We start from the raw sequence: 60948 nt of genomic DNA on the forward strand, positions 1-60948 counted from the left end.
GCTGATGGTGTCAAATTTGCAGATGAACTGGAGCTCAGCAGTTTCTCTTTGAAGTCTGGTCCTGAAGTTTTTTTGCTGCAGGATGGCCACCTTAAGATCTGCTATTGTGTGGCCAGGGAGGTTGAAGTGTTCTCCTACAGGTTTTTGTATATTGCCATTCCTAATATCTGATTTGTGTCCATTTATCCTTTTCCTTAGAGACTGTCCAGTTTGGCCGATGTACATAGCAGAGGGGCATTGCTGGCATATGATGGCGTATATTACATTGGTGGACGTGCAGGTGAATGAACCGGTGATGGTGTGGCTGATCTGGTTAGGTCCTGTGATGGTGTCGCTGGTGTAGATATGTGGGCAGAGTTGGCATCAAGGTTTGTTGCATGGATTGGTTCCTGAGCTAGAGTTACTATGGTGCGGTGTCCAGTTACTGGTGAGAATATGCTTCAGGTTGGCAGGTTGTCTGTGGGCGAGGACTGGCCTGCCACCCAAGGCCTGTGAAAGTGTGGGGTCATTGTCCAGGATGGGTTGTAGATCCCTGATGATGCGCTGGAGGGGTTTTATCTGGGGACTGTATGTGATGGCCAGTGGAGTCCTGTTGGTTTCTTTCTTGGGTTTGTCTTGCAGTAGGAGGTTTCTGGGTACACGTCTGGCTCTGTTGATCTGTTTCCTTATTTCCTCGTGCGGGTACTGTAGTTTTGAGAATGCTTGGTGGAGATTTTGTAGGTGTTGGTCTCTGTCTGTGGGGTTAGATCAGATGTGGTTGTACTTCAGTGCTTGGCTGTAGACAATGGATCTTGTGGTGTGCCCGGGATGGAAGCTGGAGGCATGAAGGTAGGCATAGCGGTCAGTAGGTTTTCGGTATAGGGTGGTGTTAATGTGACCATCAATTATTTGCACCGTAGTGTCTAGGAAGTGGACCTCTCGTGTAGATTGGTCCAGGCTGAGGTTGATGGTGGGGTGGAAGCTGTTGAAATCGAGGTGGAATTTTTCCAGAGTCTCTTTCCCCTGGGTCCAGATGATGAAGATGTCATCAATGTAGCGTAGGTAGAGAAGGGGCGTGAGTGGATGGGAGCTGAGGAAGCGTTGTTCCAGGTCAGCCATAAAAATATTGGCATATTGTGGGGCCATGCGGGTGCCCATAGCGGTGCCACTGATCTGGAGATATATATTGTCATCAAATTTGAAATAGTTGTGTGTGAGGATAAAGGCACAGAGCTCAGCAACCAGTTGTGCTGTGGCATCATCAGGGATACTGTTCCTGACAGCTTGTATTCCATCAGCGTGTGGGATGTTTGTGTAGAGAGCCTCTACATCCATGGTGGCCAGGATGGTGTTAACCAGATCAGCCACACCATCACCGGTTCATTCTTCTGCACGTCCACCAATGTAATATACGCCATCATATGCCAGCAATGCCCCTCTGCTATGTACATCGGCCAAACTGGACAGTCTCTAAGGAAAAGGATAAATGGACACAAATCAGATATTAGGAATGGCAATATACAAAAACCTGTAGGAGAACACTTCAACCTCCCTGGCCACACAATAGCAGATCTTAAGGACTATAACAATGTTTAAAAGGGGACTGGATAAATTCATGGTGGCTAAGTCCATAAATGGCTATTAGCCAGAATGGGTAAGAATGGTGTCCCTAGCCTCTGTTCGTCAGAGGATGGAGATGGATGGCAGGAGAGAGATCACTTGATCATTGCCTGTTAGGTTCACTCCCTCAGGGGCACCTGGCATTGGCCACTGTCGGTAGACAGATACTGGGCTAGATGGACCTTTGGTCTGACCCGGTACGGCCTTTCTTATGTTCTTATTATGTTCATAAAAAAAAATTCAGCCTCCAACAGTTAAAATTTAGCAAAGTTATAAGTGACTGAGAACAGGGCTTATAATGGGAAGTTCTGGGCAACTTTAACTGTAGGTGTCACTGCCAGCTCCTCCTATAGCAGTGGCTCTCAAACATTTTTACTGGTGACTCCTTTCACATAACAAGTCGCTGAGTGTGACCCCCCCCCATTTTAAATGAAAAACACTTTAACACCATTATAAATGCTGGAGGCAAAGCAGGGTTTGGGGTGGAGGGTGACAGCTCGTGACTCCCTTATATGGTAACCTCACGACCCCCTGAGAGGTCCCGACCCCCAGTTTGAGAACCCCTGTCGTATAGTGTAGGCCAGATTCTAATATGCTTACTCAGTCTGAATAGTTCCTTATTCCATGAGTAAACCCACTGAAGTGCAGAGATTTCTGCATGGCTGTGTCTGTCAGGACTGTGCCTATAGCATATTCCACTACTTGTTCTCTCCCCCGCACCCCTGATCTGAGAACATGCCAGAGGATGTCACTCATTGCCTTTTGACAGCCATAGGAAGTCAGCAAGGAAGGGTAAGGGATGTCTCTAACTATCCCCATCAGTCACTTTTGGGGAAATATTCTCTCCATTTGTTATTTTAACTAGCGTTAGTTTAGCATTAGGCAAGTTTTATCACGTGTTTGACTCTGTGGGACGTTTATCTTCCATTAGGCTCCATTGAGCTTCTCCAGTTTCATTGTCGGTGTCCTTTCCATATCAGGATGATGGTGATAAATCTGGTTTTATAAAATATTCTAAGAATTTTGGGGAGAAGACCTGGACCCATTGAAGTCAATGGGATTTTGCCACTGGTTTCAATATGGTCCGGATTTCACCCTCGGTCTTCAAAACTTCAGCATATTTCAAAGAAGAATTATATAATCCACAGCATGGTCTTCTCCTGGGACATAACAATTTGGGACTGCCTGTCATATAGCTTCTCTTCTGAAAGCAATTTTTTCCCTGTTCTTTTCACAGAGGTGGGAGTTTGGGTCTTTTTAACTTTAAGTAATTCATAATTTGACATATTTGTTTATGCCATCGCCTAGCCAATTCCTGAATTTCTCTTGGATAAGGATTTCAGGACTTTGACCTTTGTGATACAACCAACAGAATCCTTTGATCACAAATAGGTACTAGCATAAGTGAGGTCTGCAGTTTTTCCAAGCTTGTGCTGCTAGTGACACTCTGATTCTAAAAACTCTTTGTGATTTCATGTTTCCCATTCCAGAGAAACATCCTGGGCTAAGGGATTGCAAGTGGGTCTTGAAGTCTAGAACTCCAGGGGGTTCTATTATACTCTGAGTTTTTTGCACACATCTCCCTTTGACTTCAGTGCAATTTACATGCATGCAGTTGATGGAATTGGGTCCCTGAGTTCTAGTGCCCACTCTGCTGCTGACTCACTGTGCAACTTTGGGCAAGTCAGTTAAGGCCAGGTTGTGAAACTTCTACTCTTTTTGAATAGTATCTTACACAACAAATAGTCCCATTGATATCAACAGAACTACTTTTGAAATAAGCTACTACTCATTGAGAGTAAAGGTATCACAATCTGGCCTTACCTTCAATTTCCCCTTTTGTATTAAATTGCATGTAAATTACATGACCATTTCAAAGGAGTGTTGTGGAGCTTAATTAGGTAGTGTTTGCAAAACGTATTGTACTGTAAGTGTAACGGAGTGAGTAGTGTGTTATTACTATGTGTACATTATAAGTTACCTCCATGTAATTTTTTTAAGCTTTGCTCCATTTGTCCTAGATTTTTAAAAGTCTTTCCTTTGTAATAATTTGAAAACTCATTTCTAAGCACGCTGTACCCATTCTCCTGTTAAAAGTGCTAGTGAAAAAGTGCTATGTAAGTTCCTTGCAGCCTGACCCCACATTTGGCATCCACAGCAGACTGATGGATCCTTACTTTGTAGCAATGCTCTGATACGAATACGTTACTGAATGACTTGTTGGGGTCTACATTCCCAAACATAAATGTCGTTCTTTTTTTTTCAATCTGAAGGCATCAGCGTGTTCCTTTTTAACCCTAAAATACATTATACCTTTAAAAATTGGCATTAACTAATGGTTTATTTTTTCATCAGCTGTAATCAGTTTTTGAATTCTGTTTTTTTTTAATCCAAGTATGGTTCTCATGGTGTAGTAAATGACATTAGGCTTTTGTAAATTCTTGCAGAATATAACAGATCATTGGTTTTATAACACAGTCACTGCTTTTGCATTCTGATGAGATTATTAGTAGCAGCCTAGAATCCAACATCCCTGCATACTGTTAGTTAAAAAAAAATAAAAGTTTACTAAATGGTCTCTTGTCAACTGTATCTGAAAATCATTATAGTTTCTCTGTTTTCCCCTACATGGAGGGGTTCTTCAGTAAGTCGGTAGGTTATGTCAATATGAGGTTACAAAATTATCATAGTAACACTGTTGGTATCTCAATCGCATTATCTCTGTAAACCCTGTTCTTTAGGTGTTTATAAACCACTTATAAAAATGTGCACAGGGCCAAACATGCTATGTGGGATCTGAGCCTAGAAAGAATATTTTTCCTTCACATTTTGGCTAAAATTATATTGGATCTTTTTATATGATGTCCAAACAACCATAGATTAACCAGTTTTCTGGTCTTTTTGCACTTCCCAGCCCATAACTCTAAAACAATTTCATTTGGGTTATAATGATTTATTCAGGTCTTTAATATGCAGTGTAGACTTGAACCATTGGTGTTTTCAAGCCAAATGTCTTCTTCCCAGTCTGCATTGCATATTTCTGTTGCATATGCCATATGTGGAACACCCATTAAAATCAATGGGGGGTCCCATGCATGTGCCATGAGTGCAGAATGTGCACGAGGGTGCCCCACTGTATTTAACAGCCTCAGGGCAGATCAGAGAGGAGAATTTTTGTCCTAATTGCTGTTACGGGGGCTAAGATGTTGAAATTAAAAACTGGTTACTACACATGTGGCAGTTACTCTGCTTTCCATACTGTTATTAACATACATCTGTTTTAAGTCATGACAGTCCATACTACAGATTGATACAGTACCAAATAAAGAGTTACACTGTGAAGCATAATGACTCTAGAGAAGCCATTACATCTGATATAGTCAATATTATACATTTTTTAAAATGTATAAATGCATATTTAACTGAGATATCTGATTTGCTCCAGCAGTTCTGGTCTATCAGAAACATAATATGCATGCATCCATTTTACATTTTTACCTGAGAGACAGAAGACTAGATAAATGGTAAACATTTTCTTCTTTACACCCTTCCATGAGTGTGTTTGGTTTTAAATAATAAAATGAGAGCAAAATCTAACTAAATACCTTATCTGTTTTCCCCTGATCATAGCATTAATTTTTGTCCCCACTAAAACAATGCTGGCTTTGTCTTTGAACCTGGATTTTGTTGATTTTACTTCCCAAACGTATGTAAATGTAGCTTTTTTTAGTTTGATTGTTTAAAATTATAGGGCAAATACTCCACTGGTCTAAACTCACTTCATTTAAGTGAGATTGCTGTACATTGAGTGGCTAGTAATATGCACTAACATGTGCTGCAGAGCGACCAGAGAGTGACCTGTTATGTAAGCACAAATTTTACATGGAATTATGTGAGGGGAGAAATTAATAAATGAATTCAACTTTATTAAAATAGATACTTTCCATTCTACTTCACTTCAGTAAATAGACTATAAGAGTGTGGTAATCATTTCTGAAAACAAATGTCACCCAATAAGAAAAAGTGATGGTTGATATGTTCCTTTGACTGCATATTTAAAAATATTTTAGTGAAATCTGCTTTCCTTCCTCAATTTTTTTAAATGACATTTAATAAAGAGGTCCAGTAGTATTTAATATGAATGAAACCAATAGGGTTCTATAAAAGTTACCCTAAAAATCAATACAAACTGAATACATTATTATATTCTTTCTGTAGAAGTTGTAAACCTTCTCACTGAATTCTATAGAAAGGACTTGGTTAAAAAATGTATTGATAGATGACCATTTTCAGGTCTATACTATAGAGTTTTATGTGTGGTTGTCATTTTCCATTGCTTGATATCCTCTTAGGAGTCTGGAAGATTAAGTGCACAGTCACATTTAAAAAACCTTCCAATTTTACCTCAGATAACTTCTCCTTAATACTTGCAGCATTTGCTGTTGAAGGAGGGGTTATTGGCCTTACAGATTAGTTCAGGAGGAACATTGTAAATATAAGGGACAGTTTGTCAACCTGAGGTGAAATCCCGGCCTCACTGAAGTCAATTAGAGTTTTGCCATTTGATTTTAATAGAGGTAGGATTTCACCCCTGCAGATAATTGCATGAGAAGCCAATGAATCGGTGGGTGAGGATGACATCATTGGCAGAGTAAATGAATGGGGGGAAGGGCATGAGAAGAGCAGACAAGTAGAAAAGAGCAGTGTTTTGAAGGGTCTGAAGGTAAGGATGAGGACAAAAAGCTTGAACTCAGTGCAGTGGAAGAGGGAGAACGAATGGATGGATTCAGCAAGATTTGGGCACAGCCTGGATATTTGAGGCAAGAGAGAGAGGTGGAAGTCAGACATAACTTATAGGTTGGTCTTTGGTAACAGGGAAGGACAACTTGTGTTTTCAAGAGTAATAAAGACTGTGAGTAAAGGAGGGCGTTTCAGAAAATTGATCAAGTTGAAATCTAGATCACATTGAAGTCAGTGGGAGTTTTGTCAAAGATTTTAGTGGGGCCGTGGGAGTTTTGTCAATGATTTCAGTGGGGCCTGGGTTTCATCCCAGGCGTTTAGGTTTGTCCATGTTAAATTTAACCTCTTGTCAAGAAATCCAGGAGGAGAAGTTTGGGGAGTTCTAGAAACGGGGTTTATTTACAGGGCCAGCATGCGTTCCCTATGTCTGCTGGGTAATGTAGATCTCCATAACATGTATTTATGTGAACAGTGATTGGGGGTTTTGTCATTTACTATTATGGATTGCAGTTTCTGAAAAATGTATCCAAAACATTTAAAAGGTATTCCTTAACAGATTAGAGATTCTGATTTCGGTTACTACTTTTAGGTATTTGTTCATTTTTGGCTAGTTTGCTGCCTTTCTACTTCTTAGAAAATTCAGTTTTTAAAAATTTTCTGTTAGCTGTGCCTTTATCATTTGGGGCTGAAACTGGTGGTTTCATTAGGTCTTGATGGTGACAAAATTCACCTCAGAGCAATGACAAAGGCATAAATTATCTCGTTTCTGGCCAATCAGTAGTTTCTTTGGAGAGCATACATACAGAAACACATGCATATGCACACAGAATTCTTCCAGTGCTTCTGCTATGCATGACTCAGAGAAAGAGGATGACATCAAACAGAGTGAACATAAACTGAATGGCAGCATAAGAAAGAAGTAAACTACACTTAAAAACAGTCAAAGAAACATTATGATTTTCCGTCTGGGTTTTTTTTAAACTGTTTATAAAATAAGATTAGGATTTATCAGCTGCTTTTAGGTTAGACTGAAAAACTGAAATACAACAGTTTTGGTGTGGGTCAAGTTCTGAGACTTAAATTACTTGAGAGTTTGCCTTTAATTAAACCTTTGGAAGTAGTTGTTCCATTGGATTACTGGTTTATCACCTTTGCAAAAGAGATCAAAATAGCCACTAAAATGGAACATGAAGGCTTTCTTCTGGGTATTTTTAAATCTGGTAATTATGTACTTAGCTTCTTGATTAATGTGTACAAATCAGGCTTTCATATGTGCATATTATATGTGGGCACAAAACAGGGAACAGTTGGCCTATTATGTCTCTATCAGTATTAGTAATTAGCATTTTATATGTCAACCCAACACCCAAAACAGAGGTTAAACTGGTAGATTATGTTGATCCATATGGTAAAGTCTTTTTCTCAGACCCATACACTTGTCGCTGAAATGGCAAAACATCTGGGGTTCAAAGCAAACGTTGCCCCTTAGATGATCCCATGCTACAAATTAGGGTTTGCATACAATGGGCTTCACATCTTTGGGGAGGAAACAATGGGAAAAGGAATCATTAGTTTGGGGGAAAATGAGTCATTAGTTTGACAGGGAAAGGGGGCATTTTTGTCACAACTCATCCCTAGTACAAATCTTCCTGTTCCAAATCTAATTGAAATGAAGAGTGTAAAAGGTACGCTATCTATAACCTCTGTTCAGAGATATAGGATATTATCCTGCAGAGAAGCCTATCCTGGCAGACCCTTGACTTCAGTGGGGCTCTGTGTGGGAACAGGGCTCTGCCCATGTGGTTCTCCTTGCAGGATCAGGGACAGAGACAATGGAAGGATGGATAGACACATCCAAATGTATAGCCAGACTGACAATTGCTAATGAAGAGGCCACCCAGCCAGAAACTAAGCAGCACTCTTGTTCTACGTATAAAAATGGGAAGTGGGAATGTGCACACCCAGTATCATATACTGGCATATAGAGGTGCTATGGAAACTTTCTGCAATAAGGAGAGAGAGAGAGAGAGAGATTCACTTTAGTTATTGTTTATGCATTTGTTAAGTGCAGACAATGTGCTCTGCACTGTTTAAGACCAAAACGATGACTGTCCCTGTCCTAAAGAGTTTCCATTGCAAGATCCAAAATGTTACTTTAAATCAATGCACAATGTTGTGTGGCATGGGAGAATAATGTTTGAAAAACAAGTGCCTTATCTCCTGTTCTCACATGAGAAGAGTGATACAAAGAGTGCAAAAATTATCAAAGAAGAAATGTATGAAATAATGAGAAATTATTTCTGTCAAATGGATATAAGATGCTAATTGGTGATGTACTTAATCCCAGAGATGCTTGACATTCAAAGAGTGAGTGAAGTATGGCAAAGCATTTGTATAGGCCATCTGGAGATGTACACCATATTCTGCACTTGATGAGAAAGTGGCATTAAACTGAAACTTCTGATTCCAAAATCTAAATATGCATCACTCTAGGCATTGATGTTTATAGATTGACAGAATGTTTGCAGATAAACAGAAATTTGACAAAACTCTAGCCAGAGAGAGAAGTTTACCATTGAGAAAAATGCTTCATGAGTCTATCCCAATATTATTAATAGTTTTAAGAATTTTCAGATATTAAACTAAAAAAACAAATGCTTCAATATATATTTGTTTACAGTTTTTGCTTCTGTGGTAGCTTCATAAGAGATCCGTCTCATTTTTGTGACAGCTCCAGGGAGACAGCTTTACATCAACAAACTACAGGGTTAGTATAGAGAGCATACTGTGCAAGACACAATCTGAAAGTTCAGCAGTTATCATTTGAATTCTTTTTACACTGACAAGACTTTAACAAGAGATCAAAAGTTCTGTAACCAGACAATTGGTGCCTCTTCAACTTCTGACATGATTCTCAAGGTTTTCAATGTTCTTTTTCACATGTAATTAGACAATGGGTGAATTCATAGATTTTAAAGCCAGATGTGACCCTAGTGATCATCTAGTCTGACTTCCTGTATAACACAGGCTACGGGACTACCCTGAATTAGTTCCTGTTTGAACTAAAGCATATTTTTTAGAAAACTATACAGTCATGATTTTAAAATTTCCTTATATGGTTTTATTTCTACAACTTACTTTTGCTGAGGTCTCTGTCCCTGAACTTTTGCATTTATACTCTCTCATTTAGAATGTTCAGCTGTATAATGAATGGGAGAGACAAAAGAGAAAGTATTATTGCATATTATAAGTCGATGGTACACCCTCCCCTGGAACACTGTGTCACTGTTCAGGTCACTGTGGGTCAGTGGTGCCAATTAGGGGGGCATTTGGGACATAGTCCTACCATGTTTAAGCAGTGGCACTGTACTAAATCAGTATGGCTGCTGCTGGAGCAGACTGGAGCATCGCTCCAGCTGCAAGGTTACAATGATGCTTAAATTTGACCTGGCCACCCCTAGAGATGGATGTGGGGGAAGGGGCTGCTGGGCCACATTTCAGTGAGTGGTTTTGCACCCTGGCTCACCAGCAGTCTGTTCCTATACAGCAGAGCACAGGGGAGACCTCCAAGAACTCGACTCCTGGTGGCACCAGCTCATACACTGTGTAGGTAAGAGAGAAGGAAGACTCCCTGGCTGGGGGAGACCCAGGTTCCCTACAGGATGAGGGGGAATGAACAAGAACTGGAATGGAGTCCCTGCCAGGGGTTACACTGGAATGTCCCTCCCCTCCAAGAAATATTTGAATTGGCGCCTCTACTCTGGGTCAGATGCTTCAGCAAGTTAAGGCTGTTTTGCAAGGCCCCAGTAGCACAAAACTGCCTTAAAAATAATCTAGTCACTTGGGGATTCTCCCTATCAGTCACCTCCTCCCTTTACCCTGCCACAATGGGTCACCATGAAAGAAATGACAGCATAGGAGATCACAGCATATATGATGGGGAAATGAAATTGAATCTGACTAAATGAGTCTCAAACTACCGGTTCCCTCGGCTCCTGTGACTGTAAATAAAGAAGTTCTTCTCTGCTGTAGCTGTCGCCAGTGAAACAATTTTGCATAATGTGCCAATTTATTAACCCAAACGTAAACAACATAAAATAATGGAACTAACATGACATTTGCCAAGTATGTCCTTGATCACTCTGAGATGTTTCACCCCATCTACCACTCTTTGTCTGTCTTGCCTAATTATATTACAAGCTTTCTAGGTAGGGATCATCTCTTACAATATGTATTCGTACAATGCCTCACATAATGGGTTTGAATGGGGCCTCTAGACAATTCTGTGATACAAATATAAATAATGAACTCATATTGTCTCCACTCAGTCCCAGAGGCACGTATTGACTATTTCAATGAGTTCTCAACTAACTTAATAAAAAAAATGGTGCAAACCCTTAGTAAACTTTCCAGTCCTGCAGAAGAAATCAAGGTAGAAGAGGTAAAGCCTTTCCTAAATGGGTATGGTCCAATCCCATAGGACAAAGTGCTCAAGGCACAATGGCATCAGGCACGGGGAACAGGCACCATATGCTAAATGGACTGATGCTCGTGAAAAACCTCTGGAGAATATCTAGGATCACGACTGTCTGATTTTCCATGCCTTCTTGAAAGAGGCCAATCTAACAGCAGATCTAAAACATGCAACATTCAATCCCATGCTAAAGCAAAACAAATTTTACAAAAATCCTGCTTAACACTCATGTAAAGTACCCTCCTGGTTGGAACCTCTCTTTTTTGGTAAAAGTCGCTGAGAAAGCAAGGACAGGAAAAGTTCAGCATCATCTGTCTACCTCCAATGATTGTGATCCTGTTCAGTCCAAGGGCATATCAGGACACTGCATGAAGATGACGAGTAAAATGGAACTCATCCCCACTTGTTCTGCTGCTCTTTCTTTAGCCTTTGACACCTTTCCTCATGAGGCCTGGCTCACCTCCCTGAGATGCAGACAAAGTCACTTAATCTTGCTCCACTCATTCCCTATGGACAAATCCCAGTGAATTGTAATAAATAGCTACTTCTCTTCCCCAGGAGTCCTCACTTGAAAGGTCCTGCAGGTATTGATCCTATCTCCTGTTATTCAGCAATATGTGAGGCCATTAGGGGAGTTTATAGCTTTATGGCTATACAGTTGACATCGAACTCCACGCTTCCTTGGAATCAATGTCTAGTGGTGGACTCCCTGACTGAACGGAGGAACCTGGCTGAAGAGCCCCTGATACAGATGAATTCAGATAAGATCAAAATTATTTTGTTCGGTAGGGCACAACATTGTGAGGAACTGGCTAAAAAGGTGAAGTTATCCTATATTGAGCAACAAGCATCACTAATGGACAAAGTCTATACTACTACTCATTGCTCTTAAATATCCAGGTATTAGCAGGTGTGAGAAATGCCTTCTATCACCTTCGATTGTCTTGTCCCATGCAAACACAGTGACAATGATTCATGCATTCCCAAAATGGCTTATGGCAACTCACTGAACCTGAGGCTGAACCTAACAGCCACTTAAAGCAGAAACTTGTGGAACATCCAGTCTCACATTCTAACCAGTGCCTACCCTCACATCAGTGCTATGCTAGCTGCCAATCAAATGATGGGGCTTCATCTTTGCAAAGCTTTTGTATGGTTAGGACTCAACTATCTCAAGTGACCTGCTCCCCACATTGCTAAGCTGATGGTCACTTCAGCTGATGAGACTCAGGTTTGAATTTGCAGAACGTGGAGGTCAAGCATTCTTAGTGTAAGTTCTAGTATTATGGGACTCACTTTCACAGGAACTCAGGCTGAATTGAAATCTCATCACCCTTTGTGTGCACTGCGAGATACACCTGTTCAAGATGACATTTCCCCTAAAACATTTGTCTCAGGTAGAGCCAACCATTGGCACCTAATCACTGTAAGAAATTAGTTTAAAGGGAGTGTGGAAGAGAGTGCACCTTTCTAGAGGTATATGATGTATATTTACTCTAGTAGGATGCTCACATGCTATGGTAGCAGACACCTATTAATAATAATAACTAATAATCTTTTGGATTAGATATAAAAGCTAAAATTTGACTATTTATACTCAGTAAAAATCCCAATGGATTTACAGAATTATGATATTTGATGTGTTAACTATGATGCCATAGCCAAAGTCCTGTTTGGGTAATTACATTTTTCCTACCTAGCCCCCTCCTCCTGATGTTTCATTTGCATAAAGTACTCTTCATCATTTTATGACGAAGGACTAGAAGTCCTCCGATTTCAGCCTTGGACTTCAGTTAGCTCTGCATACATCTGTTACCTCAGACCAGAAGCATCCACAATGTGAACTAATTATAAATTTATATTCTGAAGCTCAAAAAGTGATGTTTGTAACTATGCAGCCAAACCACAACTGTATTGGGAATATGTTGACATACCATATTGTTATAAGTAACGCAGTACTTTGAACTTAATTCATTAAAATTTGAATTCTTAAAGCATTTTGTATAAAGGTAGAAATATCTCAGAATACTGCAAAATACTGAAAGATAAATAAAGATGACCTTCAAACTTTTTTAAATGAAATAAATTATTATTATTGACCAATTAGATTTAAGACACCACCTCTATCAGACAGTGAGATCCTATTAGAGCTTTTAATGTCCAGTTTGGGGGAAAGAGTTTGGGATATATGTGTGATAGTGTCTCCTGGGGTGGGGGAGGATTATCTTAATTTGACAGAATTTAATTATATAATAAAAATTTGCACTTAGTGAATTATTGGGTTTTTTTAAGTCTGCTAATTAATGATGAATTTTGTACGAATCTTGGGTGCTTAACTATGGTGGAATTTAATCAATTAAGAATCTTGAAGCAGATACAGAAATTCTCAGTAAAATGCCTATGAAGCTAGATGAGATGTATGTACACTGCTCCAAATGAAGGTCTGAAAGACACAAACTCAATGGAGAGAGAGTTAAATCCCTGAGAAATGGAGGCATGTCTTTATATTGCCAACTCCGAGGCAGCTGAATCCTGGGAGTCCCACTGAGCATTCAGTTGACTCATTAAAAAAAAAATACATTCCTGGGTGGGAAAGATTTGAATAAGGCCAACCTACAGTCATCCTAAAATGAAGCTTGTGATAGACAGGTCTGCCAACATCTTCACTGGACTCTGAACCTCTTGGCTGAAATATGAACTGAACTGATCATCAAATGGAGAGCAGCACTGCTGTTACAGTAACAGGAAGGCCCTGCCAAGCCAATCCTAGAAGTCCAATGCTATGTTTGAAAGGAAAGAATATTATGATGAACCTACTAAGCAGGGGTCGATGAGTCCCATCAGCCCCTCTCCACTGGTCGGACAGGAGGAAGGACCCTGGCCCAGGAAATGACATGGCACTTTTGGGAAGCAGCAGCAGCATGGCTATCCAGGAGCTGGAGAGAAACCAGATGCAGAGAGTGATCCCCAGGAACTGTACACAGAGCTGTGTGTGGAATAAAAATAAAGCTGGGTGCAGGTCTGCATGGGACTTATGTGGAAACAGAAGTGGCTTGTCAGGGAACCTTTGCAGAGGTGCCCCAATGACAGAGACTAACTGAGCCTGACCACAAAAACTGAAAGCTCCTATTTGCTTGAATAGAGACTGGACTGGAGAAAGCAACTGAGGCACTAGCTCTGAAGACCCTGACTCTTGCTTGGACTGCCTCAGGGACACAAATAGGTACCACTATTGCTCACTTTAAGGTGTAACTGTTTAAACCTCTGTACCTAGGGTATCTGCAACTTTTCCCTTTCCTCTCAGCCCTAGTAAAATATCCTTTGTCTTAGCCATGCGTTTGAGTGATTATTGGGACCCACGAGGTCTAGCTGCTGAAGCATCTGCAGTGCTTGCCTCCAAGTCATGGTGCACCTGGCACACCACTGACAACTTAGTGTTAGGACTGCTCTGGCCCAGAGCAACTAGAATAATTACAATATAGTGACAAAGTTGTTTCATCCACATCTCAAGGGCAATGTTAAAGATCATCAGCTGGAGATGCTGCCTCTTCTGCCACTGCCTCATGCTTCCTTGTGCACAGATCCCAGAAAGCCAAGTACATCATCTGATGCAAAGTGCACATTTTGTTTATAAATTCCTGGATCCTGCTATCACCACAAGCAGAGTAAGAGAAGTGTGTTTGTACCAATGCTGAGAGTGAGAGAACATGTGACCAGCTTGGGCCTTTTGTCACTTAGCAGCTCGGAATGGGGCAGCATTCTGAAGAACAGTCACTCGGCATCTTTTCTCCTACCAAGCAAACTGTCATCAAGGAAGCTAGGAAACTGTCTATGTCAAGATCTGGCAGAAATTGCTGTTACCCTCCTAATGTGATGCTCCTGGTGGCAGTATGACAGAAAGAAGATCTTTGCTTAGCGGACCCTGTGCTGATCGCCTGGCTTTCCTGGCAATTAATCTGGAACTTTTCCTATGTTATACATCTGCACATCTAATTAACACGTTGCAAGATAAAGCTAAGAGGAGATTGAATGAATACTGGATCACTCTTTCTCTCCCGCTCTTGCCTTCTCTTGCTCCTAAAAAAGCTATGGGAGTTTCCTCTCCTATGCCCCAAAAATGTTTTGCTGCTGGCAGGCAAATACGTCTGTACCAAATATACATATCTGTCCTCATTGTTCATTCACCTGTAGAATGTGCTACCTAATCTTTGCTTTTGCTGTCATAGCATGCACAGCAGCAAGTACTCTAGTTAAAGTGCCATACGGATTTCACTCACAGCCTTCTCCAGTGTTCCCTTGGGTTGCAATTCCTCCTCTTTCGCCTCAGTCCAAATGGAATTATCTTGGAATGTTTCAACAAAAGCCATTTACTCTTTTTTAAGACATAAAGGGGAAAATACCCTCTGGTATTCCATAGGGGCTGGCAGAATTCACATTCTCCCTGCCTGGCTTGCCCTGCCCTGCCCAAGGGGCCCAGCAGAGGAGATTGCCACAAGCTGGGACAGTTTCCAGGAGTAAGATTTTGAATGCTTCATTGAGACGTACAGCAAAATCCTTTAGCCCCGTGAGAGAGACTTTGAACTCTGAATGAAAATTCATTCCAGTTGATGGAGTTTTCCCCTGGCCAGTCAGTGTGACCAGGCACCTCATAAAGGGTGATGGTACCACTCAAGAGCCTTCCCTCTGTCTTTGCCTCCTGAGTGAGGCTATAGTAGCACTATAGCCCCATAGCAATTGGCTGCCCATCTTCATTCAACTCCCTGCTAAAGACCCACTCCTTCTGTGAGGCCCACTGACGCTGACCCTAGGCAGTCAAATGCTTTCTCCGCCTTAGCTTCCTGTAAAAAAGTGCGAGGGGCAGGCAGACAGCACTAGATAAAACACAACTATTTCTAGGCCAGCACGTCCTTTGTGTGGCCAGTGCCTTGCTTTATCCCTGTCTAGCTTTTCCATGGCAAGCTCCGCCCAGGCAGGGGCTGCTGACTGCACTGTGAACATGGAACCAAAGTGAACTGTGATGATAATGCCCAGTGTAGCAGTTCCTCCTGGAACTGCCCACTAATGAGATGTTCAGCAGGGAGCAGACATGGCCACGACTCCCAGCTAATAAGTGATCAGGAATGGCCAAGGCTCCTGCAGACTCACCTTGGAAGGGGGAGAAGGCTGAGGAGAGTGTGTCGGGGCAATGATGGCCCTGACATGTTAAGAGTTGGTGCAAAAGGAGGACAGGAGGTCTGGGTGAAGGACAGAGGAGGGGCAGATGTAACAGGTGGCCAGATCAGCAAATGCCAGCGGGGCGCCAGCTAATGTAAATGGGGTTGGGTGTGGCAGTCGCACTCAAAGAGCACTACAACCCTTTCATTAAATCAAGGCCTAGCTGAACAACTCTCCAGTTACTTTGAGTGAGGCCTCTCCTCCTTTCCACCTTGCTGGCCTACTCGGTTATTTTATTGGCCAGCCCCACACTCTCCACCCTCCCACTTCTCAGACAGCATTCTGCCCCCACCTCATGCTCTCCAGTCTGCTTCCACCCCACTGCTTTTGGTTTACAGATATAGGCGTCTTCTACTTCCCACATTCCAGGGTAGCCTCCCTAAGCAACATGCCATATATGCCCTACTATTGTCCACCCTCACAAGTCACTCTAATTTTTAAAACTTCCTGTGAGGCGCAGGCAGGGAGTCAAACGAGAGAAGAGGGGATGAAATGAGAGTAGAGTGTTGGGGTTTCCTTTAAAAAAAATCCAAGGGATTTAAATACAAAAACTGTTTTAATGCAACATTAATGTTATGAATATAAACACAAGAGCCAGATAATACAGAAGTTAAGATCTCATGGAAACATTACATCAAGTTAATTGCATCTATATAATATATTTGGTTACTACTTAGGCTATTAGATCTGCTGGCTCTCCTATGTGACTTGTATTTCTGGACTTTTTAAATTAAAATGTGTAACTTTAATGTTAGCAGAATTACTGAGTCAGGAAAAATATCTATTAGAACTTTCACCACGTGGCTAAGGAACTTTTCTTCTTCTTCCCCTGGTTACCTGCTTTTTTATTCAATGATAGTGGCCCTGAATGGTGGTGATACAATACAAGGTTCAACTACAGGCAGTCTATCATATTTGGGTACTTGAATTGGTTAATGAACATCCAAGGTTTTCAGATAATTGGCAGAATATTATGTGCCTGCCCCTAGGCATATACAGTAAGAGGGTATTTTGACATCAGTCCAGCTTTGGTTAAAATGGTATTTAATTAAAAGAACAAAGTGTTAGTAATACAGTAGATACCATATTAATTTCAAACAGTGTAATTACTAAACATGTTCTAATTAAAATAATTATAAATTATACTCATAATTACGGCTTAAGAAATTGCTTTGGCCTTAAAATAGTAATTACATAGCAGCTATATATTTTGTTTTATTACAAACATAGTATATGTATGCTACAGTGGTGTCATCATTCACCAACAGTGATCCCATTATGGTGTGTGAGACACAGTATTTCCCTTAACAGTGGTTGCCATTTAACTCTTTACAAGAATTAATGTTGCCAAGATACTCAGTGTTCCTTATACTGTGTGTCAGTCTGTAGGTCCGAAACGCTGTATGTCCGAAACACCCCAGCTTTTCCCAGAAATACTAAGTGTAGGGAGTACTGTGAACAGAAACATTGTCTACTGGCAAAGGCAAAATTGTGAAGGTGTTAATGGAACCCACTGAACTCTGAAGAATAAGAAACAACAATGGTATCAAAGATAATGTGGGGTAATAATGATGCCCTTATGGAAAAATCCTATAAGGTTTAAAGGAGAATTACATCTTTTCCGTAGAATTTTTACACCATCCTATGGAATTTTATAGGTGTGCATTATAAATCTGTATTCAGTTCAATGGATTGGTTTTAAAATTATATAATTTCTTATTGAATTCCATAAATTGCATAAAATAATTTCTATAGAACCCTGTTGGTTTCGCCCTTATTATGTTTTGTAAGTTCCACGGTTTATAATGAGTCAACATGATCTAGAAGACTGAGTGCTGAGAGCCAGAAACTTTAAATACATTTCCAGTAGACCTATTCAGAACCAGGGTGTCCTGTCCAAATGCTGAGTTAGATAATTACATTGTGCTTACTTAAATTTCCCCTGCAGTTCCAGTTAGATACAGTATTCTTCTTTATTTGTTGCCATGAACTGTTCTGTATTCTTGCTATGCACTGTTAAATAGTTCCCCCCCACACACATACACACACACGTGGCTGCATTTCAGTGGCGAGTGAAGTGATCTCTGCTTATGTTTGCAAAGTGCTTCGGAATCCTTCTACATAAAAGGTGCTGTATAAATGTAATTTATATTTTATTATGAGCATCATCACTAGCAGGGGAAGCTAAATATATTTCACTCTCATTATGGTCTATCAAATGAATGTAATGATAAATATTTAAGATTTTTATAAACAGGTACAGAGATGCTAATATTTTTTTCAAAATCACATTCAATGGAATTAAGCCCCTGCGCAGAGAGACCACACAAGACCCCCGCCTATGTACCACTCAAGTCCTGCATCAGGTCTCTGCAGAGAGATCTATCTGGCTGAGCAACATGCAAAGTGCCCCTATATGCTCTTCAACCCAGTGCAGTCTAGAGTGGAGGCTGGCATGAGTGGTGGTGAGAGAAGATGAGATCTGGTGACCCTAACATCCAGTGTAAGTGTCACAGAGGACCTGCAGTTGCTATTCTAGCCCAAGGGTTGGAGTAGCAGATGAGAGGGTCTGTGATGCAGCCCCACCCACAGCCTGACTTCAGGTTGAAGAGGCCTATCTACTCTATTCATCTTCTTAGCACTTCTGTCAATGGAAGGGAGGGAGTCTGGTCCAGCAGACAGAGAGTTGAGAGATCTAAGACCTGTCCCCAGATCTGCCACTAGCTTCCTGTGTGACCTCGGACAAGTCACTGAACCTCTCTGTGTGTCAGTAGCCCTTTCTGTAACAGGTCAGTAATGTTTACCCTCTCCTTTGTCAGGCACTTTGAGATCTGCTGATATGAGGGCAATTCAAAACAGGACACACAATGCTAATCCACATCACAGAGGTATTGTGCTTATTGCTCAGTGTGCATGAATTCAGGGTTGAGTTTGGAGTTGGAATTGTTAATGGAGCTGTAGCTTGTGATTTCCTTTGTTTGGTGCTGTGCTGTGTAATGTAGGACTTCCTTTGAATTGCACTTAATTCAATTTACAATTAATTTACAATTATCCAAGTTTTTCTGTGGGGGATTTCCTAGTTTTTAATGAAAGTATAAAGAGACAGGCCCTGATTCTAGGTTCCTCTCTACTTACATACAGCAGCCATATAGCTGGCTGAACCAGGCACCGAGAAATTCCCCTGACACAAAGAGACTCCTCAAGTGGTGAAGAGACAACAGAACAATTCCCCCCCCGCACTCCACACACACAACCTCCAGCATCGGGGGATGTTAGATGTGTGGCCAGAGTGTTTCTGTGCTCCAACTTTTCCTGCATTCCACAACAGCCCCTTGGGAGCCACTGAAGACATAAACAATTTGGAGCAGCTCTCAGACTGTTCTAGCTTAAGCCAGAGCACAGATCAATCTGTGACTGGCCTCAGAATCAGGGGATATGCAAAGCTGGTATACTGCCACTTGTTCCCTTCCCCGTGCCCTGTAGCAAGGTCAGCTTGGTAAGGTTCAGAAGGGGGGCCCACAATCTTTAAATGTTTACAAATGGACTTGGTGCAAGAGAAGGGATGGATGGATGGAAAGCATTGAGCTGTTGGGCAGGAGACCAGAAGGCTCACAGAATGAGTGTGGCCAAGGGGACACGGAGAGGGACAAGGGAAGAGCATGAGGAGTTAACATGGTCTCAATTTATATGCACAATATATTATGCAGTGGGGTAGAGGGAGGGTTTTGGAGATAGGAGGAGACACCAAGAGACTCAGAATAATGGTTAGCCTCATCGGGGTATTGGGGCTCAAAGAGGACAAGGGGTGTTGTTGGCAAGACAGATTAGAGAAAAGATAAACTTCTGGCAAGGTCTGAGGAAGAGGTGGTTGGTTGCCTTACAGTATGCTGCCACCTCTGGCTCAGCCCAGCAGCCGCAGTGCAGTCTGGTGCCAGCTGTAGGTCACTTAGATGTTACTTATATTTAAAATGTTTTGTATGCACATGACAGCAATGTACTTTCCTCCACCCTTCCTTACATCCCCCACTAAAGGACACTTCTCCTTGACAAGGGCAATAAAATAAATCTGGAATACATAGGCCAGGCCTCTGCGGCAATAGAAGGTGCCACATTAGAAAATGTTTTTTAAAAGCAAAGGACGGAGCCATTTAGGAAACATTACATCCTTAAAACTCCTTTTCCAAAGTTCCTAGAAAAATTCTACCCTGGGATGGGATGGGTCATGTTAGATTTCTGGGGGATTCGTTTATCTGAGAGGCAGGAGGCCATTTAGAACATCAGGGTCATAGCAAGAATCTAACTGGAGCCTTAGGTATGAAGAGACTAGCACTCTCTACAGTATCCAGGCAATGGGATAACATGGCACACTAACAACTTCAAAGATGGCTGTGACCCAACACCTCCCTTTTAATCCAATCACTTTCCAATCCACAGCTGGAATTTACACGTTTTATTGACTATGGAATCAGAAGGCATCAATTTGCTTCAGCCTCATAAAAATAAAATAAAAGAGTGCTGCATAAGAGAAACTGCTGTGTCAGACACACTTCAGCTATTCCCAGCTATCCTCTACCCCTACCTCTACCCTCTCATCATAAACATCACCATTCAGTCTGTCTTTCGCCTCCCTCAACATTTAGAATGGGAAACAAAAACACAGCCAAGAAGCTGTTAATACAATAGCTTGGAACATGTAAAATAGTCTGTGCCTGTTCTGAAATGAAAGATTCACTGGAAATAACTAGCAGAAAAAAAAATTCCAGCATTCAAAACAGGTGTGTGAGTTTAAGACAGGGCTGTATGTTTAAAATGTAGCAGGAGTATAGTGTCAGACTGTGATTGCTGTGGTAATTACCCATTTTAACGCATATTAGTGTAAACAGCTGTGCAAAATCCATATAAATGGTAGAACATAAGTGATATGCTTTAATTAAAAAATATTACAAGGTTGTGTCTTGAAGGTGGCTAAATTTATTTTGCTTGTTTTAAGTGAATCTGTCCCTTATGAATTGTGCATCTTCTCCTGAGGAGTAGAAGGGGTGCAGAGCTAACCCTTGGCATATCAATTACATTATGTACGTATTACAACTATTTTGTTTTGTTGCACTCAGTGGTTTGCTGTTGGACAGTACATTGTGTGTGTTCCTTTGAGCCCTGAGAATCACAGACCTTCTGCAATACATATGCTGTTTACTGTATTTTATGCGTGGCCACCTGTCAAAGACAAAACACCTATCAAAATGAGACGCAATTGGGTTTGTGATCATTATATTGCTTCTTTTATTACCTTAAGAAACACCTGTTGTAAAATATATTAGTAATGGGAGCTACAATATTCAGGTCAAAATTCTGGCCTTGGAAGAGTATGTGAAGCTCCCATTGACTTTTATTTTTAAAGGGACAAAAACTGGAAAAGCATTTAGTCAGAAACAAAAAATTGAATCCTGCAGCTCTTGCGCATAACTCTCATTGTAATCAATAGGATCTTGTGCATGCTACTACTAATGACAGTACTTGCCCAAAGTTTGGAACTACGATTAACATCCTCACCCAAATTTGGGGGGTTGCAAGCTTTCACAGGACCTGCCAGGTCATCTAGTCCAGACATCCGCGAGGGGAGAATAGTCCCCTTAAGTATATGTCCCGATACATCAAGCTACATGCCAACTTTATGATGTGATAAAGTTTGTCTCTGAGATATCTTACTCATTGTCCTTTAGATTGAAGAAAATAAATAAAGTTACTAATTAAATAGTCACTGTCATATGCGTATCTTATCTAACCTGGAAATTCAGAAATGTCCCCATTTCCCCACCCCCACCTGTTCACAGGCTGCATTTCAAGAACTCTGTCCAAGAATATCACTGTATGGAAAAAAAGAACATCATTTCAAAATTATTAAAATCTCAGTGGGAATTCATGATTAATTTTAAGGCCTGGCAGATTAAAATACATTATTATGTACACTCTAGTGCATCCTTTCAGATATTTTCAGAATCTGATTTTGCTCTCTTGATACACACCAATGATTCTACATGTATCTAGTAGATTGCAAGGAATAGATTAGCATTAAAGAGGCAGTATTGTGTTGTTAGGCTGTTATGTGTAACTTGTGCTCATACATCAAGAAAAATGTACCTGGCATTCCTTTAGACATGACCAGCCCCCTTAAAAAAGAGAGAATTATTAATAGTTGGTTGTAATGCATTTGTAGCAGCAGTTTTGAAATTCTGACCTTTAGTACATTAACTGGCTGTTGTTATCCAGTTCCCAGGCAGAGTAAAATCCACGATAGCCTGTTTAAGGAAATGGAAATAATGGGTTTATTAATAGGACTGGTTAAACTTTCAATTCTGAAAATTTGCTTTTACCATCTGACCTGGTATTGCAATGTAAACTGTAAAACTCCAGATAAAAACTGCAAAATCCACTCTTTTCAGTACCAGGAAGAAAAATGAACCCGTTTTATTTGGGACAGATTGACCAAATCCATCCTCAGTTTTAAGCAGTTAAGAATCCTGGGTTCTGTTCCCAGTTGTGCTATTGACTCACTGGGCCATACACTCCACTGCCTTACAGCTTACAGGTTTATGATATTACCAATTCAGAGTGGTAGTCCTCTTACACACACACCCCTTCTGCCATTTTGCACAACAGGTGTAAGTGACAACACAAGGTGCATGGCATTAGAACATAAGAACAGCCATACTGGGTCAGACCAAAGGTCCATCTGGCCCGGTATCCTGTCTTCCAACAGTGGCCAGTGCCAGGTGCCCCAGAGGGAATGAACAGAATAAGTAATCATCAAGTGATCCATCCCGTTGCCCATTCCCAGCTTCTGGCAAACAGAGGCTAGGGACACCATCCCTGCCCCTAATAGCCATTGATGGACCTATTCTTCATGAACATATCTAGTTCTTTTTTTAATCCAATTATAGTCTTGGCCTTCACAAAATCCTCTGGCAAAGAGTTCCATAGGTTGACTATGCGTTCTGTGAAAAAATACTTCCTTTTGTTTGTTTTAAACCTGCTGCCTATTAAGGCAATGGAGAAGCAGGGCCACTGAGTGATCTTGGGTAAATCAAATGCAGTTAAACTTTCAAAAGTGGCTTCATTTTTCAGAGGTGTTAAACCCTCACAACTGCAACTAAGGATAACAGGAGCAGCAGGTGCTTAGCATCTCTGAAATTCATGCTCTAGATGTCAGTTTAGGAACTCAAAATTAGTGTCTGTTTTTGAAAACTTGGCTGCTAGCCTCCCTGTGCATCAGTTTATCTACCTATAAGGTTGGGATAACAATAAAAGAGACTAATATTTGGTGGTGGGAGATTTACATAACTTTAAGCACTTTGAGATCCTCAGGAGATGAGTGCTATGTGAATGCTTTCACTGGGCCTGCTTCCACAAGCTGCCTAGGGCCTTCTGCAAAGTGTGCAGCATCTTCAGTTCTCATTGAGGTCATTCACAGCATTCACTGTGCAGAAACCAGCCCATTACTACTAGTGAAACTCTTTTTGCTTTCAGATACTTTAGGGCTACATTATGCCCTGGTCTGACCTGGCCATGCAGGAGAAGAATGCTTCCTCTGCCATCCTTCTATTTGGCCTACCTGGATTTTGGATTCACATGTGGTGCACAGGACAGCCTCTGTTTTTCTAGATAGTCCCCATGGCAAGCAAGTACATGGGGATGGGACAGAGTGCAGACAGTACCTTGTATCTTCCCATCCTACCGGGTGACCAGAGTGGCTGGCCAGGGACAAGGGGGAATAAACTGCACCCTTGCAGGAGCTTTTGTAACTAAAAAGCTAGCAGCAATCTTATAAATCACTAAAGGAAATTATTTCTTTAGCAAACACCACCCCAAAAAGGATTAGTCTCTTGTTCTGACAGAAGGGTAAAAGGAACAAGTGGACATTGCGGTGATCCCTTTTATGGCAACTTGTAATCCTGTCTATGGCACAGGACAGCATTCCCCATCTTCTAAGGTCTGAACTACATTTACCTCATTATCATCAGTTATAGACTCACGAGCAAGAGAGAACAAGCAATCACGTGGTCTTGTCATGCAGCTCAAGATTTTAAAGCACATTAACTGTAATTTTTAGATAGTCAGAATTTAGTGAACTATTAAAAGTGACCCAGGTTACTGATCCAAATTGAACTGAACACCCTCACTATGCTTGAGTGACTCTCTGAACAATACAAAGTCTTCTTTCAAAATCCCCTCCACTGAGCTTCTTATCTCATCCATCCAGCATCTGGTGGGTGCTCTGGTTATTCTTCTGTTCATCTTTGCTATATTGTGTGACAAGATAGAGGGCAATCTCCCCTACCAGGATTTTCTTTCTTTCTTTCTTTTTTTCTTTCAGTATTGTTGCTTTGTTTCTGATTTTGACTCTTAGTATGTTTATTTTTTAATAGAAGTTGGGCCCCCATATTCCATCTCCTTCAATCCTATGACTGTTTTCCATCATTATTATGACTTCCTTACCCTAGATCCTCACAAGAAAATCTTCACTCCAGGAAATATTTTCTGAGCCTCCCATCTTCATGCCCCCTCTCTCAGTAAGGACACATACATGGCACCACTAACTTTGGGTGAGACAGCTTCAGAGTATTTACCTCTCTTTCTCTAAACACAACAATCAATATGGTGACTAATCTTTCCAATAATTGATACTGCAACCTCTCTAAGTATCCCTACCATTAGAGTATAGAGAACTAAGACAAAGGTTTTAAAAAAATACACCTGGTCCATTATTATTTCCTTCCTTTTTTCTGCAGAAGTGCCTGAGATAACATCTAAATAATCATCAGAAGCAAATTGGATCCCAACATAATGTACCAGCATTTAGATGGTAAACAGAAGGACTAATTCAGAAAATGTTCTCTATTGCCCACTATGCATCCTGTGTAATTATTTATACTTGTGCAAAGAGGGTATAAATAGCTATCAAATCAAATGCAAGGCAGTGGAGAATTATGCCTTAGAAGCTTACAGAAGAAGCTATAGAAAAGGTTAAAAGAGTGATATGATAAGAGTAAAACCTGAGGAAACTGACAAATACCTAATGGGGCCTTCAACTAGAAAAAAATTGAAGCTCTTGTCCTTCTGCATTAATTTGCCTCATGCAGCACTAGAAAAATAGTGATAGCCTTAAGGCTAACTTCTAGGACCTTATCCAAATGCAATGGCAGTTTCTAGCCATGAAATAAAAACCAAACATCCTCATCAGCTTTCTCTGGACTTGAGTGCTACAGCCTCAAATAAATACAAACTCTGCTGCCAAAGTCATCTTTCTCAATTGTTGACTTAACTGTGTCATCCGGAGGCCATCTAGGGGAACTTGCTCAGCACTGACTTGCTCCTGTGTTCGACTAGGCCTTTTGACTCATCACGCCCACCATGCTATCTTGAGGTATAGGACTGCTCCTAAAGCTTTCTCTGCTAGCAGACTGTTATGGTGCTGATGTGAGAGAAGAGGTAAGATGGTGATGGGGAAAGCAGTGATAAACATGATGTGGAGCTCTTTGTCAGGAAGAAGATGTCATCACTTCCCATGGGACGAGAGTGCTGCAAAATGATGGATGGAAGGCTTTCGGTAGGCTATCGATTGCTAAATGCATTGCTGAAAATGATAGACGGAGGCATCCTCTTAGAGCATGTGCAGCTGTGTTATTGCAGCCTCTGCTAATAACAGCCCATATAGTGCTCTGGTGCTCATGGACTGAAGATCAGAAGTGACTACAGGTCAGGTTGGCTATAGGCTAGTTGCTGGGAGGCAAGTGATCAGTGGAAGACTGTGGGGCTCCAATTCTTCCCACAAGCATCCTATAATATGAAGCTTACAAAATTCACAAGCTTTAAATATCATGATCCACTTCAAGTTCACTGTGAGATACCATACAACAGCATATGACTGACCTAGGTGAAATGGGTTGGTGGTCTTCATCCATTTCTGTTCATAAGATATCCACAGCACAAAGCTAAACACTAGAATTAGCACTAACTGATATTTTTCCTAGCAGAGAGACCAAGGAGTAAATGGGTATGGAGGGGGAAATACATTTTCTCCTCCAGATAAGACACACCAAAAGGGCCATATGGGGAAGATTAGATTGTTGCTGCCTTTGCTCTAACTCTTCTCTAGATAGAAGGTTGTCACCCAAACACTGTTCACCAGCACCAAATTCCCTATCACTAATTTTTGAAAGAAGTGCACCTGCTGGCTGACTCATAGAATAAACACGGTATAAGAGCTTGATTTATGGATAAATCTGCCCTTATTTTGGATTGGCCAACACTTCTGCTGTTGTATTTCTTGGCTGAACTAGAAGATGATATTAAATGCCATGAGCTTACTGACCAACAACACAGTGACTCATTGGAGAGGAATTTTCCACTGGTACTTATCAAATCTGACTATGAAATGCTGAAGGGTATCTCTAAAGGCAGGTAAGGAAACATTATTTATTTACGCTATTAGTAGACCTCTGCTCTTATACAGTACCTCCTGTCTGAAGATCTCAAGGATTAACAAGCAATAAGTAAGCTTCAAAACACCATTGTGGCAGATAAATATTATATCTATTAACCACCACAACCAGAACTGATTCGGTACCATACCTAGGCTTGAAACTAGACTGCCTGGTAATAAATTCTGCGGACACCAGATGCTGATGAAGTTGTCTTAACATAAACTTCTTGACCACATTTTTGTCCCATTTGAAATGGGATAGTAGAAACTGGTTAGTAATTGGCTAAACTAGATGCTTTGAGCAATGATTTTTTTTGAAGAGACCTAAGAAGTGTATCCTTGAAGGAAGCTGGCACCTTGTGCTCTCAAAGAGAGGCATCATCAACTCTCCAAGAGTAGACCCAACCCAGCATATTACTCACTGGCCTTCACCAACAATTCCAACTCACTGGTTGTAGCCTGGCATTTCCCTAGAAACTCCATGTCCTCCCCTGGCTGAAACTCAAACAGAGAAGGGATTGTATGTGGCCCCTCCGGAGGTTGCTTTGCTAATAGGGAGGCAGATAGCTCAGAGCCAGATGGAGCTATATTATCACCAAAGCAACGTGGCGGTCCTTCCAAGTGAGGGAAACCCAACTTTGTCTCTGAGTAGAGTCATCCTGGTTTAATCAAATGATCCACTACTCAGAACACTTCCACTGCTGGAGACTCTGCAGATGCTGTTCTAGAGGCAAATAATCCTTACTTTGCTTCCAGCCACATCAGGATACATTTAACTGATAAAGAGACAGAAAAAGCAAGCAGCTCATGTGATCCAGAGAAAAGCTGGACAGGGAAAAACTATCCCCAGTACATTAATGCCTGTCATAAGCTTAGTAGATGTTCTAAATGGATGGCATTAGTTAGTACTGGAAAAGACTGTCACATCTTATATGAAGCCTTCTTGTAAAAGGTATGAGCAAAATGCTCTTTTTTAAAAATGCAATGTATATTCTTCTTTTACTAGTAGGGATTTTTAATCAGATGAATGAACTTGTATGTACTAGTTAACTTTGCTGGAGTTTAGTAGTTGTATTTAAAGCAGATTTTATCCTAGAACGATATTAATTTGATAGGATCCCTGATCTGTAAACCATTGGTTATCTTGGTCTCTCCTGATAAGAAAAAAAAAGTGCTGAGAGTTTCCAGTTGATGAGCACATTTGGGCAGAATCTTTCACACGTCACAAATTGCAGATGGGAGGCAGTGATCTCGAACATGCAGTCACATTGCGTGACCATCTGACACCTTCCATTTAGAAAAATAATACTTTCCTCACAGCATACGCTCCCTGCTGCAACCAGCACCAAAAATTATGCCTGGGAGAGCTGTTCCTCCTAGACTAGGGTCTTAAATATTTCTTAGGCTGCTTTTAAAAGATTCATACTGCAGCAGCACCTAGATCACATCCTGCTAACCCAGGGAAAATACTGAAATCTACCCAAAACAGTGTTAATCACAGAATAGCTGAAAAGAACAAAAAGGGTGGGAAAAGACAGCAGGAAAATTGTACCTTCATACTTGTGAGGTGAATAATGTAAGATTCTTGTTCTATGTGTAATTCAAACATATTCATGTTAAATTCAGTGGAGTCATTTCATTTTGCTACCAGTTTCACAATTTCATCTTGCAATTCCAGAAACGTTCAGTTACAAGCCCCTGGTTTGTATATCATCCCCTATGACAATATTATGTACTAATACACATTCACTTAAGATAATTATGACCATTTCAGTATGTCTTTTGCTGTATATTTAACTGTTGCTATTAATAAAAAATTCTCTAATGCTTACGGACAAAACCATGTGAATTGATGACCAGTGTCTTATACCAGCCTATCATATCCCATTTGTTACTATCTCCCAGTGAATGCCAAGCCAAATTTCTACTACCAAATGCATTGTAGATTCATAGATTCTAAAGGCAGAAGGGATCATTGTGATCATCTAGTCTGACTTCCTGTATAACAGGCCATAGAAATTGCCCATAATAATTCTTAGAGCATATTTTTTAGAAAAATGTCCAGTCTTGATTTAACGATTGTCAGCGATGGAGAATCCACTATGACCTTTGGTAAATTGTGCCAGTGTTTAATTACTCTCACCATTAAAAATTTAGGCCTTATTTCCAGTCTGAATTTGTCTAGCTTCAACTTCCAGCCACTGGATCATGTCATACCTTTCTCTGCTAGACTGAAGAACCCATTATTAAATATTTGTTCCCATGGAGATACTTATAAACTGGAGTCAAGTCACCCCTTAACCTTCTCTTTGCTGAGCTAAATAGATTGAGCTGTTTGAGTCTATCATTGTAAGGCACGTTTTCTAATCCCTTTAATCATTCTTGTGGCTCTTCTCTGAACCCTCTCCGATTTATCAGCATCCTTCTTGAATTGTGGGTGCCAGAACTGGATACAGCATTCCAGCAGCAGTCACATCAGTGTCCAATACAGAGGTAAAATAACTTCTCTACGCCTACATGAGATTCCCCTGTTTACGCATCCCAGGATTGCATTAGTTCTTTTGGCCACTGGGAGCTCTTGTTCAGCTGATTATCCACCATGACCCCAAATCTTTTTCAGAGTTCTGTAAGTACAGCCTATGTTCTTTGTTCCTAGATGCATACATTTACATTTAGCTATAATCATACACATATTATTTACTTGTGCCCACTTTATCAAGCGATCCAAATTGCTCTGAATCAGTGACCTGTCCTCTTCATTATTTATCACTCCCCCAGTTTTTGCGTCATCTGCAAACTTTATCAGTATGATTTTATGCTTTATGTTTCCTTCCAGGTCACAGATAAAAATGTTAACTAGCATACAGACAAGAACCAATCCCTGTGGGACCCCACTGGAAACAGACTTGCTCAATGACTTATGTCATGTTTATGAGACAGTGGCTTTGAACCCATCTTAAAAACAAGGTACATTGTTATTAATAGGGCACTTTGGACAGAAACAGGAGAGAGCTTCTGCTGCCCTGTGTGACCTTACCAAGGGTGGCTACCAAGGGAGGCTGGGATATGTTTTTACAGTCATCTGATGTGACCCAGCAGCCAGTTCAGCCAACCACTTCATTTCAATAGAGGGCTTTTCGTGCAGTGTCATGAAGACACTATTTCATGGGTGCCATTGTCTGGGGGCTTTACCAAAAATGGCAGGTGCAATATACCAGGGCTGAAAACACAGCTTCCATTTGAAGCTGAATATGTTCTGCTGTTTAAATTCAGAGGAAAGTGGTACAGGTTTGATAGAGCTTTTAGTTAGTGCTTTTAGTTTGTTAAGCATCTACGGGCTATTGCTTGGCGCCAGTTCCTCCAGGCCTTAGGATTAGCTGACTTTTTATTTTTGGTGAATGTCATGATGGTGAAATGTGCCAAGCTGACATTCCTGTGGGGAAAGCCTTTTATCCACAGAACAGGTACATGCCACAGCCTGTGCTATGCGGTACTGCATGAGTAATGGCAATACAAGCTTCTCCACATTGCCTTGCAAGTGTCTCAGACCCTGAAAAGAGTGAGACCAGGTTAGGTCCCATGACCATCCTCCTAGTCTCACGGAGGAGATGTTCCATCAGCTTGCTAGTTTTATTGCATTCTGGACATTCGTCTACCTGGATCTGTACCAGGACCACCACCAGTTCATGTTATATGTGCTCGACAAGCAGTAGTCACTTTTAGTTACTGTCCTGCCCCAATCTTGGTCTGGATTTGAATCTGGGGTGAAAGGTCTTTATTTTCTTTCTCTGTATTAGCCTCTCAGTCTGCAAAGACTGGCTGTCTTGATTTATTTGTGAGTGGAACTTAGCTCTGCAGTCAGGGAGTTCTCCATCTCACATTTTCCAACCCTTGACTTCCTTGCAAGCCTCATTTACACCTCATCCAGAAGGTGTCATAGTGAGGTCTTACATGCTTTATGTATGTCATGCTGGGGAATGAGTGATACCAAACCTAGAAGTCTTCATGCTCTTTCACAACCTGTAGACAGTACTACAGAGCCCACGAGTGAACTTGCCTTGCTCAGGACTTACATGCATTACTTACTTGTTCTGTAGCTTATAGCCTTTACACTTTTCTAAACAGGGGTTCAGCCTCAATGCTAGTATGGCATGGAGCACAGACACATCTTTGGCATTAATTTGGTTTAGTCCATTCTGTTTCATAGCATAGTGTAATTTGTTGAAAATATCCCTGGACTGAATGTCATTTTACAGTAATCACACGGAAAGAGTTACCAGCAACAGCAGCTGTGAATCACAGATTATATTGTATTGTTTTAGCTACTAGTGTTTGCTTTAAATTTATGTTGACTATAATCTGCTTTAAATTCTGGTCATTAAAGTTATTGATCCAGATTTTGCCCTCATTTACAGCCCTTCTCTCCATCAGGTCAGCCTCTGAAGGAGCTACACTACAATTGTCTGAGTTTCTCTGCATTTGCTCCATAGAAGGCACAGAGAGGACCCGGGGGGAGATAAAACAGCTTGGAGCTGTATGACCTCGGGCCAATATTTCCACCTTGAAATCGAGGTGTAGACCTGGGTTAGTGCTGTAGAGAGCTGCAACTCTCCTGGTCCACCCAGCCCCTCGGTCAGACCTCCATCAAGCCTCTTCCATACAGAAAAAATAAGGTGGGGTGTCCGTATGGGTCTGGGTGGAGTGATGGAAGGAGGAATGGTGATGAAGAATCAGAACACTCCTCCTTTGCCTTGGCAATAGGGTGGTCTGTGCTTGTATCTCCAGGAGATGTTCCAGGTCAAAGTTAGGAAATCCATTGTCCCAGGTTATAATAATGAATTCATTTTCTTTTTTTAAGAATGTCTGGAGACCTTTATGTGTAAGCTCTTAATCTTTGAAAACAGGATTTGTAACAGAAAAAGCTGGTACAATCTAATGCATAGAGGGACCAAAGACACTTCTTCAGTGCTGCTTAAACATACAGTTATTTGTCCACCATTCTCTTTATAACAGCACTTAACGTATTTGAAAACCCTGTTATCAGGTCTCCCCTCAGTCTTCTTTTCTCAAGACTAAACATTTCCAGAGTTTTTTTTAACCTTTCCTCATATGTCAGGTTTTCTAAACCATTTATCATTTTTGTTGTTCTCCTCTGGACACTTTCCAATTTGTCCAAATCTTTTTTCAGGTGTGGTTCCCAAAACTGGACACAGTATTCTTACTGAGGCCTCACCAATGCCGAGTAGAGTGGGACAATTACCTCTTTACATATGACACTCCGGTTAATACAATCCAGAATGATATTAGCCTTTTTTCAGCTGAATCACCTTGCTGACTGTTATTCAATTTGTGATCCACTATAATCCCAGAGCCCTTTCTGCAATACTACTTCCTAGCGAGTTAGTCCCCATTTTGTAGTGATGGATTTCATTTTTTCTTCTTAAGTACATTTGTCAAGTACTTTGTACATGTGTTGTTGTAGCCCTATCAGTCCCCGGATATTTGAGAGACACAAGGTGGGTGAGGTAATATCTTTTATTGGACCAACTTCTGTTGGTGAAAGAGACAAGCTTTTAAGCTCACACAGAGCTCTTCTTCAAGTCTGGGAAATGTTCTTTCTGGGAAACATTTTAGTTTTAGTGAAGACACTACTATGTCGATGGAGGAGCTTCTCCCCCCAGCGCAGTTAATCCACCTTCCCTAGAGGTGGTAGCTATATTGACAGAAGAAGCTCTTCCACTGACATAGTGCTGGTTACATGGAGGGTGAGGTCAGTATACCTATGTCATTCATGGGTGTTGATTTTTCACACCCCTGAGTGACATAGTAATACTGATATAGGTCTGTGGTGAAGACCTGACGAGAGTGTTTCCTTTGAGGATGAGGTGGCTCAGTCAGATATAGAGTGATCGCTTTGTGAAAAGTGTTCACTCACAGGTGATAGGGTGTTTTGTCTTTTATCATTTTCTTGTGAAAGTTTTCCAGAAATCATCAGTGGAAGTTGCATCAAGAGTCACAGTTTTGTCACTCAGTCAAATTATTAACACTATCTGTGTGACTGCAAAAGCTCACAGTAACCATAGAAAGATTAGGATGGGAGGTCTCATTGACATCAGAGGAAAATGCTAAATACACCTGTAGCGGGGCGGTCACTGGCTCTGGCTCGAAAAAGGTTAAAAGCCAGCCCTTGGAGAGGGCTGGGGCTGAAAGCAGCCAAGGGAGGCTGATTGGGTAGGCAGCCGCAGGTGTGGCCACACCCAATCAGGGTCCAGCTGGCCCTGATAAAAGGGCTAGGAACTAAGCAGGGAGAGTCTCACTCCAGTGGTGGAGTGGGAAGGACCTGACTGCTGGCTAGAGAAGGGTATCTCAAACAGAGCAGTGCTGGGGAAGGACAGGCAGAGCTGGGGAGCTCTGGCCAGGCGAGTCCCCAGGCTGAGGCAGGGCTAAAAGAGCCTGTGGTGGTACTGAAGCTGCAGCGGTGCAGCCAGGCCAGGAAAAGGCAGCAGGTCCAACCCCCTTGCCCATGATGAGTGGCCACTTCAAACTGCAGTTTGCCCCTGAGGGACGGGGCTAGATGAAGACTGGCAGTCGGTCACTGACAGCTGGGCTTTGGGGAACTGGAGCAATGTATTTATAATACAGATGTAGCACACAGTAGAGCTGAGTGGGAAATGGTTTTCCCATCCTGTAAAAACTTTTGATATATTGAAATATGTTCCCATCCCCAACTGAGATTAAAAAATCAATCTCAAACATTTTCATGAATTAAAAATCTGAAAAATAAGTCAATTTGGATAAATCAAAATGTTTTGGTTTGATCATTTCATTTCAATTTTGACCTTTTTTTTTTTTAAAAAACCACCTTTCTTTTGTGAACATTTTCTAAAATTTCAAAACAAAAAAATCATTTCAACTCAAATCCCACTCCCAAATATTTTGGTTTTAAAAATGATAAGAGCTATCATGGGAGTGACTCCTCGAGCTGGAACTCACGCCCCCAGCTCAAAGAGTAAACAAACGCTAAAAGGAAAAAGAACAAGATATGAGCACAGATGTGATATCAGCAGCATCATTTTGCTTTCTGCTATGCACCTTTGTCACTCGTTGGAAAATCCATCTTTGTTAGCCTAGTCTGAGTAGACTGCACTAACTCCTGCTGTGAACAGTGTTACAAAGACAATGGAGGTGATCGAAAGGAGCAGTAGTCTGGTCAAAGTGAATTGGACTGCGGCCAAAATGGAAGCCTGGGGCCTAGCCACAAATTTCAGCTCCAGACTTCAAATGCTTGATGTACTAGGCTTGCTTTCCAGAAACAAACTACTTTATACTCAGGAAACTAGATCACGACATTATGTCATGGCCTATCAAAAATATTCAACAAACCCAACCAGCTAGTGGTTCACTATGTTGCATGAATGTCAAGGGCAAAAATAGAAACAGATGTTTTGTTTCCATGAGGAAAGTCCCTTTTACAAGTAATTTGCTTGTATGTCTCCCACTGCACAATTCATTCTTTAATTAGATTTGTCTTTTTCTATGATTCTATCTGTAAGAGCCTACTTAAAAACACGAAATGCTAATCAGAGCTGCTGTTAATTCCCATAACAACAAAAGTAAGGGTCAAATGAAGAGGAAAATATTGCAGTCCTGTTTTTAGTTGCTGTGACTTACTTCAAGGCAGGCCTAAAAGGTTCAGTGTTCTTGTGGGTTGAGTACACGAATAACAGTCAGTCACTATGAACTACATACACTTATCCTGATGAAATCACATTCTGAGGACTATGAGGGCCAGTATTTGCTTAAAGAGAATCTGTTCAGAATCTGCCATACAATCCCAGGAATCCTGAACCTCAGTCTTGAATGCTGCAGGATACCAGACACCCTGACTGTAACTTACCTTTCATAGAATTCTTCAGAATTCCACGGGGTTTGTACTGAAATAACAATGATACTATTCCTCAGGTTTCATAGCCTCAGTACAGTGATATTTCATAAGACTAAATTGAGCAAAGGTCAGAGAGTGTCTTTGCCCGTGCTCTTCTGCAGCATTAGGTGAACTTGTATTCCTCATTTGAGCTGGTGCAGGGAGGAATTTTTTAGCATCTGCAGAGCTCAGATGTGGTGACAGACAGTAATGGAATGGCTACTATGGTCAGCTTCTTCCTTACACTCCTGTCTTTGCCCAAGAAACCAAGGACAATTAAATTACCACAATGCAACGTGTGACATTGGAAGAGTCCCCATCTTTACAGTAGTGGCCAAACTTTCCATCATTTACTTAATAAAAGTCAAGGGGGAGAAAACAACGCCATTACTACGCTTTTTTTTAAAAAAAAATCTTGCACCTTTCATCTAAAAGGATCCTACAGTACTTTACAAGCTGTACATGAGACTCACCTCATCCGCCACAACAATGCATCTATTTCTGGTATAGAGCACTGTAGCTATGTAACAACACATGCTATACCACATAGAAGTTTAGGAGAGGAAATGTTGAGCATCTTATCCAATACCCCAAGCCTAGTAAATATCTGCTATGCAAACCCTTTTTGTTTCATAGTAGCCAAAGGGAGGCTTGGGAGTGTATGTTTCTGGGGCAGGCTGATATTTGAAAAGAATGTTTAAAGTTTCCTGCCTACGCCTCTGTGTGTACAGTACTTTTATACAGAGGAATCAAAAATATTTTTGAAAACATTTATACTGTTATTTAGGTCATCATAGCATTAGTGAAACATTAAAAGGGATCCAGCTCACTGGACTGAATCAGTTTGAAAGGGTGGAATTCAACCCTGTGTATGCTTGAACAACCTGTACAATGCCACGCTTTCTTTGAGCTGCCTATGTCTCTAGGTTAAAAGAAAACTGTAGCCATATTTGTGAGACAAGGAGCAAAAAAATACAGGGCAAGAAGAACTTGTCACCAGGATTCAACAGTGAAATGTATTTTTTTAAAGTTGCCAATTCCATTTGGCTTTGCTGAACCTAGTGCTGGAAACGACTATATTGCTAGAAAATGATATAATTTGTGACACTGGCAGTGCTAGCAGTCAATAGAATACAAACCTGCCTCTAGCCTGCTTTAATAATGATTTAACAACCATGAAAATAATCAATATTTAGGGCTAAAGTTTTAGCTGGGCCTCTCGCCCCAGCTTGTGTATACATGAAACTGTGCACACTTGTACATGCCCCTGCAAATACCTGTGCATGCACTTTAAATATTCTAACTGCTTGTCCACGTCTGTTAGACATTACATCCATAACTGCTATTTGTCCCCAGGGGAATTTGTGTTTGACCCTGAAAATAAGAGGCCTGATAGTCCCTGATTATCCAGTCACCATGTCCTGGTATTTATATCTGGTGAATCACAATATAGATTGGATTATATCTTTTTGCTTTTGCATATATTTGTATAACCACCTAATTTTTAGAGGTGATGTTATAGAAAAACAAACAAACCCATAAGATCTTACAATTGGATTTCAGGTCTTTGTCACTGGTGGGATTATGACACTAAAATGACTTAGCAAATCAGTGTACAACTGATTTTTTTAATTGTATAATCCAGTCTTATTGGTTAAGAATGTCACAAGCTCAGTTTTCTTCCAGCTTTAAAACCGACTCATTTAATGGCTATGACAGCAAAATACCAGCCTTTCAAAAGTATCATTTTTGCAGATTGATATTGGCACTTTAGCTATGTAGCAGTATTAATCATAGAATCATAGGACTCGAGAGGTCATCTAGTCCAGTCCTCTGCACTCATGGCAGGACTAAGTATTACCTAGACCATCCCTGACAGGTGTTTGTCTAACCTGCCCTTAAAAATCTCCAATGATGGAGTTTTTCCTGAAGTCCAACCTAAACTTCCCTTGCTGCAATTTCAGCCCATTGCTTCTTGTCCTGTCCTCAGCCATTAAGAACAATTTTTCTCACTCCTCCTTGTAACAACCTTTTAGGTACCCAGTCTTCTATATTAGGTTGTCTAACCATATTGAGGGGTTCTGGAAACATCATACACAAGTGTGGAAATTAAGTAATTTCTCCTCAAAATCCTAGGCCAAGATTTTCAAAATTAACTAGTGATTTTGAGTACCTCAAATTTTTTGATGCCCATCTTCAGACACCTTAAAGGGGCCTGATTTTCAGAGGCTGAATGCTCAGCACTTTCAATAATTGAGGCACTTAGAATCACGAGTAACTTATGAAAATCTTGGTCCTGATGTGGAATTATATCCACATATTACATTACTTAATAGTCTTTAAGGGTTTGTGATAGGGAGAATGATTCTGTTTTACTGTCCAAAATACTTTCATTAATATTGATAATAAGGCACATCAATACTAACATGTTTATATGAAATCATTCTAGTTTATGTTGTTTTTATGGGCATTCCACACAGGCTATACTGTATTATATACCAATATATCCTAAGGGCTAAATCCTTGCTCGGTTTTCACTTAGGCTTTTTTAGCTTGCAGGGCTTGTGTGTGGAGAAGTGTCAGCTGAGAGAAGATTCAGCGATGAGAGTGATTGTGAGCTGTGGGGATGTTAGGGAGGAGGAGGGATTCTCCACCTGGAGCCTAGGTCTGAGGTGAGGATGTGTTTCTTAGCAAGTGGAGGTTGTTGGCTAGAGGAAACTGAGAGGGCTTGGGGAGATTCCAAGCTAGGAGATGAGGATGGGTTGCGTTGGATCGAGTACAGGGGGAAATGGAGTCAGACTGTGAAGGAGATTGTGGGTGAATTGATTAGATGTGTCTGAGGGTGATGCTATGGTAAAAACTAGATTAGATGGAGAGAGTCTGAGACTAGGAGAGAATGGCAGGAGGGTCAGGGAAGGATAAACACTGTTTTTCCCACTTTGTCAGTTACTGTAAAGTGTCCTGGATTTCTTTTTTGAGAAGGGAGTGAGAGTGCCTTTTTTTCTTCCCTCTTCTTCATCAATTTCATTACTCATCAGAGAAGCACCCTGTCCATTAGCCTATTGTACAGACCCTTCAAAAGTACAAATCTCCACCCTAATCTCAGTACTCTGTTCTCAGAGTTGGATAAGAAGGTTTCTTATCCAACCAACCCATGTTGGTTTGTTTCCTCAAAGCACAGGAGAAACTGCAGCAAGTGAAAAATCTTCAGGTGCCCAATCCAGGACATCAGTCTGTTACTACAGGCCTTCCGGTCTATATTTGTGTATTTCTTGACCTCTAAGGTAACTTCCTAGTGGTTATTGCATCAGCTTAGGGCTTTCAAGCTGGGAGTTTAGTGAATAAAGTTCCAGTATTGTGTATTTATCGAGGATGAAGTGACAACGTTGAAAGAATTCATGACCAAGTATTTAGCTTTTCACAGATCCCAAAATATTGCCCAAAGCCCAAGCACCAGAAAGAAAAAAAAATGATCACACCAAAGACTTAAGGCAGGGCAATCAAAATACACTTGCAAAGAATGGAACAGGTTAGAAAATGGAAAGCTCTCCTTGTGAACTAGTGCATGTGGGGTCAGCAAGCCTATACAGTAATCTTCTTGACCTGAATATGTAACTATATCAATGAAGTATACAAAGCAAAGGACTGCTTTGACTGAAGTGATGAGGGCAGTTCTCTAAATCAGCTGTGATTCTGCAGTCAGAAAAAGTACACACTTTGGCAGCAGAGGTATGTAAGTTGGCTACTCAGTCTAACATACTTTATGAAGCAGTAGAAGCTTGATCTTCAGATGTCCACTGGTGTGGATTTTGGCAAATGTGGCCTCCCTATCTGTGATACTTCTGTAGCTCACACTAACTATTGTTTTAGATTTTTTTTACTTCAAAATCTCTATTACTCCTTTCTTTCCACCCTCTTTATTTTTCGTACAGCAGATCTGTTCCCAATGATAAGGGAGCAGAGGACATGCCCAGTAGAGGGAGAAAAAAATGTTGACTTAGTCATTTTTTCTTGTCTGAGAATAAGCATATTTGCTCACACAAACTTCCTGGTTCTGATAGAATAGGGGTCTGGCATCAACATCAACATTTGTTTGTTTGTTTGTTTGTTTAAGTTGCAGAATCCAATTGTGTAAGAGCTACGTCTAAGTATCAGAAATATATTAACCCAGCTGAATGTCAATCCAGGGTTAACTCACCACTCATAAACTGTTCTGATAATATTCCATGTTTGCAGGTGGTTTAATCATCAGTATTTTTGGAAGAATGTTAGAGAATAGATGGATTGGGGTCCCGCCCTCCACAGCTCACCTAGATCCACAACTCTAGCTGCCTCTATGCAATCAGCAGTGGGGACCTGACCCACTTGTAAAGAACCAGTAGCCATGCCCCTTCTTTGAGAAGAGCAATTGAATGAGAAGGTAAGATTTGTCTCTTTGCTTCTTCCCTGTATAGACTATTTGGCTCCATGTTTCAAATTAATGATTTTGGAGGGTGATGCTCAGCTTTAGTCACAAACAAAAGGGTCTTTTGGACCCATTCTTGTCTGCTTTTGTCCATGTTTGCATAGAACTGGAATAACAGGAGTCTGTGAATCAACAGAGGTACACTGGCAAAAAAGCTAGTACAAAGTCATTGTTTGCAATATGCATTGCTAATAAGTCCCGGCTAGCATAATTCTTCAGTTTCATAAGCATCAAATTCACATCAGATTTAAGGGTGAAAAAAGTAAGCAGCGCCTCATTTTGTGTGTGTGTGTGTGTGTGTGTGTGTGTGTGTGTGTGTGTGTGTGTGTGTGTGTGTAGGGTGGGAGATAATGGGCCAGATCATCAGCTGGTGTATATCAGCATGGCTCCATTGACTTTAATGGAAGCATGCCATTTTACCCCAGCTCACAATCTGACATGTTTTGCAAGTTCTGGTATTTCAGTTAAAATTTAACTATAAAAGTTCAAATTCTGATCTGTTACACTGGTGTAAATTGGGAGTAATTTTACTGAAGTCTGTGGAGTCATGCTGGATTTATGTTAGTCTAAGAGCAGAATTTAGCTGAAAGACAATAATATTTTAGCCAGCATTACATTTATGTTTTTTCTTTGATTTTTATTTTAAATATCAAGTACTCTTAGAAATTCTTGACTAAATATTTTTCCTCCATTCTCATTGCCACGTTCTGTGTAACTAGTTCCTTTGATATAACACCTCCCGACAAAAGGTTGCCTCCATTCTGCTCTATCTATCATGACTGGCTGCAAAAAGAGAGAGCGAAAAATCACACAGCTGGTAGTACAGTGAACCCAAAAACATACAAAGATGTACCAGAGGGAATAGTCATCAACATAAAGTGAACAAGCACCCAGACTATTGATTACATGCTGCTCACAGAACACTAGGCATTTCTGCCAACTTCTTTCCACTCATACCCTGAGCTGCAGACAGCATGTTGTACTTTGCATCATCAGTTTTGATGAATAATGCACTGATAAACACTGCAGCCAATATTCTAGAGGAGCTGAGAAGCCAGATGTCATCTGGACCTCCAATAGTTTAAACCCTGGGTCTCTCACAGACACTGAAATAAACACTAGACATGCACTGCAGAACGGGCGATGCCTAAACTGCAAGGTTACGTACAATATTATATTTTACTGGAAAACATATGGAAAATGAATGGGTGTCGTAATTCTTTCACAAATAACTTCAAGTGATGCTGAGGCATTAAGAAAATACAGTGGCATTAGCTATTTACTGGAAATATCTGCCAGGTACATTTTACTTCATGGAGTACTAGGAAAAATTCTGAAACAAAAGAAACATTTCACCAGCTGTAAGGGTTCAGTCGTGTAGTAATGGGGGCATCCTCATTTCCAGTTAAGTGAATGGAAGATAGATGTTCGGCACCTCACAGAATCAAAAGGCTACTCCATTTGGAAGACTAAACAAGTTCTTCCTGTATCAACATTTTTATTGGTTGTTATCATGGCAAATCTGCCTGTTATCTTGGCCATACAAAAGGTCATTTTTGTTCACTACCACAGTGCATGCTAGTGTTTCTACATGGCCTTGAACATAGTTTTTGGATTTAGAATATATAAATCCTAACACTAAGGCTAAAAGGCCCAATCTGCAAGCTACTTGTGTGTGTGCTTCCCAGGCCCATCTGTTGAAGCAGTCTGAGCTCAAGGGATCTCAAGGACTGTGACCGTACAGGTTTCGAAATGAGTATGGGAGGCGTACATCTTATATGCCCAGTTCTGCCCTCTTATCCATATATACAGCTCCCTCTGAAGTCTCTCAAGAGTGCAAAATAGCATCAGCATCAGCAGGTGTGGAGACTAAATCTCTATGGGATTCAGTAGTTGCAGAATTCAGAGCTTCAACACACATTTACTGTGACATTCCAACCACTCATCGCCCAATAAGCCAAGCACTCAATATGCATCACAAATTAGCGAATAGTACTTTGAATCCAGACAAGGAATGCAGTGCTAATTCATTTATTAACTGCAATTAAGGGCCCATGTTTGCCCTCCAATACATGGGTTAAACTGTCTCTGAATGTAATGAGAGTTGCCTCTCTGTGTATGAGTTTGGAATTTGCACTTGTTACTCGCTATATGGTTTAAATGCCTTGGTTGAAATTCCATGTGTCTAAATCTTTTAGGCTGCTTTGAAAATCTACCCTGGATAGTACAGTAACTGATGCCTTGGCAACTGCTTGTACAGAGTGCTGTACCCTTCCTAACGTGTGATTCACAAGAACCTTTTGGACTTTTTCAGTGGGAAACAGGTGGTTAAACTGCCACAAACCACTTGTATGGATACTTTCAGTTCTGTAACTTCTGTCCCTGAAGAAGTAATCACCACAGCTGCTGATGCTGATGCACATTTTTAAGACAAGGGGCAAAGATATGTTTTGGATCTTCAAATAAAGGCCAAATAATCTGTCCAACTGTCTCAACCCTTGCTCTAAAGAAGGGCTTCTTAACTGGCACACGAGAACAGGTGGCAGGAGCTTGTGACCATTCTGTCTTTCCCAAATTGCTCAAGAAGAGGCAAGTCCCAGTTGGGTCCTAGTATGGTAAAAAGTGAGAGTCGCTGCTCTCGAACACTAAAATCTTGACAGGACGTTTTTTAAAATGAATGCAAAAAAAACCCTACAACCATACCCAGAGTTACAATACAAGGAGGAGAATCTAACTCAAAGTTTTATTTAAGGAAAAACTGCTTAGGTTAAAAATGACACACTGGCTTCTTAAAGCCTGTTTGTGCCTAATAAATTGGAGAAATTGTTCAAGATCAGTTATGCTATGTGAAAATATGACTCTGTAATGCTCCCAGAGTCAGTAAGACTCCTGGTGCCTTCCTCAGCAAATGCAGGTTGTGTGATTTAAAGCAACCCAAATTGCAACTTTAATCTACCCACCTAATTTTCTAAGAAAACTGTGTAGAAAAGAGACCACATATGACTTGTATATTTGGAACAGCTTCCCTCCCTTTGCTCCCCCCTTTTTTTTTTTCCATTTCCTTTTAGACATGAGCAACCACTCATTGTATACTTGGCAAGTGTCCTAAGATGAGCACTTACTCTAATCCTAACTGCGGGGAAAACATCAGATAATATGAGCCTCATAATGCTATTTTTTCATTTAACTTACCAAAAATCTGAGAGAGGAAGAGCATAAATAAGGACATTTTAACATGGTATAAAACAATCACAGAGAAACTGAGCTGGACCCAGAATGTGGTTAAAACAAAATAGTTGATTGGGAAATGCTTATATAGATAAGGAGTAAGCTGTAAACAGACAGAGGCAGTGACTATAGTGGAATTTCAATTACCCTGACACTGATGGGTATAGCAGTAGTGAAGTCATTAAGGATGGATGCATGTTTCTAAGTGTGGTGTACAGAACTGCATCTTCAGTTTGAGGAGTAAACAACAAGACCAGGGGCTATTCTGGACTTAGTCCAAGGAAATGAAACTAGGTGAAATGAATAACATGGAAGCTAATAAGCCCTTAGGGCTAAGTTATCATAATATTACCAGATTGGAAACACTTCTGGGAATATTTGTGAATGGTTATAGATGCACACCAATATTGTGCATGGAATGAATTGAAGAAAGTTGATTGGTATCAACTGTTTGTGGACAATAATGACAAAGTATGAGGTATTTAAGAAATGGAGAGTCTGACGTTATTCATTTTGCCTTAATCAAAGTCAAAATGATAACAGCAACAAGCCAATGAGGTCCAAAAAAGATACAATAAAAGTATCAGAAGGCTTCCCTTATTTAAAAGGCCAGGCATCCTTGAAAAATGGGAAGGTTTGGCAGATTTAAAATGAATGAAAACAACATCATGAGAATATCAACAATGAATAATATTCATTAAATATTTCAATCAAGACTGAAGCCAAGTTTCTGAAGTATATGCATGCAATGTAAATGGTGAAAGGAAAAAAAGAAAGGAAGATGATAATGAATCAGAGAACACTCTTTCCTGTCTATGTCTACAAATGAAGGGACCAATCCTTGAACCATTGTTACTTTCACATGAGTAGGGTTACAGGACTGGGCACTTAATGAGACAAGCATCTGCCAGTATCCAGGGTAACAACACCTTTGCTGTTGGAAGCTAACCACCATCTCGTGGAGGAAGTATTTAGCATGTTTAGAAATGGCCGGATAAGAGCGTATGAGACTCAGTGGTAGACTGTGGCCATTTCTGTTCATTGTAGCAATCTGGAAGTCCCCTAGGTGAGAAGCATGTCTTGCTGCATATAAACTATTCAGACTTTTAATTGCAAGTGTCATTTCTGGGCTGACTGTTGGTGCAAGCCATCTTTCTCCAAAATAACACAATTTGTGATACCAGAAAGACACTTGGGAGCCCAATTCCCATTCTGCTTTACTACTGGTTTGACAGCCAGAAGAACTGTAGGGCTAAATCCTACCCTGGTCAGTGAAAGGAAGGAGACCAAAGTACTGCCAAATGAATCGTTTGCAAAGGATGAGACTTCTGTCAGCAAAGGCAAGACATCTTATGGTGGGCAAGGAAAATGTGCTGAGGAGAGTATTTTGCTGCTTTTTTGAGAAGCAGTGTGCCCTTGGTTAGAGCTTGCTGCTGACTGCAGCACACGCTCTAGCCAAATGGGGGAAGGGCTAAGCACGCCTGACTAACTAGCAGCTCCTGCCCCCTTAGGAACGTGCTGTCTTGTTGGCAGTCTCTGCTAATGCCCCAAACTATATGAGAAAGATTCTGTCTTGCTGCTTGTGTGGGGGAAAGAGGTTCCCCACCCCTCCTTACCTACCCCCAAACCTACCTCCTTCAGCGTTACCCTGGGGCAGCATGTGGCAGCATTTAGCCTTGGGCAATGAAGCTTGGGTCCAAACTTCCCCGAAGTTCAGAGGTGTATACATTTGGGGGTCCAGTTCAGTCCATTATAGAAATGGGCCAGAGTTGCACATTTCAGATTCAGACTGCCCCACAGTCCTGAGGAGTTTGTATCCCAAATTTCAGTTTGAGCCTACTGCTACCATTTATGTAAAATTCTTCTCCTGATTTTCAACCAGTATTAAAGCTGGAGAGAAACTGGGCTTGATTTTCGTACACTGGATTCCTGTACTAGTGGTTCACAGACAGCATAACAGAAGACTTGAAATTATCCATTATAATTAAAAACCTTTCTTTACAACTACAGTTACCAGTTTATAAATGTTGATTCTTACCATGCACTTTCAGAATGCCACCAAGCTAATGAAAATGGCTAGCATGATTTTTTGAAAATGTAGCAGTCTCTGTAACTAAAGAACACATGCCTGAAATGCTGAAACGATGTGGAGATGGACACCGAAGAAGGTTAGTTTACATTTTCACAATTTAATGGGCTTTGGGAGAGATCTCTAATGGGTGAGTAATATTTTAAATGCAAAGGAACAGATTCAAAATGCCGGATTCTGATCTCACTTGCACTGGTGTGAATTGGGAATAACACTGAAGTCAGCTGAATTGCACCCACGTAAACCTGGTAAAGGTGAGAGAAGACTCAGACCACTAACCTATCGATCCTCAGAAGCATAATTAGCTAGGGTGTATGGTTCTGAGGAGAAAGGTGAAAAGCTGTTGTTCTTCAAACTGTGTGCTGTGAAAATGAATCTGGGCAAAAATTATGTTTACTACTGTCCTCAGAAGGAGACCTGAGAACCTTTTCAGTGGGGGGAGGGATAGCTCAGTGGTTTGAGCATAGACCTGCTAAACCCAGGGTTGTGAATTCAATCCTTGAGGGGCCCATTTAGGGATCTGGGACAAAAATCTGTCTGGGGATTGGTCCTGCTTTGAGCAGGGGGTTGGACTAGATGATCTATTGAGGTTCCTTCCAACCCTGATATTCTATGATTCTAGTCTGGGCTCTGGAAGGCAGCACACATCCTGAGGAGGAGTAATCTTCTTCTCATGTGGCCATGTATCAGCCACCCAGTTTCTCCTCGGGGCAGAATCCATCATTCCAGCTAGCCTGGCCACTTTACATATGGCAGTCAAGCCCCTTAAGATGACCTCAGGGGAAGCATAGAGCTCATCAAGCAGAAAATCCACCTCTGACCCTGAGGAATGGAAATGGGAGAAGACAACCTCCCGCAACCACAGCACTCCAGTAAAGGTACATGTCTGAGGGGGAAAGGATGCTATGTCTTTCCCTTGTGAGTCACCTGTCAAGCTGTAACTGCAGCCCTAGTCCTGGAGTAACCCCTGCGATCCAGGCTGGATTGTGGGGAGAGGGCTGCTTCTGGGGGAATAGGAGCATATTGCATGATTTCTCTGTCCCCTGAGCAACTCTGCACCTCCCAGCTACAGAGTGGGTACAGAGTCTCTCCTCTACACCAGGCTGATTGTCCTTAGGACTGCTGCATAACTGATTTACATGGCCTGCTGAAGCTTAGAGGCACCCTACTGGCCTTTACTGTAAACTGGCCTGAGGAGATGGCTCATACTCTGTTCATAAAATCACGAACTCTGTGGAAATTTCAGCCCTGCGATAAAGATCCAAATTTCCATGAAGATTAACTCGTAAACAGCTCTTAAAAAATGGGGGGTGAGCAAGGTCACACATACCTGTGCAGCATTATTTGTCTATTAGGCAGGGTAGCAGGAAAGAGAATGGAAAGAAGAGAGCACAAGAGCTCAAATGCAGCAACTGTACCTAAGCACAAACCCCTGTAGAATTCCATAACTGCAGGGGCACAAATATCTGTTCCCAAGGACAATGCTTTGTTTTGTTTTTAAGTGAAATCTGGAGAAAATGGGATTGATGGTAAGGCAAAAAGCTCTGGCAAGCTGAAATCAGGGTGCCCACCCTCTTTTCCAGCCATCACATTATGTGAGAAACAAAGAGAAAAAGCAAAACTAAATTAAGGTACATTTTTTTTAAATCATACAGTACAGCCTGGCTTACTAGAGGAGAGAGCCACAGCCTTTGTGACTATAGAGCCCACCACATATTTGCACTGGTAACGAGCTCAGAGGAGGAGATTTAAAAGAAGACTTTGTATTGTTCATGGAGTCTCTCAAGCATACTGAGGGTGGAATTCCATCTGTTCACTTCAGTTCGGTTCAATGAACTAGTTCACTTTTAATGGTTCACTAGGCTGTGACACTTAGTAGAAATTATGCTAAATGTTTTTTAAAACCTTTACATTATCATTTAAGAAGCTGCAGGACAAGATCACTTGAAAGCAAACCCTTTGATCTCTGTCTCCTGAGTTTTTTTCATCTGATAATGGAGAACTACGTAGCATATGCCATTAAGGATGGAGACTGTGGTGATGTGCTGCATGTTCATTTTGCATGCTGCCTTAATTTAATTCTATATAATTTTCCAGACAGTCCCAAAAAATGCACAAAACATGCAGATCATTGCACTGAAAGTCTGCAGTCACCTCTGTCATTCCTGTGTAGCTCTTAACACAACCTGAGAGCTTTAGCTGCAAAATGTCTCTTGCACCAGCTCATATACGAAGTACCCTGTGCTACTGACCAGGTGGAATTGCTTGAATGACTCTTCAAACAATGTAAATCATTAAGTCTTTGCTGTGGTGCAGAAGGGTGATGGGGGGAAGGGAGCTCTCCATATCTGATACCTGCTCAATGGAATCTTAGAGAAAGTCTGTTTATTTTCCATAAACATTTTGGAGAAGACCAACTAGTGAGCAACAATTTGAGTTTGTTCGGAAAAATGTTAATGGTGAATCAGAGTAAATTTTGATTAAGTCATGAATTTAATTAACATTTGTGACAGATCCTGGGGTTTTTTTCTCCCTACCTTTTCTAGTATACATGTTCAGTACTGATTCCTGGGCCTCCCTTTCTTTGGGTAAACCCATCTTCACTGTGGGATGTCTACATTGCCTTGTAGGGACTGGCTTGGTTGTCTTCATTCTCACAGGGGAGACCTGTGGGGATCAGCAGAATGTCTTCACCTCCTTACATGGGGGAAAGAAAACACAGGCAAATGGGCACAGATGCTCCAATGGGTCTACAAAGCTTGCCAAAGCAGCAAAGAGTCCTGTGGCACCTTATAGACTAACAGACGTATTGGAGAATGAGCTTTCGTGCATCCGACGAAGTGGGTATTCACCCACGAAAGCTCATGCTCCAATACGTCTGTTAGTCTATAAGGTGCCACAGGACTCTTTGCTGCTTTTACAGATCCAGACTAACACAGCTACCCCTCTGATACTTGAAAGCTTGCCAATATCTTCGCTGTGTTCAAGAGGACAAAGTACAGCCTTTCCAAGGAGCCGGCTAACATCTCCACTGCATTGCAAAGGTGAGGTACCCTGAACACAGCCAGTCTGACCAAATTAATTCAGACCTTGAGTTGTAAAATTTGGTTCTGGATCTTAACTTCTCCAGTGTTTGGATCCAGTATTTACTGTCAGCCTATTATTGTGCTAGGGGCCAGGCACATCATTCATACTCAGCTCTGATTTTCCCTATAACTGTGAGCTGTTTGGATCTAGGGTTTTGGTTCAGACCCATCTTTATATAAATGTGTCTTGTGAGAAATAAAAACCTCAAACAGATTCTGTCACTGAGATAATTGCCATGATATTGTCCTAATTATGATAGCATCACTTTCATTTGCCTAGAGGAGAAAAAATATAGGGTACAGCGTGAACTGACTGACGATGTTGCGGTGCATTTTACAAGCAGCACTTTAGCCATCAGGAAAGAGAACTCTTGAATAAAGTTCAAGTAAATCACTGAAAGATGTTCTTATTACAATTTCAGATCTCCATCTGAAAGACACAATGCCCACTCTTCTCTTTGAAGCATAATACCTGCTGGTGCCCTCCCGAGGTGTAGATGGGGGACTCTACATTGCCCCCTACAGGTGCCAATGCTGCAAGAGCACTATTTGGCCATGAGTATTTATCTGCCAAAACAAAAAATAACTATTCAAAACCTAAATAAAGAAAAAATCAGCTAAATGTTGAACACTGTAAATGGGCTCCCAGTGTGCCCTGAGGCTTACCAGACTCAAATTCTTGACAGTACTATAAGAGGGGTATTTTGTGTGCGGACTTTGACTGGTATCAAACTGGCTCAGTTATTGCCAGGACATTTACTCAGAGATTTCTGTTCTGCAGTAGAGCTGCTAATTCCCCTTGAGCACTATTACTGTCGCTGCTTTTTATGCCTCTCTCCATGATACTACTCAATGCAAGTTACAATTAACTCAAAGGAAGTAGGAAGAGATGGATTCTGTCTATATGGAATGAGATGGGTGCAGAGTGAGAAAAGATGCTGATTTTCCGTAATCTGCCCTTGATTATTTCTTTTGTCCTTCAAATATTTGGACTTTGATTATTTTTACACCTTGTCTTGTTACAGAGGGCCAGTACAAGGCCTATGGGCCACTTGAACCCCACTTAAGCCCTCAAAATAGGGCTATTTTGGCTTTTTTGAGAGGTTAAGTGGGACTTAAATGGTACAGAGATTTTATGTTGGCCCTCTGCACAGGGCTGAGTTTTACCCATGGAATCACTGCAGGTTCAGTCCTTTTGTTTGTGAGAACTGTGTCAAAGAGGAAAACATTTCCCTTCTGCTGAACAATTAGAAGAATAACTTAGCTGTTTAAATATTAAAGGCAAAAATGTCAAGCCTGGGAGCAACCAGTACTCCCACGGAATCCCACATTTCTGCATGCAAATTTTGTACATACAAATTGGCAAGTTGTTATTTGCTGATTTAGGGGTGCAAATGCAGGTGCAGGGAGTGGGGCCCATCATTTTTAAAGGTGCACTCACCAGTCCACACCTAAAAATTTGTCCCTAATCATTTTCCTTTCATTTTCTGCAGTAAAATACTGCATTACAAAACAAAATAAAAAATATCATATTGCATGTGGTTTTGGTAGAAATATTATTTTCCTGATAATAAATAGTATAGTCTAAGTGTTGATAAAGTGCTTGGTACTGTACAAGAAAAATTAGTCCCTGGACTGAGATGCTAACAAGCTAAGCACAGCAAGCACTTATGCCTGTAAGTAACTTTACACATCTGAGTAGTCTCACTGAGTTCAACAGTACTACTCAAATATGTAAGTTACTCACATGGGCCTTAATAAATAGGAGCTCACAATCAAAACAGTTCATATTTGTGAACTATTCAATAAGTGCATTTTTGGCCCAAGAGACCATTGCAATTTAAAGACCTATTTTGATCTGCATTCTAATTTTGAAAACTCATTATTATTTACATGATAGACTTAAATGGCACGTTTGGATTTGTCATCATGTAGATCCAGATTTAAGCAATGTGAAAAAGAGGATTTTTAATTCAATAAATCATATTAGCTTAGAAGCAGCTATTTCTGTTGATCAAATCAATTTTGTTGCCGCTCAATGCACATCAAGCCCATGTGAAATAATTTGGTCATTTTTAATTTCTTTATATTTTGCCTAAAATACTCTAAGCTGTGTTGCATTCTCAAAGGAGGTGGCATTATTACTGTACGTGACACCACTTAGATCTTGGCTAGAATACAAGTGATGTGCTGCCACAATTTTAACAAGAGGCTCCCACAAAATTTTCTGCCTCACTCAGTGATACACATGATGTTACCTGAACAAAATTCTCTCCTCCTTTTTCTCCACACTCTAAAAATGTATCAAATCCATACTCTTTTCCCTCAAATAAACATCAATTTCACACTCTTCCCCTAACCCACCTCTCTGATCCATTGTGCTTTCCCATCCCCAGTAACTCACTCAGGCTCCCAGGTATCTGGCTGATGGGTCTTGTCCACATGCTCAGGGTCTAACTGATTGCCACATTTGGGGTTGGGAAGGATTTCCGCCCCCGATCAGATTGTCAAAGATCCTGGGGATGTTTTTCCTTCCTCTGCAGCATGGGGCACGGGTCACTTCCAGGTTTAACCTAGTGTAAATGATGGATTCTCTGAAGTCTTTAAATCATGATTTGAGGACTTCAGTAATTCAGCCAAAGTCAGCCAGTCTATTACAGGAGTGAGTGGGTGAGATTCTCTGGCCTTCAATGTGCAGGACATCAGAATAGATGATCATGATGGTCCCTCCTGGCTTTAAAATGTATGAGTCTGTGAACTGACTTCCCTTCTAGGCAGCTGTTCTTCAGAGCTGCCTGAGCAGAATTGGCATGCAAGTGTCTTGTGACTTTTGCAATAAGCAGTGGTGGCAGGCTAGTCATGCTGAAGACTCTGGCTGTGTGATGGTCAAGTGGAGAGTGAGAACAGGTCACCTTGGTTTCAAGAGTTTGGCAGTTTTCACTTGAGTGCTGAAGCTTTCTCCAACTGATGTCAAAAGTGAGGACTGGGTATTCTCAGGATCATGCTAGGGGATCTCTCCTGAGTGGTGCATAGGAGGACAGGCTTTTCTTTCTGCAGACTGGGGCTGAGCAGACAAATTCTGGTGGAAGTACAGATGGGCTACCATGGCTACAGGATTCCCAATGACTGCAGCAACAACTTGGCCCCATTTCTTCTCCAGCTGCTCCTTGTGTGCTGCTGGAGTGGGAAGGCTGCGGAGGAGGTGTTGAGAGGACTAGCAAGGTTCCAACGTGTCTTTACTCCACTCACCTAAGCAGTGCCTCACCGTCTGCAGTGCTGTTTGTACCCATGCTAGGGGAGTGTGCAGTGTATATATGCTACACACCACCATAAGTGCAAACATAGCCTATGAGGTGTCTCTCCCACATGCATACCTGGAGATAGTAGCAGGAGAGGCAAGAAGAGAGTTCCCCATCCAGCAGCTTGCACAGTTTTATCAATAATGCGCATTCAGAGAGGGGCTGAACATTTTAACAAGTAGGGTTGGCCTCAGCACTTTGGGGTGAGTTGTAAAACAGTTTTTCGCTGTCTCACTCCCAAATGTAACCAATTTCTGTCTGTTCTGATTATCACACCACTGTACACTGGGCATAAGGCTTTAAGTGAAGATTAGTGTGCTGATTTTTTAGGATAGCCCAGAAACTTAGCTGGCTCATACCTAAAATGTGCATGAGAGAGAGATTTAGTGCCCATAGCCTCCTGCTATAGAAGTGGAGTACAGCAGCATGTTCCTTCCGCTCTCTGCAGTCGTTTTGCATCTTAAAGGCTAAATTTGCAAAGGAAAGAGCTAGAGGCTTCCTTTATTATTAAAACTGAGACTATCCTTTACAGAGCCCTAGAGTTGGCTCTGTTAACAAGGGGCTTGTGTGAGCCTCCACAAATCCCCACAGTGAGGACAGTTGAATTTTGGTCACACCTGTGACAACACATATGTATGTTTTATTAATCTTTCTTGGTGACTTATTCAGCAATTTTAAACAAGGAAATAAGGGAGAGAGGAATAATGTTGTGAGGATAAACACAAAACAAATGAAATTGCTGAATAAGGGTAGCCTAGATGCCCCTAACAGATATTCTGTATTCCGATAATCCCCTTATCTTTGTTTGTTTGAACCACTACACATACTTCAAGAAACCAAACAAATGCAAAATTTACAAGAAGATATTAGGAGAGAATTTCAAGGCACAGTAAGCCATCCGCATGTCTTCTGGCATTGTGATTTTTGGTCCAAGATTAGAAATCTGTTGTAGGAATTGTTCCCAGATCATATCCCATCAGCCCTGATTACCTTGATATTGGGAAAATGTCCTGGGGGACTTATATTGACTAGAATTGTTTGCAACAGCTGCCAATAACTGCAATTCTTTAGTATTACAAAAGCAATCTCCCTTCCCAGGAATATGATTTACAAAAATAAAAGAACTGACAAAGACAGGAAGACTGACATTAAACTAGGGGCACGTCTTTACTACGGAGCTAAATTGGCACTGCTCCCATCAATTTCTGTACTCCACCTCCCCGAGAAGAGTAAGGTAAGTTGGTGGGAGAGCGCCTCCCATCGACACAGCGCGGTGTAGACACCGCGGTAAGTGGATCTAGCTACATCAACTTCAGGTACATTATTCATGTAGCTGAAGTAGCATAACTTAGATTGATTTACCGCAGTAGTGTAAGACTGGTCTAAGACTCATCTCCAAACTAAGGATCCAGTCTTGCAAACTTTTTCTCACAGGGGTAATCCCATTGAAGTCAAATGGGAATACTTGCAGGAGCAAAAGTTGTAAGATCGTACAACTTAAATTTAAATTATATCACTGCACTGAATTTGGGCCCAGTTCAGTACTTCTTTCCCAAGAAAATCTCCCATTGAAGTCAATCGATATTTTTTGAGCAAGGAATATTGAATTGTGCCCATTACTTTTGTCATGGATATCTACCATTTTGTGCATTCCATATTACACTGAAACCTTCTCTTTCTTGCTTGTGAACAAACTTTTTATGTTATCAATTATCAGTATTACATTTAATGAAAAGTTAGGTCCTGACCTAGCAAACCTTATTCATAGGAATAATTGCTAATCACATGATTTCAATTGAATTACTTTCTTGAGTAAGAATAAGTTGTTTGAATGAGGGTTTGCAGGACCAGATCCTTCATAGCTTAAACATATTCTCATTGACATCCATTTCTAAAAATGATGTTGAGGAATAAACCTTACTTTAAAGCTTTAATGCAATTAATGTTTTTGTAACAACTGATATAATTCTGTTTTCAGTGATAACTTATTGTAGTTGACTATAATGTAAAGCTCCCTGCAAGCTGCCTTCAAAAATCCTCTATTAGGCACAGTGAGAGAAGCTGTATTAACTAGCATAAAGCATCTCTCACAAATAGTGTGAAAATATGAGAAAAAAAGACACATTAGTTGTGTCTTAATTTTAAGACCTAACTAATTCGGCTACAAGATATTGTGCTCAAAAAAATTTAAAATTCCTACCTGGTATCATGAAAGAAACAAACTGATTCATTTCAATAATTTTGCATCAGAAAAAGAGTCAGATACAGTAGTCAGTCTAATAAGTGATTAATAGCTAAAGTGAGCTGCTGGCACTCTATTTCCTATCTCCTGCTCTGTCTCCTCTTTAACACTCAGGTAACTGTCAAAAATGGACCTAGCTATTATAGATGACATGGGGTAAATGCCTTCATGTTGTCCTCCAAAGGTTAAGGTTTACCAACCTCAGTTGGAAGCCACAATCTCCAATAACCATTAATCCACTAAACTCCAGTACGAGTGAACATATTTATGGCTGCAGTCACTAAAGGGTGAAATAAAGATTAGTTTTTAGTTAGGAACGCAAAGCTTTTTAGATCAATACAGACCCACTGCTGAAATCAATCTAAAGTTTGGAATTTTTAAGTAAAGATTTACTGGGCTTCCTTGTACAGTTAATTTTCCAAAGGGGGAATAGTCTCAGCAGTGCTACATAGTAATCAAATTGAGTAAACACTAGTCAGTTCGTAAACTGACCTCAGTTATGCACATAGCAAATGAGTGTACAGCAATAAAAACACCCCATAATGTGTATAGTAAATTTGCCAATAAACAGGTAAAGCCAAAATGAACATATAGACTAACATGATAAAATATTAGTAGCTACATTTGCCTATTTGAAAACATAAATAATCAATAGACATTAATAATGAAGTTGTTCATGCGTTTCTTTATTACTGTGCATATTAAGTGTTTCAATTATTTCTACTTAGTTTAATAGATAAATGTATATGCACATTTTATGCATGGCTTTGAAAAGAATGTGGGTTTGCTCTTCAAAACAAAAGCTACTGTTTAGATGAAAGAACAAGTGGACTGGAAATACACAGCTTGTTATACCCCTCTGCTGTTCATGTTTGATGCATGTATACAATTTATTATGCAATTTCTTGAGATTTGACAAAGTAATTGTCTGGCAAACCATAGCTTTAATGATTTTTTTTTCTGCTTCATACCAAAGGTCTGAAGGTATTGTACAAAAATGACTTAATAGATCAGTGTCTATAAATGCTGTTAATGCATATTATATGTGCAGTGGTGATCCAAGTTATTTTCTGAGTTACCGCACAATATGTTGTGAGATTCCATGTGGTAAATTCATTTTAGTCCACGGAGCTACTGCATGAAATCTTATGATATGTTGAACTGTAACTTCCAACTTGGGTCACTGCTGTATCTTTAGCCTATAACTGTCACTAGGAGATCTGTGAGTAGACCTAGGGCAGTATAGAGCCATAAGTGTTATAGCAGCACCACTTAAGTTAAAAACATGCCAGAATTTCCATTATTAATTCCATTTTCAAGGGTTTGTCTCTCAGCAGTTAAAATCCATTCAGGTCTGAGACCAAAGTCTGAAACCAGCTGCAATATATATATTTGCTTTTAATCATATTCACTGTAAATCCTTGTAGCTGTTCTTAAGATAAAGGAGGACAGATATTCTTATGTTTTATCATTTTAAACACTTTTACAGGTGCCTATAACTAAAATATATCTAATTTAGAAAATGAAATTCCCTAGCAAAGGGCTGTTCTTCATTCTTCTTATCTCTCCATTATACTGTCAATAAAACATGATTGGCTAGATTCATAGCTGCTGGGAGTGGGCACAATTCCATGTAAGTCAATAGGATTGTAACCAGTACACCAACAGTGAACTTAGACATTGTCTCTCAGTTAGCCGTACGGGGCTGAAGTTACAAGTCAATTCATTTTGTCCAGTGTCAGTTCTCAGCCCTAAGGCATTTGGAAGTTTTACTTACTGTTATATGTAAATAAATACATGCCATCGGGGAAGGTCTTGTGGATCAAGAATATTGTCTCATAGGTGGAGTGGATCAGAAAACCTTCACCAAGTGCACTTGAGTGGTTCTGGCAGCCAAATAAAAAATGAGATGACACTCTGGTACTATTAGCGAGAGCCCTGACAGCATGTATGATTTTATTATACATCATCTATGTTTTTCAGAATTTACATTCTAAAATATTTACATTTTTGTTTGCTTTTGTTCTCATTTTTAGCTGAATTCATTGCTTAAGAATGATGCCAGATTGCTGGCAATGCTGAAGACTAAAGTGTATCCAGCGGTATAACACAAGCAGAGCCATATAAAATATTCTCCATTCCCCACTGAATCCTGTGAGGAACCATTGGAAAGATCTGGCAGGACACCTTCTAAAGATGAGAGGGTAGGAGAATCTCCATGCCAAATCAGACCTTGGGCTCCCTATTTATACTCCAGCAGGATGTCAATTAGTGCCAAATGTGATCGTGTTTTCTGTTACGTGAACTAGAAACTGGACTTAGACAACCAATTCATCTCACATAGGCCCCAGTCAGCTATCAGACTGTAATTGCTTTTAGTCTCTACTGACTTGGGCCAGATTTGAACCAGCCAACTAGCTTGAAAGGCTCTGTATCCACCATCAATCACGTAAAACATCCAGTCCCCCATGCAATTTTGTTTCTCTCTCTAATTCTTTTTTTAAGACCGAACATTCTACCTAAAGTGGAATGCTCAACCAGGACAAAAAAAAAGCTAATTTCCTTGTTAATCCCCCACATTTCTGAGAGCGGCACAAAAACCTTAACAAACTAGCGACTTATTTTCCTCCTCCCACTCATATTCTCCCCTCATTCAGTGCGCCACTGACTAAGACTAAGGTGCATTTTTAAGTGAAATAGCTAACTCGAGTTACCAATCTCACTGTAAAATCCTAGTGGAGACAAGGCCCAGGTAATTTTTACCTCACTATAGCTAGTCAAGGTGAACACCAGGTGAGGTTATAGTGTTGACCTCAACAAGCATTGGCAATAAAGACATAGTCTAACAGTGCTTCAAGACTGCTGGGAAAGTAATGATATATAATCTCAGTCAACAGAGCTCCTCCCTCTGCCAATGGAAAGAGGTTGTGCTATTTAAACACAGCCCTGCATTTTCTTTATTTTGTTTTTTATGCTTATGTTTAACTTATGCCCCCATCACTGTGTTAATGAATAAATATCTTAGTGGTTAAAGTTACCGCTACATTTTATTTTATATCATGATATCCTCAAAAGTCAATCACCAGTCAACCAATTCTCTGTGCTAGATCTCAGAGGAGGGGCCAGGCAATTCAAATGAGGCACTGAGGGAAGTGGTACAATTGTTTATGTGGTGTTCCTGCCATCTGACTCTGAAAATCATTGTGAGTTTGGGAGATAAGGAATGGAAACAGATTTGCAATCCCCTCACAAATAACTATTAGCATTCCCTTGGGGGTTGTGATCAATAGACTGAGAATAAATCTAAGAAATAAATACTATTCGAGTAGGAAGACTCACTCCAAGTACAACTACTGCAATCCAGCTGTTTTCACAACTTCTAGAGCCTACCCTTGGTCTACAAGCACCTCCTTCATCATGCATCATAAGCATTGTCCTACCATGAAGATGCATCAGGAAATGAAGCAATTGAGAAAGAACATTGTAATATTCTGGGGATCTGTCCTGGATTCCTGACAGGACTTTGGGACAACCAATTAAGAGACTGTCTGCCACATATCACTAAAGAATCCCTTCCCCAGTTTTACGATGAGCCCAGTGCAAGTTTTAATCAGTCCTGGGTAAATGCACATACAGGCTCCAGTTCAGGAAAGTAGCCTTATTCAGAAAAGCACTTAAGAATGTGCTTAAAGTTAGGCATGTACTTAAATGTTTTTCAGAATAGAAAGAGACTTAAGCACAGTCATGTTTCCCTGAAATGGGGCCATAGTGCAGACACAATTACTAAAACTTATATTATGTATCTGAGTGTATGAGCTCCCAGTCATCTGATACACAACATGTAAAGAAGCAATGGTTAGAGGGCTTTTATTTACAGCATGACTCTGTGCAAAAGGACTTGCTTAACCTACCTTGCCTTTTGACTGTAATTTCCCCAAGCTTAGCTGCTTCCTTTAACAGTTCTGAGTTCTGCCCCCAAAACTATTTGTGACAACTCTTTTAGATGCAATACATCTAAATTGTTTTTCAAAAACAATTGGTTTTCTAAACGCATTATTCACTTAAAACACTTTATTTGCTCCATCTTGATTGCACATCAGTGTAATCTCACATGAGTGACTAATTTTTGTCTGACTTGCTCTAAAGGTTAGTGGGGGAAAATTTGTGGTTGACCTTTGCACAATTTATTGCTTTTAGGGTCAAAACCGGTCCTTCTGGTGTACCCACAGCTCCCCTAGACTTCAATTCAAGCTTTGGAGACACAGAAATACAAGACTGAGTACTAGATGATATCATGATTCTTTGTAATATGGTATCAATAAATTTCTGCTCTGTATATATTCAGTTATAGTAACAATACTTTTCTACTTAAATATGTATTTATAATATTCAGCACCTTTTCCTGGAGGATCTCAAAGCACTTGACAAACATTAATTAACTAAGCCTTATAATACCCCTGTAAAATGCTGTAGAGTATTATTATACCCATTTTAAACACAAGTAAACTGAGCACAAAGCTGCTACAAATTAAATGATTCACCTTTGGTCAGGCAATGAGTCAGTGTCAAGAATAGAATCCAGATATCCTAACTGACAGTCCTCTGTTCTAACCACTTCTTCCTTCCATACATTTTTAAGGTGCCGTTATTTGAAAATGGATTAACAAGGTTTGTCTGTGTATAGACATATACAAATATGTCTATACAGATAGACAGGTGAGGAGTGTCATACCAGATATATTTTCACAGTCACAATTTAACTCACATGTAAAAATGCATAAAGTGGTGTATTATATAAAGTTATCTGGACTAAGTGGTAATATTACCAAGAATATGTCTTCCATGCTGTAGTGCTAGGTGCTGTCCAAACATGCGATATGACACTATCCCAGCCCTGAAGAACTGATATATCTTGTCTGTTTATTTAAGATTGGAGAAAGTGAATTTTAGTTTCCTATAATGAGAAATCACATCTACATGGGGTTGATACTTCTGAGCGCTACCAACTAGTCATGTCTGTCCTGCCATTTTCAAAGCAATAGTGGCAGAGATGCAAGTTGCTGATTGTGCTCAGCAGCCCGAGTCAATCACACAAAGGCAAGTTCTGTACATTGTAGCCTATAGGATTAACCTGCTTGCTTGCATATATATATCTTTTCTTATAGTTTAAGTATCTGGTTTATTGTAATAGGTTTATAGATTTATATTAAAGTAAGTTTGGCTGTAATGCAAGAGACCTACAGGTCAAATCCTGTATGTTAAGCTAAGGCAAAGTTAGCATATCTATATTAAGACCTTTTACCCAGAAAAGTAAAGTTGACCTATCGCTTGTTACCTAAATAGATAAGTATCCACACATATGTCAAGGATCTTTTATCTAGACCAATAGACAATGAAGAATGGCATGGGGGGGGTTCAGTTTGTACCCACAGACTTAACAGACACACCATAAGGAAACTTATATCATCAATACGCACATATATACTAGCCTGGAGTAAGCATACCCTAACATTTTGGGGGTGAGGAATGAAATTTGGGCATAGGAGGAAGGATTTCCAGCACTTGTACCCTATAAAAGAGGTGACCCACCTCGCTAGAGTATTTTTACTTATTCTCACTTACTTCCTCCACTCTCTCTATTATATCTATCTACGATGACTGCTATTATTGGTAGGCTGTATTGTTCTTCTTAAACTTTACGTTTCAAGGGAACTAGGCTAAGCTTGGGTTCCCTACGTTTTATTCTTAGTTTATTAGATTTTGATTTTAAGTTTAAGTTAGTCAAGTAAACCCTAAATTAGATTTGATAGTTCTTAGCATTAGATTCTTTAAGCACTGCATCCCTCACTCAAGAATTGAGTAACCTGAACTGCAAGGCTGGTCCTGTGTCTCTTACCACCAGGTTATCGAGGAAGGGTGTGAGTATATTAACCAAAGCTTTGTAGCATATAATACTATATTATCATATGTATCTTTTGAATAGCAGCAATGCAATTGTAACTTTGTAACTCTAGTTATTTTACCATTGTTGGGATTTTGTGGTTCCCAGTGAGTCTGATGCTGGGTAGAATCAAGGGACTTCGATTCGATGCCATTCAATTCAATTCAACAAGGCTTTATTCAATATGTGCACCAGGAGAGCCCCCAGTACAAAAATCAGGCAGAGTCCCTCCAGCGAGGAGCCCCTCCTCTTGCTATTTTATAGCACATGGCACTTACATAACATGAACCTCTAACCAATCAGAGTTAACCTTTCCATTTATGGGTTTATTTATCACATGCTCCTAGTTCTCCATTCCACATGCTGAACTCAACCCCCTCCCCCTGGCCTTCTCTAGAATGTTCCCAGGGTGGTGAGCCACAGCATGCTTCCCTATGCATAAGCATCCTGCAAACCACATTTTATCCAAAATGAACACAAGCATACCCTTCACCATTAACTTACCATTTCATTGATTTTAATAAAAAAAGTCTTTATGACTATATCTGTCTCAGTGTGAGCTTCCTGTCATAACCCTGAGAGTCCTTTGTAAATTCTGTGCAGCCTGATTCGGGACAAGAACTTTTATCTGCTGATCAAACAGATTGGTGAGCCTAAGACCCATACTATTAATATTAATAATTAATTACTATTAGTAGTATTAATTAATTAAATAAAATAAAAATTAAATTGAGAAATTAAATTAATATTATTAACACACCTTAAATCAGGCTACAAACTCGAACAATGAAGTAAGCTAAAATTTAGTTACCACCACCAGCTTTTACAACAAAAAGATAGGTGTTTCAGATTGATACTCACCTTTGTTCTTTATTAAGATCCTGTGCAAAGAGCACCTGCTGATTTTTGATCTGTATGATGGTGTCTATCGCGGCATGAGTCTACTACAGCAACAAAATATGTAAAAATTAAAGAAAACCGAGCACAAATTGAATATAGAGCTACGATTCAGTTTACACACATGCATGTTACAGGGAATTTTAAAAACCATAATCCTTTTTAAATGAATTTATATTGAAAATATTTACCTTGGTCAGTTACTGAGTTTATTGTTAATTGGGAGTTTAAAGACAGGGCCCTATTTTGTCATGTTAATGCTCATGAAGATCTATCTCCTCCTTCCTATACAGCTGGTGGGAAGTGGTGGTGGTGGTGGTGATGTGGGGTTCAGCTGCATCTGCTGCACAATGTTCCCTTTCACAAGACTGTCAGAGAACCCTCCATTGGTTGAGTAACCCACATGTGAGGAATGAGGTGAAATGGAGGAACAGAGGTTGGTGGACAACATGTATTAATCTCCCTTCAGCAGCCAGCAGCAAATCTGCTGAAAAGTTAACAGCCTGAGGCAGAGCCCTCCATTCTGTGCAACTCTCATGTGGGGCCGGGGCGCTGCCCAGTTGTTGGCAAGACGGCTCAGGAGCTAGTGTGGGAGCTCAGAGCCAGCAAGTAGATGAGTCTGATCTTCAGTAAATTCGCTGAAATCTGTGATGTTCTCAGGAGATCTGTAAGTTCTGGATGGCCACTCCCCTGCTCATTCCAGTGGGTAAGGAGAACACCCCCTCCTCCCTTTTTGGAACAAGTCAGCAGTTTGGCTCCTTTTCCATGGGAGGAGGCAGTTTTGCCCAAAGAGACAAACAATAACTTTATATTTCATAGACATGAGGGGTAAAACTTTAAAAACTCCTGCACCATTTAGGAGCCTAAATCCCCTGGACTTTTGAAAATGTTACCCAATTTGGTTTAACTCGTTTTTTTCTCTTGCAAAGACTCTGATAGCTGAAGGTATGACGCTGGCAGACTAGATGCCAGTTGATGCCATGGCTTCACTGAACACTGACAAATGCATAGCTGGAAATCAGTCTGGCTTTTCTGTGGGCTAGTATAGTTAAAAATAGATATTCATGTTCTAAGAATATGTTCAGTGTTTAGATTTTATGGAATGCTAGTAGGATGCTTCATGTATTAATTCTACTTACAATAGCTGCATTGCCTGGTATAACAGCAAAGAGTCCTGTGGCACCTTATAGACTAACAGACGTATTGGAGCATTCACCCATGAAAGCTCATGCTCCAATACGTCTGTTAGTCTATAAGGTGCCACAGGACT

At 40.6% G+C, this 60948-nt stretch overlaps 1 long non-coding RNA gene across 1 annotated transcript; it reads left to right on the forward strand.

Moving 5' to 3' along the window:
• The first annotated feature begins 38633 nt into the window (after positions 1-38633).
• LOC123362558 lies at positions 38634-57184 on the forward strand. The gene is made up of 4 exons (XR_006576483.1): positions 38634-38851; positions 44176-44292; positions 54877-55044; positions 57038-57184. It is a non-coding gene; the product is annotated as an uncharacterized LOC123362558 (long non-coding RNA).
• Positions 57185-60948: the final 3764 nt, after the last annotated feature.

This window comes from Mauremys mutica, chromosome 2 (genome assembly GCF_020497125.1).
Source record: "Mauremys mutica isolate MM-2020 ecotype Southern chromosome 2, ASM2049712v1, whole genome shotgun sequence".
In the NCBI taxonomy this organism is placed as follows: domain Eukaryota; kingdom Metazoa; phylum Chordata; order Testudines; family Geoemydidae; genus Mauremys; species Mauremys mutica.